Source organism: Pongo pygmaeus, chromosome 9 (assembly GCF_028885625.2).
Source record: "Pongo pygmaeus isolate AG05252 chromosome 9, NHGRI_mPonPyg2-v2.0_pri, whole genome shotgun sequence".
NCBI classification, from domain to species: Eukaryota; Metazoa; Chordata; class Mammalia; order Primates; family Hominidae; genus Pongo; species Pongo pygmaeus.
In genome coordinates this window covers 95,263,205-95,335,293 of record NC_072382.2, presented here as the reverse complement: position 1 = coordinate 95,335,293, position 72,089 = coordinate 95,263,205, and the positions used below count along the sequence as shown (strand labels likewise).

The window sequence follows — 72,089 nt, the reverse complement described above, 5'->3', positions numbered from 1 at the left end:
GCCAGACCCAAGAATGGGCTTGGGAGACCCTTTCTGGGACATGAGTATGAACAACTGTTCACAACCAATTTACTAAAAAAATATAAAGTCAAACTGATTTCTTTGACAAACATATCACACTTCCCCATACTTATAATCATGTCTCAAACCCAAGAAATTAAAATGTCAAGATGATGAAAATAATACCGTATAACACAATCTACAAAATTCTACTGAATTTTACTTGCTACAACCTTTCATATATGATCCCAAAAGTGTAGTAAATGGTGAGATGTTTGGCATCTCACTCTGTGACTTTGTACCTAAGAAAAAAAACAATATTTATTGTGAAGGTGGTGTGTGTTGGATACTGTGCTAGGCACTTCATATACTATCTCATTTAATAGCATAGAGAAGCAGAATAACAGAATGATGGGGAGAAGAGTTTTATAAGCTAAACAGCCTGGGCTCAAGTGAAGTTCTGCCACTTACTAACTCTGTGCCTCAGCTTTGCAATTTATAAAATAGATAGAATGAAAATAATAGTACTTTTTTGGTCAGGTGCAGTGGCTCATGCCTATAATCCCAGCACTTTGGGAGGCTGAGGTGGGCAGATCACTTAACACTAGGAGTTCGAGACCAGCCTGGCCAACATGGCAAAACCCTATCTCAACTGAAAATACAAAAATTAGCCAGGTGTGGTGGGATGTACCTGTAATCCCAGCTACCTGGGAGGCTGAGGCACAAGAATCTCCTGAGCCCAGGAGGCAGAGGTTGCAGCGGGCTGAGGTCATGCCACTGCACTCCAACTGGGGCAACACAGTGAAATCCTGTCTTAAAAAATGTAAAGGCCAGGTGTGGTGGCTTATGCCTGTAATCCAGAATTTTGGGAGGCAGAGGCAGGTGGATCACTTGTGGTCAGGAGTTCAAGACTAGCCTGGCAATATGGTGAAACCCCATTTCTACTAAAAATACAAAAATTAGTTGGGCATAGTGGCCCATGTCTGTAATCCCAACTACTCAAGAGGCTGAGGCAGGAGAATTTCATGGCCCAGGAGACAGAGGTTGCAGTGAGCCGAGATTATGCCACTGCACTCCAGCCTGGGCGACAGAGCGTGATTCAGTCTCAAAAAAAAAAAAAAAAAAAAGAAAGAAAAATAAATAATAGTACTTTATTCATGGGGTTGATTAACTGATTAAAGGACTAAATGAGTCATCACACGTAAGGCAGTTAGGACAGCACTGGCTTTCTAGTGTCAGAAATTCACCTTTATCATCACAACAACCTGGTGAGATAGTATGGTAATACTCAATTTAAAGATTAAGTAACCATAGTTCAGAGAGGTGAAGCAATTTGCTCAGGGTCACAAAGCCAATAATGCCATAGCTAGCATATGAATTCAGGAATGCTCCAAGTATAGCCCAGGAATGAAATTCCTGGAATTAGTTCACACATGAGCTCCTATCATGCACAGGCACTGCAGATAAAGTGAAGAACAAGAAAATAAGATCCTGTTGGCTTAGTTGGGGAGAAGAAGAAAGTCAAATATAAACAAATAGATGAATAAAGTAATTTCAGATAGTAATAATGCAGTGAAGATGATAAAGCAGACTGATGTCAATAAGCAAAAACTAAAATTAACACAAATGTTCATTAAAGATGAATGAATACACTGACTCTAATATATCCATAAAATGGAATAGCAAGGAATACAATATTGATACACACAACATAGTGGATGAATCTCAAAATCATGAAGGCAAGAGAAAACCAGACACAAAAACTAAATGTTGTATGATTCTATGTATATAACTGTCACATGCGTCCATGTGAAGAGACCACCAACAGGCTTTGTGTGAGCAACAAGGCTGTTTATTTCACCTGGGTGCAGGTGGGCTGAGTCCAAAAAAGGAGTCAGCAAAAGGTGGTGAGATTATCATTAGTTCTTATACGTTTAGGATAGGCATACAAAGTACATTCTCAAGCATGGGGAGAATATTACAAAGTACCTTCTTAAGTGTGGGGGGGAATATTACAAAGTACCTTCTTAAGGGCAATGGAGAATATTACAAAGTACCTTCTTAAGGGTGGGGGAGAATATATCGTATCAGTTAGGGTAGGGCAGGAACAAATCACAATCATGGAATGTCATCAGTTAAGGCTATTTTCACTTCTTTTGTGGATCTTCAGTTGCTTCAGAGCATCAGGATGTATATGTGCAGGTCACAGGGGATATGATGGCTTAGCTTGGGCTCAGAGGCCTGACAATAACATTCCAGAAAATGCAAATGAATCTATCTTAACATAAAACAATTCAGTCGTTGCCCAGGGCTGAGGGCAAAGGAAAGAACAGACTGCACAGAGTAAACTTTTGGGGGTGATGGAAATGTTCTATGAAAGAAAAATAAATCTTCAGGCCCCTAAATCACTAAGCTAAAGGGAAAAGTCAAGCTGGGAACTGCTTAGGGCAAACCTGCCTCCCATTCTATTCAAAGTCTCCCCTCTGCTCACTGAGATAAATGTGTATCTGATTGCCTCCTTTGGAGAGGCTAATCCGAAACTCAAAAGAATGTAGCCATTTGTGTCATTTGTATCACACCTGTAATACCTACGACCTGGAAGCCCCTCCCTCTTTGAGCTGTCCCGCTTTTGCTTCAAGCTGTTCCATCTTTTCTGGACTGAACCTACGTTCATTTCACATATGTTGATTGATGTCTCATGTCTCCCTAAAATGTATAAAACCAAGCTGTGCTCTGACCACCTTAGGCACATGTCATCAGGACCTCCTGAGGCTGTGTCACAGGTGTGCATCCTCAACCTTGGAAAAATAAACTGAGACCTGTCTCAGATTTTCAGGGCTCACATTCCAGTAACCACAGAGGGATTCTGAGTGGAGGTGCCCCTGACTTTTGACAAATCTCTTATCATTGCTTAGTACCAGCATGAGCTAACTTTATGGTCAAACCAATAGCACAATTTGCTGAGGTCTGGAAGCACCCCCTCCAGAAAGGACCTGATCTCCCAAAACTTGCTCAAGATCTAAAGTTTGATTTGCTATACAACTCCCTTTTTTGGGAGTTTTATTTGCTTCCAACAAGGAAGGCAAGTTTTCCTGCTTCGATGATGAGGGAAGGCAGGTAACTCGTTTATGCAGTTTGAGCTGGCTTCCAACAGGGAAGATGGGTTTTTTTCCTGCATCTAGGATGGTGGAGAGCAGTCTTCAGCCTGAGACCCATCCCTAAGTAAGTAGCTGAATTGGGGTTTTGTCTCAGCTAAAGTTAACAACCAGTTGGTTTTAATTTCTCCTTACCATAAGAGTGCTCAGTAATCATACAAGTTTTGTGATTGTTTGTTTTCCTTAACAGTTTTGTTGTTGTTGTACATTTCTGATTTTGTGGTTCTTTTAATCTTTTTCCCATTGGGATTTACCAACACTATCTGACTCACTCAAATCCAAAGGAAAGTTGTAAATTATGGAGAACAAGCCCTCTGAAATTGTTAAATTTCCCCCAACACATACCAAAAAAGGTGGTGTGGTGGGGAAGAAAAATGGCCAGAAAAAGAAAAAAGAAAAAAAAGAGGAAAGATTTATTATTTTGATTTTGACTACTAAAGGGATTTTATTTATATAACAAGGCCAACATTTTGTGAGCCAGGCTAAACTGAAAGCAATGGCTGTTGCCCCATACTGCAGGTCAGTTCAATAGCTAAGGTTCTGCATTATTTTTTCCACCATGACAGGTTGGGTTTGGTTCCTAAATCAAGACCTTTCTGGTTTGATACTTGGTACTTCTGAAATAGTGCCTATTTGTCCTAGCTGAAATAAGGTAATGAGATTTTAAAAGATTTTTTTAAGGAGCTCAGTGGTTAAAGTCAGCTTAACAAAAAGCTAACATCCAAAATGTGTGTGTGTGTGTGTGTGTTTGTATTTAAAAGATCATGTTTTTGTTTTTGTTTTCTCTCTCCTAGGACCTTGTCTGTTTTTTTAAAAGATCATGTTTTTGTTTTTGTTTTCTCTCTCCTAGGACCTTGTCTGTTTGTTTTTTTTTTTTTTGAGCAAAAGTTATTTTCTTCTCAGTTGACTGAATTCTATTTTCTTCACTTACTTCTGCTGTCTCTCCTTTCTCTTGTAACTTCTGCTGCATGAAGGACCTAAACTCATTTATAATAACCTGGGGTTTCTTAAAGAAAATGGAGAAGATGCCAGACTCCCTTTAGGGGAGAAACCTGTTTTTCTTTATGGAACCCCAAGAGTATAAACAGACAAGTTCATCTCAGCTTTTAAACTGCTTCCTTTTGGCCTGATTTGTTGACTAAAATCATTATTGCAACACAAGATATTCTTGTTTTTTGGTTTTTTGACAGAGTCTCAATCTGTCACCCAGGCTGGAGTGCAGTGACCTGATCTATTGACTAAAATCATTATTGCAACAGAGGTTATTCTTGAGTTGCTTGTTTTTGTTTGTTTGTTGTTTTTTGACAGAGTCTCAACCTGTCACCCAGGCTGGAGTGCAGTGGCATGATCTTGGCTTACTGCAACCTCTGTCTCCTTGGTTCAAGTGATTCTCCTGCCTCAGCCTCCTGAGTAGCTGTGATTACAGGCACCCACCACGATGCCTGGCTAATTTTTGTATTTTTAGTAGAGATGGGTTTCACCATGTTGTTCAGGGTAGCCTCGAACTCTTAACCTCAAATGATCTGCCTGCCTTGGCCTCCCAAAGTGCTGGGATTACAGGCATGAGCCACCATGCCTGGCCAATATTCTTGGGCTTTTAAAGAAGAGTATAGTTTAGACACTTAGAAATGTCTTTGTTTTTTTAAAAAAAAATTTAGGTGCACTATAAAAACATCATGTGGTCTGATCTCATAATAATTCTTCCTTTTTGGAAACCCAGGATTCAGTATGGGCTCTCCCCAGAGCTCAGAGATCCAGTTAAAAGATAAGAAGTCCCTATCTAAATAAAACTGGTCTCCTTATACAATCCTCTGACAGATTTTCATAATTTTATGTTTGATTTGGCATCCATCTTTAATCTCCCACTAGCATACCAGACTTTTCCTCTCCATACCTTATGATGTAAATTTTGCTACCTGATTTTCACCACAGTTGTTTCCTTTAATATGCAAATATAAGGCTATTTAGCTGACACCTGCCTAGGGTTATAAAATAGGTTATTAAGAATCTGAAAGTCTAAGATAGGGGAAAAAAGGGAGGGTTTTATGAATCTATAAGATGTACTTCTACCAGCATGCCTAATATGTGTATATATTTATGTGGTGCACACAATGTTCCACTACTGAAAATATATAAAAGAGCTCTAATTAGTTGGCTTAAAGAAAAATAAAAGTGCTTAAACCAAATACTTTATCAGAAAAAAAAGACTAGTCAAATGCTTTTTCAAGTTTACATGACTTAAGTAAAATCTTTAATAAATAAGCTAGCTTTAAAATTATTCTTGAAATAATAACAGAAACATCTTAAGAATTGCCGGCATACATTTTGGTTAGCATTTATTGATCAAGCAATTTTATATTTATCCTGGCCAAATAATACAAGATGTCAAAATTTGGCATAGGGGTTACAAAACTATAAACCCAGCCCAAAACACAATGTTCTTCACTTGTGTAATTTTTAATAAATAAGACATTGATATTAGTTTAATGAGAATAGCTACATCTAGAATTTAGAAACATTACCACAACTTCTAAGCCTGTTGTTTTAGGTGGTCTAGTCCACAGGCAGTAAGGAGGTTTGCTTTGGGAAAGGACAGTTACCATTTTTGTTTCAAAATTAAACTATAAGTTCCTTCCAAAGTTAGTTTGACCTGTGCCCAGGAATGAACAAGAACAGCTTGGAGGTTAGAAGCAAGACGGAGTCAGTTAGGGCCGATCTTCTTCACTGTCTCAGTTATAATTTTGCAATTAAAGTTTCATAAATTTAAATGATGACTATTGCAGTTTTCATTAATAATCCAGGTAAGTGATTAAAATAATTAGGTAAATGTTATGAGATAAATACTTGTAGACAAACTCATAATTTAGAAACTAACATTATATAAAATAGTAGAAATTTCATTATTTGAGTATTTACCAATAAAAATATATCTGTAGGAAAACATTCTTTCTTTAAAAAAAAGTGTGTCCTTTTAAAAAGATGAACAATTTTTGTCTAATTCAAAGCTTATTTAAAGGTCATGTATAAAACAAGGTAAAAGGAACCAGGAAATAAGAGAGATGTAAAGAAAGTTGTAGAAATAAAGAGGGTTTTTTTGATTTTTGTTTGTTTGTTTTTAGTAAGAAAGCTTAAAGGGAAGTAATTTCATATGAGAAAGAATCTTGTATGGTAAATTTAGTCCTAGAGTAGAATGACTGGTTGTTTAAGACAAAGGGATATTCAGGACAAACCAGAAAGTCCAAGCATTTCATGAATGGTCTCTGTAATTCACAATAAGAGAATTTAGATTTATTAAACAAATAAACAAATAAAAACTTTTAGATCAAGCTGTCTATAATTAAAGAAAAATTATAATGGTCTTTCTAGAGATTGATCTCTATGTAAAGAGAAAATATTTTTTTAATTAAGGTTACAACATCTCTGTATCTTTCTGTACATGCTTTTAAAGTCCTTGTGACATTGAGTTACAGGGCTTTGACTCCTGGGTCTTAAAAGAACACCAAATCTTAAACACAGACAGTAATTAAAGCCTCATCTTCAGTCCCAATAGAAGACACCAATAAAAATAAACTGCATTCCAGAGACACAGGGCCAGAAATTAAAGCTATTTGACTCAAGGCCTGGGGACTATCATGGAAAAGATGTACTCATGAGATTGTAAGGGCTGATTTTGAATGATAAAATAAGATACATTTCTCTATAAATTAATCATTAATGTCAAAGGCACACTGCTATTAAGACCAGCAGATGGGCCCCTAGGTCAGATTAACAAGGTTTTCTTGAAGCATTAACTGATTCCTTAATAAATGTTATAAAAGTCTTGCAAGTTGTATCTTACGGTCAAGATTAAACTTTTATAGATTTTATAAAATTTTGAAAAATTAATTGGCATCATGCTGTTTTTATTAGGGCTTATTATTTGGAAAATTAAGCCTTCTTTCTCAAAGAATGAAAGTTTTTTCCTATTTTTTGAAATCCTTGAGTTATCACTTTGGTTAAATGAATGATCCTATTTTGTGATATCAAGTGTTTTAAACCTTTGATATTTGACAAACTTTCCAAGATCAAATTATAAATGATGTCTTTTTCTGACCTAATTAATCTTTTAATATATTAGTCTCCCTAAAGTCCAAAAATGACAGAGTTTGGCTTATTTAGTATAAACATTTTACAGAAAACATGGTGAAATATGAAATGGTGTTTGGTTCTCTTTGGGCTGTATTTGTTTAAATACGTTATTGGTATGTGTTACAAGATTATGGGAAACTCCCATAATTCTGATATGACTTAGGGTATAATTGTTATGTTAAATTATTGTGTGCCACACAGGTAACAAATTTCCTTGTCAATTGTGTCTTTGACTATGGCTGCCCTAAAACTTTTTGTCATCCACAGACAATTGCTGTCTTGTTTTTGACCTCTTTAGAAGGTGGTTTTATAATCAGCTACAAGACTCTAACAGGTACTCTTAAATGCAAGTTTCTGATAATTTTGGAGATTGTGACATCAGAGTAGACGAAAACTTTCAGGATTCATGGAAACCTGAAATGTTCATGAATATCAAGCATAACAGGAATTAACTGCATGGACCAAACTAATAGAAGTCTGAAGTAATTTTTTAACTTTTTGCTTAAAACATTGCTGATCCTTTGTTTTGCTTTTCAGAATCAAGAAAACTTTTCTTTTAAGCTATTTACAGATTTTACCAATTGAGTAAAGTATATTCCTATGAACAAAATTTGGAGCATGTTTGCTTTCTCTCTACCTGATTTCTAGAGAATTTGGAAACTATTTGTGAGTATCTCAACTTATGACAATACAGTTATTTGCATAAGTGTAATAAGAATCTGTATTCATTTATAACAGTACACAATTGGAAAAACTGGTTATTTTACCAATACTTTGACTGGAATGGTGTGTTTTCCTCTAAGAAATTAAACCTGACTTGTGGAGCCAATAAAAACCCCTGGGAAAATTGGCCTCATACTGGTCTACACAGTCCCTGTACAGGGTTCTGACCTGTGGTAAGTAAGGAATGTCACTTTCTGACAGGCCTAGGAGACCCACATTTTATCTTGGAACTTCAAGAGGAGAGGCTCACCCAACTGATAGGTATTTGATGGTACAAATCCATGGCTGGGCTCAGCTTTAAAAAAGTCTTATCTGAGACTCCTTCTACAGAACAAAGTTCCATCGAAGCCAATTTAAAATCCTATGTAAAAAATAATTATCCTTGCTGTACTATATACAAATAATCAGGACAAGTATAATAAAGCAAACCAGTCCTAACATGATTTGCATTTAGTAAAAATGGGAAACTGGAGAGAGAAAAATTGTGTTTCAGAAACTATAGTATACCTGTTGTTAGATTCTATTCTTTCCTAATGTTTTTCTATTTTTATTATTTTCTACAATTTGGACTGAATTCTAATTTTTATTGGCTACAAGTCTTCAAAATAATGTTTTCAATTTTTTTCTTCTTTTTTTCCCCATACTTCCAAATTTGGAGTCACTGAAAACTAAGCTGTGCTTTCTTAAAGTCCTGAGAACTGAAGCTAGACAACTTAAATTTCAGAAGAAAATAATAACAACCTAAGCCACTTTCATACCTGCCTACTGATGTATGGACTTCAGAGTAATGTAGCCTATATGGTTTTTCCAGGATTTTTTTTGTTTTTGTTTGTTGTTATTTTTCTCCTCTCCTCCCCCTATTGTCTCTTCACAGGACATGAGACTTCACAACCTGCTAATGATGAACTTTCCTAATAATTCGGGACCCACACATCTAGGAATAAACCATCCTAGCTGTGAGAGATCAGATAAAACCTGAGACCAAAGACTCATTTTCTTCTAAAATCCTTTCTCCAAAATATTTTTTAAAAGAAAAGGGAGGAAATGTGAAAGGAAAATATCTTGGGGCCCCCAAATCACCAAGCTAAAGGGAAAAATCAAGCTGGGAAGGGCTTAGGGCAGACCTGCCTCTAATTTTATTCAAAGTCACCTCTCTGATCACGGAGATAAATGCATCTATGCCTCCTTTGGAGAAGCTAATCAGGAACCCAGAAGAATGCAACCATTTGTCTCTTATCTACCTATGACATGGAAGTGCCCTCCTCATTTTGAGTTGTCTTGCTTTCCAGACTGAACCAATGTTCATCTTACACATGCTGACTGATGTCTCATGTCTCCCTAAAATGTATAAAACTAAACTGTGCTCTTACCACTTTGGACAAGTTACCAGGACCTCCTGAGGCTGTGTCATGGGTGCACATTCTCAACCTTGGCAAAATAAACTGTCTAAATTAACTGAGACTTGTCTCAGATTTGGGGGATTCACAAGGTTTACTCTCTTTGTATCCTCTCTACTTGGTAATGAAGAGTCTGGGGAGAACATTCATTAAGACTCTGGGTCTGTCTTACTCGGCTTTGAAGTCAGACACACCCAGGAAAAACCTAGGTCTTCCACTTGCTAGTTTTGTGACCTTTGGCAAGCTATTAACATCTCTTTAGCAGCAGTTCCCTTATCTGCAAAATGGGATTCTAACATTACCAGCTAATAGCACTTTTGTAAGGGTTAGATAAGACACAGGTGTGAAGTGGGATGGGTGTATGGAAAACCCTCGATCCACCTCAGTTATTATCTCAGTGTCCAGCTCAGTGCCTGTCATAATAGGTGCTTAGTAACCATTGAATAAATTTCCCTAGTATTATTCATGCTTTTTAGTCTTAGCCTCTAAAACTGCATAATTCTCAAGAGCAGAAACCGTATCTTTTACATCTTTTATGGGCTGTCTCTTCTTGTGTTATATAGAAGGTTATATAGAAGGTGCTCAATAAATGCATAGTAGGTGCACTGTGGGCAAATCCAAAGTTCTAACCTAAATTTTGATCACAGTTTTTCCATTATGGACAGGTTTTCTGTCTCTAGGTCTGTTTCTTTATTGGCAAAAATTAGAGGTAGGTATTGGTTGTGGTCTGGGGCCAATGTCATGTGCTTACCTGAGAATATGGTCAGCAAGAGATTTCTCAGTCAAACATAAAAATGAGAAAGACAGTTTTCCCGATTTATCTGGCACTGTGAGCTAGTTGGGCATCAGGGTCTGGCATTACCATCAGGTCCCTGGATGAGCTGGGAATTTCATGCAGAAGATGGGAATTGAGCTGTTCAAGACTAATTTCAATAAAAGTTAACAAAAAAGTTATGAAGGAGTACTGGCCAAGAAAAGTGGGGGTGATAAAATCTTGTAAGTCACATTCAAAAACTGTAATTCACCACTGTACTCAAGAAAAATTAATATGGCCCATGTGCTGTGCAAAAATTTCTGATGCTGTGAACCATGACTGGAAACATTGGTATAAAAGCTGTCTGCTCCAACAGGGAAGAGTATCTTATCACTGACATTGTCTAGCACTGCCAGTGCACGGTGATGATAGTAGCTTTTAGGGGTGTCTATTCTTGATGTTAAGTCCTCCTTAGGCATTGCACCTCCTCATTGACTGTATCAGGGGCCAGATGCTTCCTGCCCATTGTTCTCCATGCATTGAAAATATTTGAGTGCTCTTGGGCTAGAACTGTTTTGTTTCTTAAAACTTGAACATTCTTTTCATCATTTAGTTCTCAGCACAAATTTCATCCTGTTTGAGAGGATTAAAGTAGCCCTGTCCCACTCACATTAACAGTTGTTATCCCAGGTTTTAAAATCAACTTTACTGAAGTTTCATTTATGTGAAGTGAGCTGCACCCATTTAGAGTGTACAATTTTATGAGTTTTGTTATATACATTGTCAACCTGGAATAATCAAAAGGGTCAGAATCCAGTTTTATTAAAGTGTTTATTCAAGCAAAAAGCTGGGAATAGCCATTCTGGGATGTAGAAATTCCAGAGAAATGGGTCAGTGCTCCAAAGCTAAAAGCCAAATTATTGCTTATATAGGCAGAAAGCAAATAAATTTAACAAGATTATAGCATTTTCTACACAAGGCTCATTTATGAGTTACAATCAATTGTTCTCTGTATAGCTGGTTTTCATTTCCTTTCTGAAAGATTCTCCCTGGGTCCTGAAAGTCTGGGGGATGAATAATTCCTCCCTCCTCAGGCCCAGTCCCAAGGCACAAGGCCACTTGCACCAGCAGCGTGCATCAGAAAGATAGCAGAAGCAGGAAGAGAGATGGCCAGAAGGCATGGATCCCCTGGAGATCAAGGGAGAGAGGCTGTCCAGGTACCACATAGCAGTTACATCAGACTAGGACACTTCCTGTTTACAGGAGACTATAAAATGCCTGCCCTATCCTCACTTGGGGCTGACACCATTTTAGGACTCAGCCCGTCTGCACCCAGGCGCTCATTAAAACAGCCTGTTGCTCCACAATACCTTGTGTTGTTTGTTGGTATGTTCTTGGGGTTTGAACCAATACAAGAGCTTTGAATCTGGTGCCAAAACCTGGGATGGGCTCCAGTCCACATCCCCTGTGGACCTACTCCTCCACCCTGGAGAGCAGGCCACAGCAGTTGGACAAAGGAAGGTCCTTAGCCTCCAGTCACCTCTCTGTGCATGCACATGGGTCACTGATATTGCCTACTGGTAAGTTTCCTGGGAGCCTGGTTAACAGAAATCTGCACAGCCTCTCTTGGTTTCTCCAGTACAAAAATCCAACATTGGTCCAAGAAGGCTCCAGCATGTGCCAGGCACTCACTGATAATCTGGTCTTAGGGGGACACCTCTAAGCCATTTGATCCCATTCTGGGAATGAAAAAGGCAGCTGTGATGATTGGTCCTTTTATCTTCTCCCTCTGGCCATCCAGGACGGTCTCCTTTTCCCTGTTCTCCCAAGCCTACCCTCCATTATGGGAAATTCCCTGTCTTCCATTCCAAAGGACAGCCTGCTAGGCTGCCTCATAAAAAAACCTGCAAACCTTAGGCCTCAGGCAAGACATCCACCATAAGCGCCTTGTCTTTTTTTTGCAATTCAGCCTGGCCACAGTATGAATTGGATAATGGGTCCAAATGGCCCGCAAATGGAACATTCGGCTTTACAGTTTTAACTGACTTAAGCAATTATTGCCAACGACTGGAAAAATGGGGAGAAATTCCTTATGTCCAGGTCTTTTTCACACTCAGATCACAACCCGACCTCTGCAATTCTTGCTCACCTGTTCAAATCCTCCTCCTCCATTCTCACCACCCTGATTGCCTTCTCCTCCTGACCCTACTACCCCTTTTTCCTTGTTCAATCCAGCAGACTGCTGTCCACCCCCTCCCAGCCCCTACCTCTCCCTCTCAACCATCTTCTTTAACCCCCCAAGCCTCTTCTTTGTCTTCCCAGCTGCCACCTTCCCAGCCACCATCTTATCAGCCACCACCTTCCCAGCTGCCATCTTCCCAGCCAGCAGCCCCTCCAGGAGTATCCACTTCTCTTCCTACACCATCCTCTCCTCAGGACAATTCTAGCACTGCCTGTACCCATTCTCTTCCCCCACCAACCTCTTCTGAGGCCTATAAATGCATCCCACCACCTTACACCCCTATCTATCCTCCACTGCCTATTAACTCAATCCCCCTTCCCCGTTCAAACCCTCAACAGGAACCATTTCCAGGTTCTTCTTTTTCTCCCACCCATACTCACTCAGGTGCCATCTTTGGCCCATGCCCCACCCTTACTTCAGCACCTGTGCTAGAGTGCTCCCTTCAGGAAGGAGCAGGAACTGAAGGTATAGTTAGAGTTCATGTTCCATTCTCCCTCACTGATCTCTCTCAAATTAACAAAAGACTCAGTTCATTTCCAGAAGACCCTACCTCTTATATTAGAGAGTTTCAGTACCTCACCCACTCTTATGAACTAATCTGGCATGACCTCTACATTATCCTCTTTTCCACCCTCACCCCAGAAGACCAGGACTGTATCTGGACCCTAGCTCAGGTGCATGCTGATAAAATTCATCACCAGGCTCCTACCCAGCCTACTGGCATAGAGGCAGTCCCCAACCAGGACCCCCATTGGGATTATCAAGATGGGGACCCTGGGCACCACCATCGAGACCACATGATTGTGTGTCTCCTTGCAGGACTCAAAAAGTGTGCCCATAAAGCAGTAAACTATGAAAAACTTTCAGAAATTGCCTAAGGTCCTGACAAAAGCCCAGCCCTTTTCCTCTCTCATTTAACTGAAGCCATGAGAAAACATACCAAACTATACCCAGCCAGCCCAGAAGGAACCACTATTTTAAACCTTCTATTCATCTCTCAATCCACCGCCGATATCCAGCACAAGCTTCGGAAGCTTGATGACGGCCCTCAAACCCCACAATAAGACCTTCTTAATTTAGCCTTCAAAGTCTTTAACAATCATCATGAGGAAGATAAAAGGCAAAAACAGGCAGAATTTCAAATGCTTGCCTCCGCAATCAGGGCCCTGCACACCCACAAGGCCACAGCTCCACACAGAAGCCTCCTAGTAATCCACCTTCACCTGGCACCCGTTTCAAGTGTGGCAATGAAGGCCACTGGTCCAGACAATGCCCAGGTGAGCACATCAGGTCATGCCTCTTCGGCAGAGGACCCCACTGGAAGTCAGACTGTGAGTGGCCTCTGGAAGGACTACCCCCATCCCTTCCTGAGCCAGCCAAAACCTCCTACTTGGATCTCCTTGGCGTTGCCGCTGTATACTGATGATGCCCTGCATTGGACACTCTGCCAACTACTATCTCTTTATCTGAGCCAAGGGTAACCCTGATGGTGGCAAGTAGGCCAGTATGTTTTTTTGGTTTCTGTTTTTTTTTTTATTATTATACTTTAAGTTTTAGGGTACATGTGCACAATGTGCAGGTTAGTTACATATGTATACATGTGCCATGCTGGTGTGCTACACCCATTAACTCATCATTTAGCATTAGGTATATCTCCTAATGCTATCCCTCCCCCCTACCCCCACCCCACAACAGTCCCCAGAGTGTGATGTTCCCCTTTCTGTGTCCATGTGTTCTCATTGTTCAATTCCCACCTATGAGTGAGAATATGTGGTGTTTGGTGTTTTGTTCTTGCGATAGTTTACTGAGAATGATGATTTCCAATTTCATCCATGTCCCTACAAAGGACATGAACTCTTCATTTTTTATGGCTGTATAGTATTCCATGGTGTATATGTGCCACATTTTCTTAACCTAGTCTATCATTGTTGGACATTTGTCTTGGTTCCGAGTCTTTGCTATTGTGAATAGAGCCACAATAAACATATGTGTGCATGTGTCTTTATAGCAGCATGACTTATAGTCCTTTGGGTATATACCCAGTAATGGGATGGCTGGGTCAAATGGTATTTCTAGTTCTAGATCCCTGAGGAATCGCCACACTGACTTCCACAATGGTTTGAACTAGTTTACAGTCCCAACAACAGTGTAAAATTGTTCCTATTTCTCCACATCCTCTCCAGCAACTGTTGTTTCCTGACTTTTTAATGATCGCCATTCTAACTGGTGTGAGATATTATCTCATTGTGGTTTTGATTTGCATTTCTCTGATGGCCAGTGATGGTGAGCATTTTTTCATGTGTTTTTTGGCTGCATAAATGTCTTCTTTTGAGAAGTGTCTGTTCATGTCCTTCACCCACTTTTTGATGGGGTCATTTGTCTTTTTCTTGTAAATTTGTTGGAGTTCATTGTAGATTCTGGATATTAGCCCTTTGTCAGATGAGTAGGTTGTGAAAATTTTCTCCCATTTTGTAGGTTGCCTGTTCACTCTGATGGTAGTTTCTTTTGCTGTGCAGAAGCTCTTTAGTTTAATTAGATCCCATTTGTCAATGTTGGCTTTTGTTGCCATTGCTTTTGGTGTTTTAGATATGAAGTCCTTGCCCATGCCTATGTCCTGAATGGTAATGCCTAGGTTTTCTTCTAGGGTTTTTATGGTTTTAGGTCTAACATTTAAGTCTTTAATCCATCTTGAATTAATTTTTGTATAAGGTGTAAGGAAGGGATCCAGTTTCAGCTTTCTACATATGTCTAGCCAGTTTTCCCAGCACCATTTATTAAATATGGAATCCTTTCCCAATTGCTTGTTTTTCTCACGTTTGTCAAAGATCAGATAGTTGTAGATATGTGGTGTTATTTCTGAGGGCTCTGTTCGGTTCCATTGATCTATATCTCTGTTTTGGTACCAGTACCATGCTGTTTTGGTTACTGTAGCCTTGTAGTATAGTTTGAAGTCAGGTAGCGTGATGCCTCCAGCTTTGTTCTTTTGGCTTAGGATTGACTTGGCGATGCGGGCTCTTTTTAAGTTCCATATGAACTTTAAAGTAGTTTTTTCCAGTTCTGTGAAGAAAGTCATTGGTAGCTTGATGGGGATGGCATGGAATCTATAAATTACCTTGGCAGTATGGCCATTTACATGATATTGATTCTTCCTAACCATGAGCGTGGAACGTTCTTCCATTTCTTTGTATCCTCTTTTATTTCATTGAACAGTGGTTTGTAGTCCTCCTTGAAGAGTTCCTTCACGTCCCTTGTAAGTTGGATTCCTAGGTATTTTATTCTCCTTGAAGCAATTGTGAATGGGAGTTCATTCATGATTTGGCTCTCTGTTTGTCTGTTATTGGTGTATAAGAATGCTTGTGATTTTTGTACACTGATTTTGTATCCTGAGACTTTGCTGAAGTTGCCTATCAGCTTAAGGAGATTTTGGGCTGAGACAATGGGTTTTTCTAGATATACAATCATGTCATCTGCAAACAGGGACAATTTGACTTCCTCTTTTCCTAACTGAACATCCTTTATTTCCTTCTCCTGCCTGATTGCCCTGGCCAGAACTTCCAACACTATGTTGAATAGGAGTGGTGAGAGGGGGCATCCCTGTCTTGTGCCGGTTTTCAAAGGGAGTGTTTCCAGTTTTTGTCCATTCAGTATGATATTGGCTGTGGGTTTGTCATAGATAGCTCTTATTATTTTGAGATATGTCCCATAAATTCCTAATGTATTGAGAGTTTTTAGCATGAAGCATTGTTGAATTTTGTCAAAGGCCTTTTCTACATCTATTGAGATAATCATGTGGTTTTTGTCTTTGGTTCTGTTTACATGCTGGATTACATTTATTGATTTGTGTATATTGAACCAGCCTTGCATCCCAGGGATGAAGCCCACTTGATCATGGTGGATAAGCTTTTTGATGTGCTGCTGGATTCAGTTTGCCAGTATTTTATTGAGGATTTTTGCATCAATGTTCATCAAGGATATTGGTCTAAAATTCTCTTTTTTGGTTGTGTCTCTGCCCGGCTTTGGTATCAGGATGATGCTGGCCTCATAAAATGAGTTAGGGAGGATTCCCTCTTTTTCTATTGATTGGAATAGTTTCAGAAGGAATGGTACCAGTTCCTCCTTGTACCTCTGGTAGAATTCAGCTGTGAATCCATCTGGTCCTGGACTCTTTTTGGTTGGTAAGCTATTGATTATTGCCACAATTTCAGAGCCTGTTATTGGTCTATTCAGAGATTCAACTTCTTCCTGGTTTAGTCTTGGGAGGATGTATGTGTCAAGGAATTTATCCATTTCTTCTAGATTTTCTAGTTTATTTGCATAGAGGTGTTTGTAGTATTCTCTGATGGTAGTTTGTATTTCTGTGGGATCGGTGGTGATATCCCCTTTATCATTTTTTATTGCATGTATTTGATTCTTCTCTCTTTTCTTCTTTATTAGTCTTGCTAGCAGTCTATTTTGTTGATCCTTTCAAAACACCAGCTCCTGGATTCATTAATTTTTTGAAGGGTTTTTTGTGTCTCTATTTCCTTCAGTTCTGCTCTGATTTTAGTTATTTCTTGCCTTCTGCTAGCTTTTGAATGTGTTTGCTCTTGCTTTTCTAGTTCTTTTAATTGTGATGTCAGGGTGTCAATTTTGGATCTTTCCTGCTTTCTCTTGTGGGCATTTAGTGCTATAAATTTCGCTCTACACACTGCTTTGAATGTGTCCCAGAGATTCTGGTATGTTGTATCTTTGTTCTCGTTGGTTTCAAAGAACATCTTTATTTCTGCCTTCATTTTGTTATGTACCCAGTAGTCATTCAGGAGCAGGTTGTTCAGTTTCCATGTAGTTGAGCAATTTTGAGTGAGTTTCTTAATCCTGAGTTCTAGTTTGATTGCACTGTGGTCTGAGAGACAGTTTGTTATAATTTCTGTTCTTTTACATTTGCTGAGGAGAGCTTTACTTCCAACTATGTGGTCAATTTTGGAATAGGTGTGGTGTGGTGCTGAAAAAAATGTTTACTCTATTGATTTTGGGTGGAGAGTTCTGTAGATGTCTATTAGGTCCACTTGCTGCAGAGCTGAGTTCAATTCCTGGGTATCCTTGTTAACTTTCTGTCTCATTGATCTGTCTAATGTTGACAGTGGGGTGTTAAAGTCACCCATTATTATTGTGTGGGAGTCTAAGTCTCTTTGTCGGTCTCTAAGGACTTGCTTTATGAATCTGGGTGCTCCTGTATTGGGTGCATATATATTTAGGTTAACTCTTCTTGTTGAATTGATCCCTTTACCATTATGTAATGGCCTTCTTTGTCTCTTTTGATCTTTGTTGGTTTAAAGTCTGTTTTATCAGAGACTACGATTGCAACCCCTGCCTTTTTTGGTTTTCCATTTGCTTGGTAGATCTTCCTCCATCCTTTTATTTTGAGCCTATGTGTGTCTCTGCACGTGAGATGGGTTTCCTGAATACAGCACACTGATGGGTCTTGACTCTTTATCCAATTTGCCAGTCTGTGTCTTTTAATTGGACCATTTAGCCCATTTACATTTAAAGTTACTATTGTTATGTGTGAATTTTATCCTGTCATTATGATGTTAGCTAGTTATTTTGCTCATTAGTTGATGCAGTTTCTTCCTAGCCTGGATGGTCTTTACAATTTGGCATGATTTTGCAGTGGCTGGTACTGGTTGTTCCTTTCCATGTTTAGTGCTTCCTTCAGGAGCTCTTGTAGGGCAGGCCTGGTGGTGACAAAATCTCTCTGCATTTGCTTGTCTGTAAAGTATTTTATTTCTCCTTCACTTATGAAGCTTAGTTTGGCTGGATATGAAATTCTGGGTTGAAAATTCTTTTCTTTAAGAGTGTTGAATATTGGCCCCCACTCTCTTCTGGCTTGTAGAGTTTCTGCTGAGAGATCAGCTGTTAGTCTGATGGGCTTCCCTTTGTGGGTAACCCAACATTTCTGTCTGGCTGCCCTTAACATTTTTTCCTTCATTTCAACTTTGGTAAATCTGACAATTATGTGTCTTGGAGTTGCTCTTCTCGAGGGGTATCTTTGTGGAGTTCTCTGTATTTCCTGAATCTGAATGTTGGCCTGCCTTGCTAGATTGGGGAAGTTCTCCTGGATAATATCCTGCAGAGTGTTTTCCAACGTGGTTCCACTCTCCCCATCACTTTCAGGTACACCAATCAGACGTAGATTTGGTCTTTTCACATAGTCCCATATTTCTTGGAGGCTTTGTTTGTTTCTTTTTATTCTTTTTTCTCTAAACTTCCCTTCTTGCTTCATTTCATTCATTTGATCTTCCATCACTGATACCCTTTCTTCCAGTTGGTCGCATCAGCTCCTGAGGCTTCTGCATTCTTCATGTAGTTCTGGAGGCTTGGCTTTCAGCTCCATCAGCTCCTTTAAGCACTTCTCTCTATTGGTTATTCTAGTTATATTCTTCTAAATTTTTTTCAAAGTTTTTAACTTCTTTGCCTTTGGTTTGAATTTCCTCCTGTAGCTCGGAGTAGTTTGATCATCTGAAGCCTTCTTCTCTCAACACGTCAAAGTCATTCTCCATCCAGCTTTGTTCCGTTGCTGGTGAGGAACTGCATTCCTTTGGAGGAGGAGAGGCGCTCTGCTTTTTAGAGTTTCCAGCTTTTCTGCTCTGCTTTTTCCCCCATCTTTGTGGTTTTCTCTACTTTTGGTCTTTGATGATGGTGATGTACAGATGGGTTTTTGGTGTGGATGTCCAAACAGGACCCTCAGCTGCAGGTCGGTTGGAGTTTGCTAGAGGTCCACTCCAGACCCTGTTTGCCTGGGTATCAGCAGCGGTGGCTGCAGAACAGTGGATTTTCGTGAACTGCGAATGCTGCTGTCTGATCATTCCTCTGGAAGTTTTGTCTCAGAGCAGTACCCGGCCATGTGAGGTGTCAGTCTGCCCCTGCTGGGGGGTGCCTCCCAGTTAGGCTGCTTGGGGGTCAGGGGTCAGGGACCCACTTGAGGAGGCAGTCTGCCCATTCTCAGATCTCCAGCTGCATGCTGGGAGAACCACTGCTCTCTTCAAATCTGTCAGACAGGGACATTTAAGTCTTCAGAAGTTACTGCTGTCTTTTTGTTTGTCTGTGCCCTGTCCCCAGAGATGGAGCTACAGAGGCAGGCAGGCCTCCTTGAGCTGTGGTGGGCTCCACCCAGTTCGAGCTTTCCACCTGCTTTGTTTACCTAAGCAAGCCTGGGCAATGGTGGGCGCCCCTCCCCCAGCCTCGCTGCCACCTTGCAGTTTGATCTCAGACTGCTGTTCTAGCAATCAGCCAGACTCTGTGGGCATAGGATCCTCTGAGCCAGGTGCGGGATATAATCTCCTGGTGCGCCGTTTTTTAAGCCCATCGGAAAAGCACAGTATTAGGGTGGGAGTGACCCAATTTTCCAGGTGCTGTCTGTCTCCCCTTTCTTTGACTAAGAAAGGGAACTCCCTGATCCCTTGTACTTCCTGAGTGAGGCAATGCCTCGCCCTGCTTTGTTTCACGCACAGTGCTATGCACCCACTGTCCTGCGCCCACTCTCTGGCACTCCCTAGTGAGATGAACCCGGTACCTCAGATGGAAATGCAGAAATCACCCGTCTTCTGCGTCACTCACGCTGGGAGCTGTAGACCAGAGCTGTTCCTATTTGGCCATCTTGGCTGCCCTCAGGAGTGTTCTTTAATCCTATGTCACCAGTATGTTTTTTAATTGATACCGAGGCAACCTACTGTGCTTTACCTAATTTTCAGGACCCACCTAGTCTTCCCAAGTCTCTGTTGTGGGAATTGATGGACAAGTCTCCAAGCCCTGAGCCACCCCTCCACTCTTCTGCTCCCTTCACACCTTTTCCTTCACTCATTCTTTCTTAGTCCTGCTCTCATGCCCAACTCTGATCCTAGGCAGAGACATCCTTTCAAAACTCCACACTACTCTCCATGTCCATGTTCCCCATGGTACCCGACACCTCCACCCAGACCCCTACAGTGCTTCTAGCTTTCTTCTACTCCTCCAACCTCCCACCCTAGAACATGCAGCCTTTCCTAATCCCCCATCCATAGTTAACCCTGCTGTTTGGGATACTTCCACATCCTCAGTCATGAAACACCACACTCCTGTCCACATTACCCTTAAAAACCCCACCCAGTTCCTATCACAGAAGCAGTATCCAATCCCCCAAGCACCTCTTGTAGGCCTAAAGCCTATCATTTCTTGCCTCCTTGCCAGTCACCTACTCTGTCCAACAAACTCCTCTTTTAACACACCAATTCTACCTGTTAAGCCAGATGGAACTTGTCACTTAGTCTAGGACCTCAGGCTCATTAACCAAGCTGTACTCCCAATATGTCCAGTAGTTCCTAACCCATACACTTTACTTTCTGCAATTCCCTCCAATACCACCCATTTTTCTGTCCTAGACCTAAAGCATGCTTTTTTCACTATTCCTTTGAACCCTGATTCTCAAGACCTCTTTGCCTTTACATGGGAAGACCCCAACACTTACCTTTCACATCAGCTCACCTAGTGTGTACTACCTCAAGGTTTTAGAGACAACCCCACCTTTTTGGACAGGCCCTTGCTTGCGACCTCTGTACCTTATCCCTAAAACCGTCCATTCTCCTTCACTATGTTGATGATCTGTTCCTGTGTAGCCCCTCTCAAAAAGACTGCAATGCCTATACTATCTCTCTTTTAAACTTCCTGACAGAGCGGGGGCATCAGATCTCCCTTAAAAAGCACAAATATGCACCCCCTCAGTCACCTACCTAGGCCTAGACCTTACCCTGCAAACCCGAGGGCTCACAACTGACCACATATCCCTCCTTCAGTCCCTCCCACCTCCACAAACTAAGCAAGAAATTCTCTCTTTTCTAGGACTAGTGGGATATTTTAGGCTCTGGGTTCCCTCCTTCGCTCTACTTGCCAAACCATTTTACCAAGCTGCTAAAGGCCCTCTCCATGAGCCTTTAACCCAACCTTTCTGTCTACTCCAAAAGGCTCTCATCTCAGCCCCCATCCTCACCCTCTGAGACCTCATCAAAACTTTCTCCTTCTATACTGACAAATGGCATGGAGCTGCACTAGGTGTTCTAACCCGGTCTAAGGGACCCACCCTCCAGGTTATTGCCTACCTCTCCAAACAGCTTGAAACCACAGTTCTCAAATGGCCTGCCTGCCTCCAAGCACTGGTGGCAGCTGCTGTCTTCACCCTTGAAAGCCTAAAACTATCTCTTCCTGCCAACCTAACAGTTTATTCAACCCATAACATCAAAGACATGCTAGCTCACTGCAGTGTACTAAGTCTCATCTCTGCCTCACAGCTCCTCCAACTGTGTGCTTTATTCATAGAAACTCCCCAAATCACCGTGCTAACCAGCTCCTGTTTAAACCCAGCCATGCTCCTACTTGAAGCTACTACCTCCCAAGACCCTGCACACATCTATGTAGACACTGTTCAAACCTTTCTTATACCTTTTCCAAACCTAACAGACCAACCCCTTCCAAATGCCTCCTTTACTTGGTTTGTAGATGGCAGCTCCTTCCTACATCAAGGACGCTGACATGCTGGCTATGCTATAGTGTCACCCCACGCACACACTATTGAAGCCAATCCGCTCCCCCTAGGAACCACCTCCCAAAAAGCTGAACCCATCACCCTCACTTGAGCACTCATTATAGCAACCAGACAACAAATTAACATATATTCAGATTCTCATTATGCATTCCACATAGTGCACTCACACTCATCCATCTGGAAAGAACAGGGTTCCATAACTGCAAAAAAATCCCTGTCATAAATGGCTGTCTCATCAGCAAGCTCCTTCAAGCTGCCAGACTCCTACAGAAAGTTGCCATCATTCATTGCAGGGGCCACCAAGCCCCAGACAATCCTACATCGGCTGGAAATGCTCTAGCAGATCAGGTAGCCAAACAAGTAGCCCTGTAACCTGTGCAATGCCAGTTTCCATCCCTGTCCTTGTTCTCTCCTCTTTACTCCTCAGAAGAAAAGGAGGACTTCAAGCCCAAAACCTTCAACAGCAAGGACTATGGTATGTCAAGGAAGGGTGCTTCATTCTTCCTCATTCTCAAACAATTCCTATCCTCCAAAGCCTCCACAACTCTTTCCATGTTGATTACAAACCTCTCTTGCAACTTCTCCACCCTATTTTCACTTGTCCTCACCTTTCCAGCCATGTTCGAGAAATTACCCAGTCATGCTCTATCTGCCACTCAATGTCACCCCAGGTTTCCCTCCAGCTACCGCCTTTTCCTACCCACCAAGCCCAAGGCCAGGTACCTGGGCAAGACTGACAAGGAGACTTCACTCACATGCCGCCCAATAAATGGCTCCCCTATCTTCTAGTTTTTGTCTGAATGGGTAGTCTCCAGGTGGGTAGAAGTGTTCCCAACAACTTCAGAAGCTGCAAATGTCATCACACAAACTCTCATCATGTATATAATTCCCCATTTTGGACTCCCAACATCCATCCAGTCTGATAACAGGCCTGCATTTAACAGCCAAATTACCCAAGGCATCTCTATATCCTTGGGAATAAAATGGGTTCTCCACATACCCTACAAGTGTCAATCTCCAGGCAAAGTTGAAAAAGTCAGCTCTGTCCTTAAAGCCCAACTCACCAATCTAGCTCTAGAAACCCACCAGTCATGGACAAAAAATCTCCCTTTTGCCCTCATGAGACTCTGCGCAACAACAAAGGCACCCTCCTTTTATAGTCACTTTGAAATGATGTATGGCCGAACTTTTGTCTTAGGGCCTCTACCCTTACCAGATTCTGAGCCACTCAGGAATTACCTCCCATCCTTAATCCAGACACGGTCTTTCATTCGTGAAGCAGCAAATGAGGCCATGCTTCTCCCTGTTGACACCTCGTTGTCCTCTCAACTGTCTTGCAGGCACAGACGTGTTTATCTGCCAACCCGACCCTCACAAAAAACTACAACTGAAGTGGACAGGCCCCTACGCTGTGACACTCAGCATGCCAACTGCAGTGAGAGTCCAAGGACTCCCCCATCGGATCCATCGCACCAGGGTCAAACTCACCCGCAAGGCTACTTCTTCCTCCAAAACATTAACAACTAAGTGTTTGTCTAGGCCAATTTCTTCTACCAAGCTTAAATTAACCAAAAAATTTTTTTCTTAGAACCAAAACACAAGGAAGACTAATCACCTGCTTTTAGAAATGGCCTGTATCTACCCAACTGCCTGCTGTACCTCACTTACAACCAAAAGTCTTAATACAGGAATATCCCTCACCACAATGCTAATATTGTCAGTAGCTGCCCTGCTGTCCACAGCAGCCCCTGTGAGCTGCCATGAGTGTTATCAGTCTTTCCACTACAGAGGAAAAATGCAACAGTCCTTTATTTACCATACTCATATAGAAAAATCCTGTTATGGAACCTTAATCGAGGAATGTGTTGAATCAGGGAAAGGTTATTATAAAGTAAAAAATCTAGGAGTATCTGGCAGTTGTGATGGGGCTATATATCTAAAAGGTAAGCAGTGGCTTTGCTTCACCAAAATTGGACAATGGGGAGTAAACAATCAAGTGCTAGAGGACATAAAGAGAACAGATCACAGCCAAAGCAAAAGCCAAAACCAACAACTCCTTCCCCCAAAATCACCCATGGTATTTCCCTTCCCAAGCCAGGAAAAAACCTGTTTGTAGATCTAGGAGAATGCATCGTGCTTACCATGAATGTGTTCAATTGCTGGGTATGCGGGGGAGCTCATATGAGTTAACAGTGGCCGTGGTATGGGATAGACATTCCCCCTTACTTACTAACATCCCAAAACCCCAGCCTCACTTTCACTCCTCAGGAATGCCTGCAGTCCTGGACATTTACCAACCCAGTAAGAGGGACAGTGTGCATATCCCACAAGTGGACTGATGAAACCCATCGCACCATAGGTGAAAGTCCCTGTCACCAAACCCTAACAGTCAATGCCTCCGCAGCAGAGTGGTGGCCAAGGTTACCCCATGGAGCCTGGTCTCCTTCTAACTTAAGCTACCTCAATTGTGTCTTGTCCAAAAAGGCCTGGTACTGTACAAACACCACTAACCCTTATGCCACATACCCCCACCTAAGTGCACTATGGGACAATCCTATGAACACCAGCCTACAATGGATTGCCCCTGATGGATTCTTTTGGATGTGTAGAACCCAGGCTTACTCATGACTACCTTATCACTGGAAAAGTATTTGTTTGCTAGGCACAATTAAACCTGGATTCTTTTTACTTCCAAAGCAGGTGGGCAACACCCTTGGAGTCCATGTATATGATAACCTAAACAGAGAAAAACGATCCTTAAAGGTAGGAGGAAGCCAAAGATGGCAAGAGGACAAATGGCTTCCACAATGGATCATCGAATACTACAGCCCTGCCACTTGGGCTGAGGATGGTTCATGGGGTTATTGCACTCCTATATATAAGCTAAATAGAATAATTAGACTATAGGCTGTTCTAGAGATAGTCACTAACCAAACCACCTCAGCTCTGGAAATGCTCGCACAACAACAAAACCAAATGTTTGCAGCAATTTATCAAAACAGGCTAGCACTAGACTACTTACTAGCAGAAGAGGGTGGGGTCTGTGGTAAGTTTAATATCTCTAATTGTTATCTTCACATGGACAATAACAGAAAAGCAGTTCTAGAGATCACTTCAAACATCAGAAAAGTAACCCATATACCAGTCCAAATCTGGAAGGGATGAGACCTGATGAACCTTCTAGGGAGTGGCTGTCTAATTGAGGAGGATTTAAAACTCTGGTAGGGACAGGAATCTTCATCATTGGGTTTCTCCTGTTTCTCCCCTGTATTATCCCACTGATAATAAAAGCCATTAAAACTCTTGTTGAAACTACAGTTAATTGCCAGACAATACAGACGATGCTTCTGCTACAACGACATGATGGATACCAACCCGTCTCTCAAGAATACCCCAAAAATTAAGTTTTTCTTTTTTCCAAGGTGCCGTTGAGAAAGTCATCCCTTTTCCCTTTTCTATAACCAAACAGACAGGAATGAAAGATTCTCCCAGGGGCCTGAAAGCTTGGGAGGCTGAATAACTCCTCCCTCCTCAGGCCTAGTCCCAAGTGGCCTTGTACCAGCAGTGTGCATCAGCAAGACAGCAGAAGCAGGAAGAGAGCTGGCTGGAAGACATGTACCCTCTGGAGATCAAGAGAGAGAGGCTATCTGGGTACCACATAGCAGTTACATGAGATGGGACATTTCCTGTTTACAGGAGACTATAAAACCCCTGCCCCATCCTCACTTTTGGGGCTGATGCCATTTTAGGCCTCAGCCTGTCTGCACCCAGGTGCTCATTAAAACAGCATTTTGCTCCATACCTCCTTGTGTTGTTTGTTGGTGCTTTCTCAGGGTTTGAACCAATACAAGAGCCTTGCACTTTCCAATGAAAAAAAGCACATTTCACATTCCATCTTTTCCCCCAAGTTTTAACGAATAATGTTGCAGATATGCCTCTTTTTTTAACTTTTATTTTAGATTAAGGAGTTACATGTGCAGGTTTGTTACAAAAGTATATTGCATGATGCCTACCATGATTGGTATAATTGATTGAACCCATCACCCAGGAGTTGAATAACATTCCATTTTAAGGCAATGTGACAATCATGAAATCTTTGTGTGAAAGGTAAGAGAGAGGTCAATCTATAATAAAAGTCAACAGTGGAGAGGGAAGGGGTCTTCCCTGGTGCCCTTTAGCCATTTGCAGCATTTTACAAAACAATACAGGTAAGGAAAAAGATTCTGTATAGTCAGAGATACTAAGGTTTACAACTTTCTAGGTTATAGCTGCCTGTCATGCAACTCAGGCCCTGAAATTCACATTCCTTTAAGGCTCAAAATAGTTTAGAATTCCAACAGCTTAGATTTTGAATTACTTATTTTCATAATGTATACCCATGAAACTACCCCAATATCAAAATACAGAAATGTGACAGATCTCAGTTAATTTAGAAAGTTTATTTTGCCAAGGCTGAGGACGCGCACCTGTGACACAGCCTCAGGAGGTCCTGATGACATGTGCCTAAGGTAGTCAGAGCACAGCTTGCTTTCATACATTTTAGAAAGACAAAACATCAATCAACATATGTAAAATTAATATTGGTTCGGTCTGGAAAAGGCAGGATAATTTGAAGTGGGGAGGGGACTTCCAGGTCATAGGTAGTTAAGAGTCAAATGGTTGCATTATTTTGAGTTTCATATTAGCCTCTCCAAAGGAGGCAATCAGATATGTATTTATCTCAGTGAGCAGTAGGGTGACTTTGAATAGAACGGGAGGCCGGTATGCCCTAAGAAGTTCCCGGCTTGATTTTTCCCTTTAGCTTAGTGATTTGGGGACCCCAAGATATTTTCATTTCACATTTCCTCCCTTTTCTGTTTAAAGTCTTTTGGATTTTGTAACCTCTATGCCGAATCTTGACACCTTATAGTATTTGGCAGGGATAAGTATGAAATTGCTTGATCAATAAATGCAAACAGAAATGTATGCTGGTAATTCTTAAGGCATTTCTAATATTACTTTACCAATAATTTTAAAGCTAGCTTACTTATTAAAGATTTTACTTAAGTCATGTAAACTTGACAAAGCATTTGGCTAGTCTTTCATTTTTCTGACAAAGTATTTGAATTAAGTGCTTTTATTTTTCTTTAAGCCAATTAATTAGAGCTCTTTTATACATTTTCAGTAGTGAGACATTGTGTGCACCACACATAAATACATAGACATAATAGATATGCTGATTGAAGTACATCTTAAAGATGTATAAAAACCTTTTTTTGTCCTATCTTAGACTTTCAGATTCTTGATAACCTATTTCATAACCCTAGGCAAATGTCAGCTAAATAGCTTTAAATTTGCTTATTAAAGAAAACAACTCTGGTGAAAATCAAATAGCAAAATTTACATCATAAGGTATGGAGAGAAAAATTCTGGTATGCTAGAGGGAGATTAAAGATGGATGCCAAATCAAACATAAAATTATAAATACCTATCAGGACTGTATAAGGAGACCAATTTTATTTAGATAGGGACTACCTGTCTTTTAACTGGATCTCTGAGGTCTGAGGAGAGCCCACACTGAATCCTGGGTTTCCAAAAGGAAGAATTATTTTGAAGCTAGACCATGTGATGTTTTTATAGTGGACTTAGAAAAAAATCTTTCTTAAAACAAAGACATTTCTAAGTGTCTAAACTGCACTCTTCTTTAAGAACCCAAGAGTAGCCTCTGTTGCAATAACTATTTTAGTCAGTAGATCAGGTAACACAATACAAAAGGAAACAGTTTAAAAGCTGAGACACACTTGTCTGTTTACAGTCTTTGGGTTCCATAAGGAAAAACACGTTTCTTTCCCAAAGGGAGTTTGGCACCTTCTCCATTTTCTTTAAGAAACCCCAGTCTTTTATAAACTAGTTTAGGTCCATCATGCAGCAGAGAGTGCAAGAGAAAGGAAGTAAATCTTCAGTAAATGAAGAAAACAGAATGCAGCCAACTGAGAAAAAACAAACTTTTGCTTAAAAAAAAAAAAAAAGATTGAGGTCCTAGGAGAGGAAAAAAAATAAAAACACAAAGGCCTTTTAAATACAAACACACACGCATCCTGGATGTTAGCTTTTAGCACATGTCATCAGGACCCCCTGAGGCTGTGTCATGGGCACACATCCTTAACCTTGGCAAAACAAACTTTCCAAATTTACCAAAACCTGTCTCAGATTTGGGGGGTTCACATTTTGGTAACCACAAAGGAATTCTGAGTGGAGGTGCCCCTGACCTTTGACAAATATATTGGTGCTTGGTACTAGTTTGAGCTATCTTTATGGCTCAAACCAATAGGACAATTTGCTGGGGCCTGGAAGCACCCCCTCCAGAGAGTCCCTGATTTCCCAAAATTTGGTCAAGATCTAAAGTTAACTTTGTGGTACAATTCCCTTTTTTGGGGGAGTTTTACTTGCTTCCAGCACAAGGAAGACAAGTTTTTCCTACTTCCGTGATGATGAAAGGTAGGTAAACTTCCATCTTTATGGAGTTTGAGCTAATTTTCAACAGAGAAGATGAATTTTTTTTTCCTGTTCCTAGGATGGTAGAGAGCAGTCTTCAGCCTGAGACCCATCCCTAAGTAAGTAGCTGAATTGGGGTTTGTCTTGGCTAAAGTTAAAATTAACAACCAGCTGGTCTTAATTTCTTCTTACCATTCGAGTGCTCAGTAATCATGTAAGTTATGTGTTTGCTTGTTTTGCCTCTCCAAAGGAAGCAATAAGATATGCATTTATCTCAGTGAGCCGAGGGGTGGCTTTGAATAGAATGGGAGGCAGGTTTGCCCTAAACAGTTCCCAGCTTGACTTTTCTCTTTAGCTTAGTGATTTGGGGGCACCAAGATATTTTGCTTTCACAGCCTTATAGGGGAACTAAGGTTTGCATGCATCAATCACCATGAGTTCTGGTTATAGACACTAAACATGGGCTGCTGCATGGTTCAGGCAGTTTGTACCATCAGAGTTCAAAGAAGGAACTAGTGACCACCTAGTATACATTTTCCTTTTACTAGGCTTGGCCTCCACGTGGTTCCAGGGTGATGTCAGGAATAAAAATCAGCTCAGTTTGGAGACTTAGCATGCTAAATGGCACCATAAAAGCCCAAAGGAACAACTTTAACAAAGGTTTGTATAAACTTCCTTACTGCATGTATGTCTTCTATACAGTAGCATTCAACACAAGTTCCCCTTGAAGTTCAGCCACCTGCTTGGCACCATAACACACATCCCATAATAAACAACAAACATATTTTCAAGAAAGATGAAAGCACTAAGAACTTACGAGCCATCTGAATATGGTGATCTATTTTGCATATTTTCACAAATTCAAATGTACTTACAGGAACAGCAGAATAGTATATTTTAATTAGGACTGTTCTCAAAAAGGAGAAATGCATGAGGATGTACAGCTGTCATAAAGCTAGGTCACTATAAACAGACACCATTTACTTCTCTTAGAAGTGAGAAATATATCCTAGGATTTTGAGAAAACAAACACTGGTGGGTGTTGTTTTTTTCCAGAGTGGCTGACTATTGAGAAGAGTTAAAAATACCTGAGGGCTACAGTGTGTGCCAAAGATTGCAAAGGAAGAGCCAACATTTCCTACTAATTGTGAATCTTGAGTTACATCCTTTCAGCAAAAAACAAGCATTGTGAGGAGTCAGCATACAGACCCAATCTGCTTTTCACACCTCTCTTCCCTGCCTTCACCCCCGCTGACTCCACCAGCTAATGCTGTGCCTGAGATCTTGTATGCACTTGATTAATATTTGTTGAATGAATAAAATGGTAAATACAATCATGTCTTAAATGGACCCATGTGATCTCCTTCCTCCCCTCTATGAAATCCTATACTACAGAAAAGATATAATAAACTTGGACCTAAAAAGGCATATACATGACTGTGAGAAGCCTCCAATCTAGAGCAGTGGTTTTCTACCCTGGCTGCACATCAAAATCATTCAGGGAGCTTTCCAAAAACACTCATGCCCCAGCCCCACCCTCAGAAAATCTGATTCAATTGAACTGGAGCAAGGCCCAAGCCATGGTGTGTTTGTCTTTTTTTTTCTAACGTGCAGCCAGGACAGACAATTTCTGGTACAGTCCAACCACTTGAAAGGTGCAGAGGCTTGATGTCACTTCTCTATAGCCAGAGAGCTTGGAGAAGGCAGAGGCAGGACACAAAATCACAGCATCACTGAGTCACTCCAACATTTCTCAGATCTTTATCTCACGAGCTTCTTCCTTCCCACTTACTTACATTTCTGACTTCCATTTAGTCAGAAACTTAAAAGAATGCAACTATTTGTCTCTTATCTACCTATGACCAGGAAGCCCCCTCCCCACTTTGAGTCTTCCTGCCTTTGCTTCAAGTTGTTCCACCTTTCCAGGCCAAATCAATGTATATCTTGCATATATTGATTGATGTCTCATGTCTCCCTAGAATGTGTAAAACCAAACTGTGCTCTGACCACCTTGGGCACATGTCATCAGGACCTCCTGAGGCTATGTCATAGGCATTCATCCTCAACCTTGGCAAAATAAACTTTCTAAATTAACTGAAACCTGTCTCAGATTTCCAGGATTCATGTTTTGGTAACCATGAAGGGATTCTGCGTGAAGATGCCCCAACCTTTGACAAATCTCCTATCGGTGCTTGGTACCAGCACAAGCTAACTTTATGGCTCAAACCAAGAGGACAATTTCCTGAGGTCTCAGAGCACATCCAGAGAATCCCTGATCTGCCAAAATTTGATAGAGATCTAAAGTTTATTTTGCTGTACAACTCCTCTTTCTTGGAGTTTTATTTGCTTCCAATAAGGAAGGCAAGATTTCCTGTTTCCATGATTATGGAAGGCAGGTTACTCCTTTATGGAGTTTGAGCTTTCTTCTAACATGAAAGATTAGTAATTTTTCCTGCTCCTAGAGTGGTAGAGAGTGGTCTTCAGTCTGAGACCAATCCCTAGGTAAGTAATTGAATTAGGGTTTGTCTTGGCTAAAGTTAAGATTAACAACAAGTTTCTCATAATTTCTCTTTACCGTAAAAGTGCTCAGTTATCATATATGTTGTGCCATCATTTGTTTTGCTTAACTGTTTTGTTGTTGTTGTTTGTTTCTGTTTTTCTTGTTGTTTTGGTCTTTTTCCCACTGGTTTTGATTAACTCTGACTTGATCAAATCTGAAGGAAAATTTCAAATTATGGGGAACAAGGCCTCTAAAGTGGCTAAATTCACCCCCCCCCCACTCCCCCCACACACACAAAGTTGGTGTGGTGGTGGCCGTATTTGGCCAGCAAAAAGGAAAAAAAAAAAGCAAAGATTCTTGACTACTACAGGGACTTTATTTACATAACAAGGCCACCTTTTTCTTTCTTTTAAAAGGCTCAAAATAATAATGCTCTCCTTCAACTCATTTTCAACTCATGTAAGTTTTTTTCCTCAAGTTCTGTTTGTTGTGTGTTGATGCTAACAATATTTTCTTAAGCATCTAAAGGAAATGTTTCCTTCTAACATAATATTCTGTACACTATAGAAGGTCTTTTCTTTTGCCTTTTGGTAACTGGCCTAACAGATTTTACGTTTTTTTATCAAAATAAGTCCTATGCCATTATTATTGAGTTTTGGTTTACTTAGGGAAAAACTGAGATTAAAAAAATTTTAATTAAGGTTATTACATCTGTGTACTTTTCTGTATGTGCTTTTAAGGTACTTGTGACATTAAGTTACAGGACTTTGACTCCTGGGTCTAAAAAGGACACAAAGTCCTTCTAAATCTTAAACACTGACTGCAATTAAAGCCTCATTTTCAGGCCCCATAGAAGATGTCAGTCAAGGCTGGAGTGGTGGTTCATGCCTGTAATCCCAGCACTTTGGGAGGCTGAGGAAGGTGGATCAGGAGTTCCAGACTAGCCTGGCCAACATGGCGAAACCTGGTCTTTACTACAAATACAAAAATTAGCTGGGCATGGTGGCAGGCACCTGTAATCTCAGCTACTCAGGAGGCTGAGGCAGGAGAATTACTTGAACCTGGGAGGCGGAGGTTACAGTGAGCCAAGATTGCACCACTGCACTCCAGCCTGGGCAAAAGAGGGGGATGCCATCTTAAAAAACAACAAAAGATCCCAATCAAAATAAACTGCATTCCTGAGACACACAGGACCAGAAATTAAAGCCATTCAACTCCTCAAGTCCCTGAGTCTATTGCAGAAGAGGTGAGAGTGTGAAATTATAAGGACCGATTTTTAAGAGAAAAAATAAATTCAGTTTCTCTATAAATTAACCATTAATGTCAAAGACACACTGATGCAAGACTAGCATATGGGCCCCTGTGTCAGATTAACAAGGTTTTCTTGAAGCATTAACCAACTCCTTAATAAAGGTTATAAAAGGCTTATGGAAGCTACATCTTATAATCAAGGCTAACATTTTATAATTGTTTATAAAATTTTGAAAAAATTAATTGGCCTCATGCTGTTTTCATTGGGGTTTATCATTTGGAAAATTAAGTCTTATCTCTCAAAGAAGGAAGGTTTTTGCCTTTTTAAAAAAATCCTTGAGTTATCACTTTGGTTAAATGAATGACTTATTTTACAAGACCTGTAAGCCTATTTTGTGCTGTCAAGTGTTTTAAACCTTTGATATTTGACAAACTTTCCAAAATCAAATTATAAACTGTCTTTTTCTGACCTAATTAATCCTGTAAGATATTATTAATAGGTACCCTAAAGTCCAAAAAATGACATATTTGGCTTATTTGGCATATAAATGCTACAGGAAGCATTGTCAAATATGAAATGGTGTTTGGTTTTCTTTGGGCTGTATTTGTTTAAATATATTATTGGTATGTGTTAAAAAATTATGGAAAACTCCTATAATTCTGATATGACTTAGTGTACATTATCAGTAATAATTCTAACTGTTATGTTAAATTATTGTGTGCCACAGAGGTAACAAATTTACTTCTCAATTGTGTCTCTGACTATGGCTGCCCTAAAACATTTTGTCATCCACAGACAATTGTTGTCTTGTGTTGGTCCTCTTAGAAGGTGGTTTTATTATCAGCTATACGACTCTAACAGGTGCTCTTGAATACAGGTTTCTGATAACTTTGAAGATTGTGACATCAGAATAGAGGAAAACTTTCAGGACTCGTAGAGAGCTGAAATGTTCATGAATACCAAACATAACAAAAATTATCTACATGGACTAGGCTAATAGAAGTCTAAAGTAATCTTTTTAACTAAAACATTGCTGATCCTTTCTTTTGTTTTTCAGAGTCAAGAAAACTTTTAAGCTATTTACAACTTTTAACAATTGAGTAAAATATACTCTTATGAACAAAATGTGGAGTATATTTGTTTTCTACTTGATTTCTACAGAATTTGGAAACTATTTGTGAGCATTATTAACTCATGACAATACATTTATTTGCGTAAGTGCAGTAAGAATCTGTTTTCATTTGTAACACGACAAAATTGGAGAAACTGGTTATTTTGCCAAGGCTTTGACTGGAATGGTGTGCTTTCCTTTAAGGAATCAAACTTGACTGATGGAGCCAATGAAAGCCCTTGGGAAAACTAGCCTCATCCTTGTCTACACAGTATAATGTGGCCTATATCAATTTTTCAGAATTATTCTTTAGTTTGCTGTTTTTCTCCCTTCCTCCCCCTATTTTCTCTTCATAGGACATGAGACTTTACAGCCTGCTAATAATGAGCTTTCCTAATAACTCAGCATCTACCTGTCTAGGAATAAACCATTCTAAGCCATGAGAGATCCGATGAAACCTGAGCCCAGAGACTCAGTTTCTTCTAAAGTGCTTTCTCAAAAAAATTTTTAAAAAGGGAGGAAATGTGAAAGGAAAAAAATTCTTGGGGCCCCCAAATCACTAAATTAAAGGAAAAAGTCAAACTGGGAACTGCTTAGGGCAAACCTGCCTCCCATTCTATTCAAATTCATCTCTCTGCTCACTGAGATAAATGCATATCTGATTACCTCCTTTGGAGAGGCTAATCAGAAACTCAAGAGAAGGCAACCATTTGTCTCTTAGCCATCTATGACCTGGAACACCCCTTCCTGCATCAAGTCTTCCCACATTTGCTTCAAGTTGACCTGCCTCTCCACACAGAACCAATGTTCACCTTGCATATGTTGATTGATGACTCATGTCTCCCTAAAATGTTTAAAACCAAGCTATGCTCTGACTACCTTGGGCACATGTGTTCAGGACCTCCTGAGGCTGTGTCACAGACACACATCCTCAATCTTGGCAAAATAAACTTTCTAAATTGAGACCTGTCTCAGATTTCCAGGGTTCACAGCAGTAAGCAGAACAGCCAGTTTCCTCTCAACTTAGCCTTAGCAGGAGAAACCTCTGTGTCTGGAAGCCTTTCTCAACTTGAATCATTTTGTCTCCACTAGTTTGTGAGTATTTTGAGACTAGGAGTCATGAGTTATTATTCATCTTTGGAGCTGCAGTGCCTAGCACATTGCCTGATATGGGGACAGATTTGATAAATGTTTGATGGATAAACAAATGAATGCAAGTAATTCCTGAAGCCCTTTACATCTAATAAAGAAAACAGAAAAATGTCAAGAAGACCACTTGCTTTAGCAGGGCATTCTCAATTTTATATCATAAAAATCCAACTTAAATTTGCTGAGGCAAAAGAGGGCATTTATTTGCTGATAAATGGCAAACCCAACTGTGCAGAATCCCAGAGCTCAACCCATGTAGTTAGGCCTTTATCCCTTTCCTCAGTTCCCTGCTCAGTTTGTCTCATCTTGGTTTCATTCTTAATCCAGGGCCTCTCCACATGACAGATAAGATGGTCCACCAGTACCCCTAGGTTCATATACCATTTTTAGCATGCCAGCAGTGGCCATACATTTCCAGGGAAGACTCTGATGGCCCTGTCTGCCCATCCTTGAACCAAATACTTTGGTTGGCAGAGAGTGTACTTCAAATGGACAGCATGGTTGACAAGCCCACTCCAAGCCAGTCAGCAGGGTACCACTATTATAGGCCTCACCAGGAACACGTCGGAATTGGCAAGAAATCTCCTTTAGAAACCAGAAGGAGATGAGAAAGTACAGTGGATTACGACAGTCTTCTATGTCTTCCTTCCTTTTTTTTTAAACAGGGTCTCATTCTGTCACCCAGGCTGGAGTGCAGTGGTACATTCATGGCTCACTACAACCTCTGCCTCCTGGGCTCAAGTGATCTTCCTGCCTCAGCCTCCCAAGTAGCTAGTACTACAGACGTGGGCCACCATACCCAGGCTAATTTTTGTATTTTTTTGTAGAAATAGGGTCTCAGTATGTTGTCCAGACTGGCCTCAAACTCCTGGGCTCATGCAATCCACCTGCCTCGGCCTCCCAAAGTGCTGGGATCACAGGTGTGAGCCATCACGCCCGGCCCTTCAAGGTCTTTCTATCTTCCTGCTCCACCATCCTTACTTAGCATGATGGTTTTTGCATTCATTTATGTAACTTAATGGATGCAAGACACATGCCACAGATCTGAACAGAATAAATGTTTTCAAAGCAGAAAGAAAGAGGGAGGGGAAGTCCCAGCCTTAGCTGTCCTTTTTATGAGAAAAGCAAAAACTTTTCCAGAAACACCTCAAAAAGACTTCCCCTTAAATATCACTGGTCAGCACTGGGTCACACTGCTACCCCTTATGGCAAGTGAGGCTAGAAATTCTAGTTTTGACAAAGTGAAATATAATTTCATGACTAGTTTGGACCAAAACTGATTGCCCCACCCCTCCATCGACCTCTCCTGGAGACTAATTACACTTGCTCTGAGCCCCCAGAGCATGCTGGGTCTCTCTGATCCTAGCGACATCTGCACTGTACAGCGGTTGCTCTTTTTTTTTTTTTTTTTGAGACGGAGTCTCCCTCTGTCACCCAGGCTGCAGTGCAGTGGCGCAATCTCGGCTCACTGCAAGCTCTGCCTCCCGGGTTCACGCCATTCTCCTGCCTCAGCCTCCCGAGTAGCTAGGACTACACGTACCCGCCACAACGCCCGGCTAATTTTTTTTTGTATATTTAGTAGAGACGGGGTTTCACTGTATTAGCCAGGATGGTCTCAATCGCCTGATCTTGTAATCCGCCCGCCTGGGCCTAGCGGTTGCTCATTTTTTGCAGCCCCCACCCCTTGCTAGGATTTCTAAACAGGTGCCCACATCCTTGTATCTCCAGCACTTAGCACAGTGCCTAGCTTCATTCCACCAGTTTATCTGAGTGACTGCCATTTGCGAGCCTCCGTGCAAATAAAGCAGGCGATTGGTGAACATTTCCTGGATGGATGGAGGGATGGATGGATGGACAGATGGGTAGATAGATGGATGGATATCATCACTGTGCAGTGGTTCCCATCGGGGCAGCCTGAGTCTCCCCAACCCCTCCCCTCATCTCTCTCACTCCAGGCTGTCATTTCACTTTCCTAAAAGCCTTCCCTTTGCCCATGATGCCAATGACTAGCTCTGTCCTGAAGCAATAGCTAGTACTTTCCCTCCTTCCTTCCATCTAGCATCCAGCCGAACCTTGAATCAATACCAGTAAAATGGGTGTGAACGGAAGGAGGCTGCTCATTATTTGCCATTATTTACCTCTGAGTCTGTGCATTCCCATTCCTTCCCATATTAATTCTCTCCCCCGCAACCCCCCCTTCTCTATCCTTGGGAACTGGTTCAACCGGAGTACAACCAGCTCATCTGCATCTGGCCCTAAGGAACCTGCAGAAGCCAGAGGCGGAGGAAGAGAGAAGACTGCATAGGAGCTGCAGCGCGGTGCGGCGAGCACACACCCCGGCCCGCGAGGCCCCGGGCTCGCCCATGAGGCCTCTGCCCAGCGGAAGGAGGAAGACCCGAGGCATCTCCCTAGGACTCTTCGCCCTCTGCCTGGCCGCAGCCCGCTGTCTGCAGAGTAAGCTCTGGGGGACGCCCCGGGTGCTGGGGGAGCGGGAATGGGTATGGGGGGCGCTGGCGGGTCCCGGGGTCTAGCAGCGGCCCCCCTGGCCCTCGCCCACCTTGTCCGGCTGAGGGCGCGCGGTGAGCTCGGGCTGGCAGGCACCGCGCCGCTTCTTAGAGGGGCTGGGCGCGGCCTGGAGACCGGGCGCCGACCGTGGCGGGAGGGGCTGGGCAAAGCAGAGGCTACCAGCCGCCGCGCCCCGGCCCACTTCGGGGCACCCGCCCCACCCGGCGAACCCGGCCTGCAGTTATCAGAGCTGGAAGGTGGCCCAGAGATAACCGGCTCCCAGCCCTGTGGCCGCTGCCTCTGCAACATTTTTTATTTCTTTTTCCTGGAATAACCAGATTGCAGTCTGTGCGCCGCCCCCTACTGTGGGGACCCCTCCATGGCTTTCCCAGTCATCTCCCAGGAGAATAAGCAGGCCTCCTTGATCAGTCAGAGGAACCCACAGCAGCCTGCTGCCATGAGAAAAACGGTTCTGGGGTTTGGGTTGGGCGTTGTGGCCTGAAGTCCCCAGGCTGGAGGTGGTCCTCGCAACCAGCGCACTGAGCAGATTCGCTTTGGATGGCCGGATCCGGAATCCCCAGCCTGGTGAGCCTGGATGTGAAGCGTAGTCCCACTGGCTCTCTTGGACACAAACAACAGATCCTAGCACGGTTTTACTTTCTCATTTAATCATTACCATTCGCACTCCCATCTTACACACGGGACAACTGAGGTTTAGAGAATGACAGAGCAGGGCCGCTGGAAGTGAGAGGCATTGTAGTAAGAGCCAGCACTTATCAAGCATTTATGCATTCACCATCCCTCAGACTTTACAAGACCCCTCTCATTTAGTCCTTAGGGCAACCCTAATAAACTACTCTTATTCCTGTTTCACAAGTGAGGAAACTGAGGCACAGAAATGTTATGAGCCGATCGCAGTGGCTCACGCCTGTATTCCCAGCATTTTGGGAGGCCAAGGCCAGCGGATCCCTTGAGTCCAGGAGTTCAAGACCAGCCTGGGCAAAATGGCAAAACTGTCTGTAGTAAAAATATGAAAAAATTAGCTGGGTGTGGTGGCCTGTGCCTGTAGGCCCAGCTACTGGCATGGGCGGCGGGGAAGCTGAGGTGAGAGGATCACTTGAGCCCAGGAGATTGAGGCTTCAGTGAGCCCTGATTGTGCCACTGCACTCTAGCCTGGGCAACAGAATGAGACCTTCTCCAAAGCGAAAGAAAAAGAAAAGAAGAGAGAGAGAAAAAAAAATATTATGTTACTTATACAAGGTGACTGAACGATCTAACACTTTTGACCTTTACACCTCTCTGGCTAGAACCCAGCTTCAGAGGTTGCAAATCTCAGAAACCCAGTAAGACAGAGGCATGTTCCTCTGGCAGTTGTTAGTCTCGAGCAGGTGGATGGGTGTGTTTGTCATTGCAGTGGCTTTTTCTATTATTTCTCAAACCTTTATCACTTGTTTCTAATCACCATACTTACACATCTGTTCAGATACCCCTCGTGCTCAGGGACCAGCCATTCGCCATAGTGTATAATTCATTCATTCACTCACTGACTGTACCCTCTCCCTGCAGGAAGCAGGCCACAGTGGGTACCTAGGATATGGTGATTCACAGTTTTGTTCTCAGGAAGCTCAGGTGTCATGGGGAAGACAGACAAGCAAACAAGAGGGGCAGCCTTGCAATGGTAAGCATTGAGAGGCAAGAGGTGCCATGTTCTGGGAGCCCTAGTGTCTCAGAATCCAGATTTGAACAAACTTCCCCAAAACAGCCCCACCCGCCCATACCTGCCAGATGGGTAGGAGCAGCTGGGGGGAGAGGATGAAGGGAATGCAGGGTGTACCAGACAAAACAGCACATGCAAAACCTGGAGGCCGGGTGAAAGTTTGCAGTTTTCCATTGAGACCTGTCTCATGCACAGCAGTAAGCTCCAGGAGGGCAAGCACTCTGTTTCAACTCTGGGTCCCTAGCACTTGCCCAGTGCTAGCCAGGGCCTGTGCCCTTAAAAGACGTTAAATGGATGTGTGCCTGCCTGAATGAAGCCTGTGCTTTGGAGCCAGCCATAATGATGAAGAGTAGGCCTCCTCCCTCCTACCAGTTCCCTGCATGGTCTACCTCTTCTGCCTGTGTCAAAAGCTTCATCCAGAACCTCTGATACTCACTATTTACCCTGAAGTCTGAGTTAAAGCATGCCAAACACCCTGCTTTTCACACTTTTCCCCTACAAATGTATGGGTCCTCCCAAGATTCATATATTCAAGCCCTAACCTCCCATGTGATGGTATTTGGAGGAGGGGATTTAGGGAGGTGATTTGGTTTGGATGAGGTCATGAGATGGGATCCTATAATGGGATTAGTGTCCTTATAGGAAGAGGAAGAGAGACCAGAGTTCTCCCTCCCAGCTGTGTGAGGACACAGCAAGAAAATGGATATTAGCAAGCCAGGAAGAAGGCCCTCAACAAAAACTGGCACCTTGATCTTGAGCTTCCCAGCCTCTCCAGAACCATGAGAAATAACTGTGGTTTAAGCCACATCAGTCTATGGTCATCTGTTACGGCAGCCCAAGCTGACTAGGACAAGGACTTATGGGCTCGGAAAGCTGGCAGGTCTCCCCACCAGGCCAGGCACCTTTCTAGAACATTTATTCGTGTCCTTTCCCAGTACATTAGCCATCAGGCTCACGAGTACCCACCCAGTGCTCCCTCTCATTTGGAAGTACTTGATCCAAGACTATAGTAGGATAGTTTAGTTAATGGCCTGGGCCAGAATCAACTTGCTTTGTTCCAATCCCAGTTTCTAAGTAACAGTCAGCTCCCCCAACACACACACATATACACAGTGGGGCCAGTCCTCAGGAAAACAGAGGAAAAGGGCTAGGGCTGAATCCGAAGCTGAGGGAGTGGACAGACCCAGGGATGCCACAGCCAGAATGGGGCTGTGGGTTCTGGGCTTAGTGGAAGGTGGGGGTGGATGGGATGAGGAGGGAGCCAGTATAGGAGGAATCCTCTCGAGGCCCTTCATGAGACTCTGGGTCCATCACTCCATAAGTCCTCAGCAGCTGCCCAACGCTGCCATCCATGTGGCAAACATCTTAGAAGCACCTACTATGTTGCCGTGGGCCGTGCGCTGATCCCTGATCAAACAGAGACAAATGAGGTGTGGTCTCACTCTGCACTGTCCTTTCAGATTTATAAAAAATATTTTTGCATACATACAAATGTACCCACTGGAAAAAAAGTGAGTTTCCAATATACTTTTAAAAAATGTAATCATGGGGCCAGGTATGGTGGCTCATGCCTGTAACCCCAGCACTTTGGGAGGCCGAGCCGGGCGGATCACAAGGTCAAGAGATCAAGACCATCCTGGCCAACACGGTGAAACCCCGTCTCTACTAAAAATACAAAAATTAGCTGGGCGTGGTGGCAGGCACCTGTAGTCTCAGCTACTTGGGAGGCTGAGGCAGGAGAATCGCTTTAACCCGGGAGGCAGAGTTTGCAGTGAGCCAAGATCACGCCATTGCACTCCAGCCTGGCGACAGAGTGAGACTCCATCTCAAAAAAAAAAAAAAAATTAAAAAATTTTTTAAAAAAATGCAACCATTCTGTACTGTTTATTCAGCAACTTAGTTTTACACCAATTTTTTTTTTAGCTCTATCCATGTTGATAAAGGAAGTGCATTCCTTTCAACTTCTCTACATGTGTCATCATATAAATATGCTGCTTTTTACTTAGCCAGGCCCTACTGATGGACAATTAAGCTTTCAGCTTTTAGTCCTCACTCAGGGGAGAGAAACTCCTCATACAGGGTGATGTGTGCAGTGCTAGTGACGCACACATCGTATGGAAGAGGTACCAGCTCCCTGACTGATGGGCACCCCTGCACACACACCTCCTCCCCATCTCAGAAAATGCCTGAAAGACAAAATTGAAGCTGTTGGTGGGGGGCGGGGTGGAGTCAACCGGAAAGTCACACAAATGTCTTACTTCCTGATCTCCAAGAGCCTTCCTGAGTATGTTCCCTACTGATCTGGGAGTGGGGCAAGGGCCAGGAGACTCTCCTCTCCATTATCCCCAGGACCTAAGGACATCTATATCCCTTATCTGATGTAAGACTCTTTGGGGAAGGAAAAAAAAAACAAAAAACTTTTACTATATCTAAAGTCAGAATTCACGTTATAAATCAATAGCTTTCGAGCTGGGCACAGTGGCACACACCTGCAGTCCCAGCTACACGGGAGGCCGAGGTGGGAGGATCACTTGATCACTTGAGCTCAGGAGTTTGAGACCAGCCTGGGCAACATAGTGAGACCCTGTCTCTAAAACAAGCTCACAAAAAGGCTTTACTACAATTTTTGTCAGCCTGGATTGAAGTTGAGTTCTTCCAAAGAGAATGTGTGTTGCTTCTGCCAGTCATGGGAGGCATCCTGCCTGGCGAGTCAGAAAACACTTCATGGAGCAGGTGAGGTTGACTCTTGAAAGATGAGTAAGTGTGTACAGCAGGACAGGGTGGAGAAGAGAATTGGAGGCATACAGCAGGTACTCGAAAAATAGGTACACAATACCTCTGGGGATCTGGCAAGGGAAGAGGGAGTAGAAGTTGCCCTAGCATGCACCCATGGGAACTTAGCCACTGCCCTACTCAGAGACCCCACTGATGCTGGAACTCCATTGTGCACTCAAGATGCTGCCTTCTCTGCACCTGGATTTTCCCTGGAAAATGGGCTTGGGGTTGGAAAGTAATTACTTATCCAGCAGGAATGAGAGTGGGAGGGATGGGGATTGACGAGTTTCAAGTTGGAAATGACTCGCCCCTCCTATAACTGGTTTGCTGGGCTGGGAAGGCACCTGTCATCCCTTTAGGAAAAGGAAAAATGACACACTGGACAGTAAAAGGAGCACAGGACATTTTTTGTGCATGTGTCCAGCTGGTCAAGGGAGCATACTAGCCTTTCTCTCTGCTGAGGCACACCCTGGGGCAGCTCAGGTCCATGCCATGCTGACCCCAGAGGAGCCCTGCTGCAGAGAATTCTCAGCTGACAGTGCCCATGCCAATCCCAGTGGTGTGTGTAAGCCCCATATGTGGGGTCGTCTTTCTCTGAGTGTACACGGACCTTGTAAGATGCCCACATCCTGCTGTAGACCAATTAGATCACTATCTCTGAGGGCAGGACCCAAACACTGTTTTGCTTTGCTTTTAAGTTCCTCAGTGGTTCCAATGTGTGGCCAGAGAACTACTGCACTAGACTAGACCATTCCCCTCCATTAGTCTGATCCTATGGAAACAGCTGGTTCAGCACATCTCCCTCCTGCTGTTCTCAGAACACCCAACGTTGTGTCTTAGAGTCTCACCTGTGTCTTTGTGGTTTTATCCTGACAAGCCTGAAAATACTTTCCCACCAGGCTGAGGGCAGAAGACAAGGCTGCTTTGCTGGGAACTTTGGTTCGGCTCAATAAATGGTTCCTGAGCACGCACTGTGCCTGGAACAGCTTGCCAAGGGCAGGGGTAGCAGCGGGGCCCTGCACTGAGGGATTTTAAGTCAAAACCTAAGCAGCTGATTCGCTGTCAGATGCCCTGGGGGCACTGAGAAAGGCAGTTAGCTCTGTTTGGAATGGGAGGAGCTTCCTGAAGAGGAAGCCTTGATGGCAAGGTAGGAGGTAGTCAGGTAAGGAGAGAGAGAGAGAAAGTTCTTAGCACTGGTGGATTGTGAGGACAACCACCTTCTCTTTGTGGGCCAGTAGAAGGGGTGATCATTCTTTAATCAGGCTTTTCGACTCGTGTTAATTTCCTTGTATTCAGTCTAACTAGTTGTCTGATGGTTAAGGGAATGGAGCTTGGGAAGGTCTTGGAGCTTAGGAAGGCTTTGCATCTTGGGTGGAAGGTGCTGGAATAATTCTTCCAGTAGACCCTTACACTAGTGCCAGAGGAGAAAGGAGATGTGGGTCCTTCGGCACTAGGCATGGGTAAGGGACCTAATGTCAAGCTCCTCTGACAGTTTGCCCTTCTGTACTCATACAAGATTCCTGCCCCAGACTCACTCTGGGACTGGATCACATTCTTTTTGAAAGCCAATGCCTCAAAGCAGAACACTAGAGTTCCTCTCTCCTATCCCCATCCACCAAGCCTTCCACGCACTTAGGGATGGGATTTCAGAGGTTCTTAAACCAGAACTTGCTCCTTTATGTCAGGTCAATTCAATTCGACAGCCCATGCTTGTATGAGTCACATCACATACTGCTGTCTGCTGGTGATTCAGACATAAGCACAATGTGATACCTGCCACACTTTCTACCAGGGGAGACGGGCAGTCAGTCATCTAACGTGAGTGGAAGGCTGGTGTGAGCTGTGCTGTGGGAGCCTAGTGAGGCCTGGCAGAGGAGATGACATAAAAGATGGGCCTTGAAGAGTGAGCAGGAACCTGAGAATGGGAAAGCGGTGAGCTGAGCTGAGGTTGAGTGAATAAAGGCCCAGTGGGGGATGGTCCGTAGTTTGGTACAACTGGAATTGGGGGTGAGAAGTCATGGGAGATGTAGATGGAAAAGAAAGTTGGGACCAGATTATTGAGGTCTGTCAGAGCCAGGGAAGACAGCTAGATGCATGGTTTAGAAAGATCACTGATAATAGCCTCCAGCCAACTGAAGAGATGAAAAGCCAGTATCTCCTCAGTTTTTTATAACTTAATAAATAACAATTACAAGACAATAATAACTGTGACTGCTTACCGAGTACTTCATGACAGGCACTGTAACAGCTGCCTTTGATTCATCTTCAGAGTTAGCCTGCAACGAGATGCCATTAGTCCTTATTTTATAGGTGCAGAAACTGAGGCTCAGAGAAGTTGAGGGACTTGCCTAAAGACATTCATTCATTCATTCATTCATTCATTCATTCAGGTACATATGAGAACTCCACAGTGCCAGGCACTGTGCTAGGCCCTGGGGATTCAATGGTCACCAAGACGGACCAACCCCTGTGTTCACATAGCTGATGGCAGATGGAGGAGGATGAACCATTCATCAAGAGGAATTACAACAGAGGGGGATAAGTGTGTTGCTGGAGAGAAACAGGGAACAATGGGAACACAGAAATGGGACCGTTAACCTGGTGCTAAGGATTGGGGAAGGCTTCCTGGAGGAAATGATGTTTAAACAGCAACCTTAAAGGATAAAGAGGAATTGGCCTAATAGTTTTTCTGGAGGAGAATTTGGATACCACTCTAACCTGTGGTATCCAGTTATGCATGTGCCTGAATTCTTTTTTTTTTTTTTTTTTTTGAGACAGAGTGTCACTCTGTCGCCCAGGCTGGAGTGCAGTGGCGTGATCTCAGCTCACTGCAACCTCTGCCTCCCGGGATCAAGTGATTCTCCTGCCTCTGCCTCCTGAGTAGCTGAGATTACAGGTGTGCACCACCACACCCAGCTAATTTTTGTATTTTTGGTTTCGCCATGTTGGCCAGGCTGGTCTCGAACTCCTGACCTCAAGTGATCCACCTGCCTCGGCCTCCCAAAGTGCTGGGATTACAGGCGTGAGCCACTGTCCCCAGCCCCGAATGATCTTTTGATCACTCTATACCCCTCTTCCAAGTGCCTTCAGGCATCCTATAAAGTTCCCCCAAAAGAATTGTTGGGAGATAACAACACCTCATTTTCTCCCTTATCTTCCTGTTCAACACACATTTACTGACCGCACCTTCTAGTTCCCCAGGCTGGCCACTGGCCCAGGCCTGACTCAGTCTTGCCACCCAGCTTTGCAAAGGGCAAACCCAGCCAGCTCCCCAACCCCTCGCACACTGGTGCAGGGTGAGGCAGTGGCTGCTGTCATGCCTTGCTTCCTTGGCATCTGATTAGAATCACGGCAGTGGCTTTTACATACCCTGTGGTCTTTCAGAAGAGTCCAGCTTTCCAGCAAGGTGGCTCTTGTTGGTGCCTGGAAAAGATGTGGTAGGAAGATTCTAGAAGGAATTCCACAGGGAAGAATTTCAGGTCGCCCGGTTTTGCCACACTTCTGAAGTGAATCGTAGGTTTACAAATGCTTATTCCAGTTCTATTATGTGATCTGGAGCAGAAGAACCAGCTTCCTCCTCCAACACTCCCGGTCTCAGATCTTCTGCTTTAATCCCTGGTACAACTCCAGCTTCTGCTTACATACCCCCAAGGATGGGGAGATCATTACCTCAACAAAAAAGCCTGTGCATCTTCAAAGAATTCTCATTAATAATAGCTACTATTTATTGAGCTATCACCAAGTGTTAGAGACTGATAAGCTCTTTACGTATATTGTCTCATTTAAACTTTATTCTGCTGCAGGAGGCGGGCACAGCACTATTATATTATCCTTATTTCCTAGGTACCATAACAGAAGCTGAAAGAAGGTAATTCATTTACCCCAGTGCACACAGTTGTTACTGGCACAGCTAAATTTTGAACACCAGTTAGTCTGACTCTAGAATCCATGAATGCATCTGTTCTACACACACTGCCTCAATTCTGTTCACCAGAACCTGTGTCCTTTCACTCTTGATCCATTGACCCTGGTTCTGTTAATGACTGCGTGTCCCAACACTTCCCTTCCCCAAGATAAGACGTGCTGCATCACAGACTAGCCCCTGCCTGGCAGGTACGGTGTTAGCAGAGCGGTGTCAGAGGAGAGGAGGGCCTGGCCTCCTGGGACCCTGAGGGCATCCTTGGTGTCCTCTTCGCCCTGAGGTCTTACAGAATCCTTTCAGCCAAAGTTCTAAAAGTACAGTTCCAGGACCACCAGCAGTGTCACCCTACTAAATGAGAAACTGGGGAGCGGGCCCTGCAATCTGAGTCAGTGATCACCTCCAGGTGGTTCTAATGGAGCCGAATGCTGAGAACCACTGTATTAGAGTTTTGAAGAGGGTGGAGGAAGCATCACCTAGGTGTTACCAGAAGGAAAGCCTTGAGTGAGTTGTCCAGGTCCTTGGTGTTTTGAACAAAGAATTCAACAAAACACATGAAGTAACAAAGGAATGAAACACAGGAATGAAGCAGCAAAAGCAGGGATTTGTTACAGGAAGAAAGCACTCTGCAGGGTGGGGGCAGCCTGAGCCAGAGTTTACAACGTTTTCTGGGTTAAAAGTACTCCTTTTGAAGTGCCTGTTGGTTACCCCTTACCTGGATGAAGGATTAGGTCCGTGGCTAATTAAAGGCTGAAGTGAATTGGTTGCCTATGCAGATAAAGAGATGGCCCATGCTTGGCCAGAGGCCAATCCAAGGCACTATCCCTTTCCCTCTGAGACCTGGAGGAGGGGGAGAGATGTAGAGAGTAGCCTTTGGGCCTGCGAAGGTGGGGTTTTTCCTTTTGGTTTAGCTTTAGTACGTTTTTGTTAATTGGCTTTAGGTGCCTTGCCCCCAGACCCAGGTGTTTTCCCTTTTATTTAACTTTAGGAAATTATCATGAATTGGCCCCAGATTCCCTGCACCAGACCTTGGTGTTTTCTCTTGATTCAGCTTTAGGAAGTCAGCACGAATGGGCCCTAAGTTCCCTGCCTGCAGACCCTATTCTCCTGCCTCAGAAGTGCTTGTTAGAAATGCACTTTTAGGACTCACCTCACCCTACTGAATGAGAAACTATGGGGACCGGGCCCTGCAATCTGGTTCAGTGATCACCTCCAGGTGATTCTAATGGAGCCCAATGCTGAGAACCACTGTGTTAGAGTTTTGAAGGGGGTGGAGGGAGCAAATGGAATGACTTTGCCTGCCTGTTCTTCCTCCTAAGCCCCCAGAGCATCCCTAGAAATAGGACTAGCCAGATACAGTAAAATTTGAGTGATGCCAGAAATAGTCCACTTCCCCCAACTATCTTCCTGAAAGAGCCATCCCTAGTGTCTCCAACATTGCTCTTTCACATAGTTCTTTGGCTTCAGGCTTTGTGCCTGCTGTAAAGGAATTCTACTAAATGGTCTTCAGCTGCTAACACCTCAGTGTGGATTAGCTCAGTGGTTATCAATCTTGATGAACGCTGGAAACACATGGGAAGTTTTAAAAACTCACAGAGGCCTTGGTCACACCCTCAGATGCTGAGTTCATTGATCCAGGAGAGTGTTGTAAAACCTTCCCCAGATGATCTAATGCACAATCAAGTTTTGAAATCAACAGATTAGCTGATTCAGTCCTTTCCAATCAGAAAACTGGGGACAATTATTTCTGGAAATAAAAGCCACAGAAGGGCATTTGCTAGGGTGGCTTAAACAACAGAAATTCATTGTCTCCAAGTTCTAAAGGCTAGAAGTCTGGGATTAAGGTGTCTGCAGGGCTGATTAGTTCTGAGGCCTGTAAGAGGGACTGTTCCATGTTGCTCCCCGGCTTCAGGTGGTTTGCTGGCAATCTGGCATTCCCTGGCTTGCAGATGCATCCTCTGATCTCTGCCTTCATCTTCACACGGCATTCCCTCCATGTGCATGTATGTCTCTATATCCAAATGTCCCTTTTTAGAAGGGTCATATTAGATTAGCGCTCACCATAATGACCTCATTTTAACCTGATTACCTCTGTAACAACCCTATCTCCAAATAAGGTCACATTCTGAGTTCTGGTTAGGACGCCAACATATCTTTTTGGGGACACACAATTCAAACCATAACAGGCAAAAAGGGTGGGAGCTTTGGGTAGAGCGCAGGTCTGAATGGAACCAACCACTACCTAGATTCCATCCTTACCTGTAGCCTGCAGTTCCCACCCATGCCCTACCAGGCCTGATCATGCCGCTGCCCCACTTCCTCAAGCTAGCACTGGTGGACTATGATAATATTTCTTTTTGATGCACCTCATAGAGAGTGCTTACTGCGTGTCATACTCTGAGTTTTCAGAACCATGCAAAGCAGGCGTTGCTATTCCCACTTTACGCCTGAAGAAACAGATTCAGGGAGGCCAAATAACTTGTAAGGAGCAGGAAACCCCCAAGGGAAAGTGTATTCGGAGGGAAGTAGAGGTACCTGCCAGGGGCAGAGGTGCCAGGCCTCTCCCTACACCTGGAACCAGGACCCCAGAAGCCATATATATCCACGGCAGCAGCTCCTTTCCCCAGCAGTCCCCGGGCCACGGGAGCCAAGTCTCTCCTGCTGCCCGGCAGTCTCTTGCCAGGACCAGCTTTCTCTGTTCCACTTACTGTGGCCTCCAGGAAGCAGCCTGTCTCTTGGAGCCACCATAGGGCCTAAGAGGCCGGGCATCCTAAGTTCACGCTCTCAGGACAGAGAATCTGATTGGCCCAGTTCAGATCAGGTATCAGCCTTGGGCCAATCACTGCAAGTGGGTTCTCAAGGCCCTTTCTGCAGGGGCCGGGCTGTAAGAAGAGCCTGGCGCGGCTGGCTGAGCAGCTGAATTCACTCATTAGGGACTCCGGCAGTGGAGCTGGAGCGTGGGCCCAAGAGCAGGAGCCCCTTAAATGTTGGTCCCCGACCCTGTCCTTCCCCAAATACTCCTTGAGTGGAAGGAGACTGAATTCTCTTGGTCTGGAATCAGGCCTTGTGCCCCTGGAATTGTTCCTGGCTGTCAAGCTTTCTTACCTGTATGGTTTTGTTTGTTTATTCATTTTATTTTTTTGAGACAGGGTCTCGCTCTGTCACCCAGGCTGGAGAGCAGTGGTGCCATCTCAGCTCACTGTAGCCTTGACCTCCCAGGCTCAAGTTATCCTCCCCACCTAAGCCTCCCCAGTAGCTGGGAACACAGGCGCCAGCGCCACCACACCCGGCTTTTTTTTTAGAGACGGGATTTCACCATGTTGGCAAGACTGGTCTTGAACTCCTGGGTTCAAGTGATCTGCCCACCTCGGCCTCCCAAAGTGCTGGGATTACAGGTGTGAGCCACTGTGCTCGGCCTGGTTGCTTTTTTGTTTTTGTTTTTTGTGGGTTTTTTTTACGATGGAGTCTGGCTTTGTCGCCCAGGCTGGAGTGCAGTGGCCTGATCTTGGCTCACTGCAACCTCCGCCTTCCAGGTTCAAGCGATTCTCCTGCCTCAGCCTCCCGAGTAGCTATGTCTACAGTTGCCCCCACCACGTCTGGCTGATTTTTGTATTTTTAGTAGAGACGGGGTTTCACCACATTGGCCAGGCTGATCTCGAACTTCTGGACTCAAGTGATCCACCCGCCTTGGCCTCCCAAAGTGCTGGGTTTACAGGCGTGAGCCACCATGCCTGACTTTGTTTTTTAGATTGAATCATTGACAGAAAAGCCACGAAGTGGCTCGGAAAGGGGAAGGGGTTTGTGCAGAGTTGCCCAGCTATAGCGTGTGCAGCCCAGATAGAACCTGGGTCTTTCGGCTCCACTGTATGTGCTCTCCCCAGCAGGGATTGGGAGGGGCCTTTTCTGGCTTTCCCTGCACACTCCCACCCCCACCCCCCTGCATCTTGCCCTCCTCTGCCACCCGCTGCACCCGCCGGCAGATCTCTTGGCCCCCATTGCTCTGAATCAGTTGTGCCACGCAGTTGGCTGAGTTTCCTCTTAAGAGTCAGAGAAGCAGTTTGCCTGTTTTATTTTAAAAATTCCTTTTTTTATGGGTGTGTTTGCAACAGCCTGAGACACACCATGAATTATCTTCTGATTAGTCCTAAGATTCTTCTGGGTGTGGCTGGCATACAGCCCTGGTATATCCGTGCCTACCATTTATTGTTCATTTGTGGGGTGAGGGCACTGTGCTTGGCATTCGGCATCTGCATTCACTTTCATTCTTTCTAATGTATCCGATCTGTGAGATACCTATGGACATCCTTGTTTTACACATGAGGAACGGACAGTCAGTGACTTTGAGCTAATTTGGCCAAAGTCATGATATTAACAAAGGGCAGATCGATATTGGAACCCACTTCTGCTTGACTGATTTCCTCTGAAGCCCTTGCTTCCCTGGTACATTTCCTGGGATTCCTTCCCTATGTGGTCCCATTTGCCAGGAACTCAGAAACTAGGCTGTGTGTGCAAGAGGGCATATGTAGAAGCATGGGTGTGTGCACATGCATGTGTGTGATACAGGGACGTTTAGACAGAAGGATCAAAAATATATTTCAGGCTGGGCAAGGTGGCTCACACCTATAATCCCAGCACTTTGGGAGGCCAAGGTGGGCAGATCACCCGAGGTCAGGAGTTCGAGACCAGCCTGGCCAACATGGTGAAACCCTAGTTCCACTAAAAATACAAAAATTAGCCAGGCGTGGTGGCACACATCTGTAATCCCAGGTACTCAGGAGGCTGAGGCAGGAGAATCGCTTGAACCCGGGAGGTGGAGGTTGCAGTGACCCAAGATCATGACACTACACTCCAGCCTGGGCAACAGAGCAAGACTCCATCTCAAAGTATGTATATGTGTGTGTGTGTGTGTATGTGTGTGTGTATTTTTTTTTTTTCAGACAAAAAGAAGGAGGCAAATTGGGTCCCAAGGGTCACACAAGAACTGGCTGTGGAGTCCAAAGTTCTGATCCTGTGCTCAGCTTGGCATAGTCCTGGGTTCTGTACCCTACACCCCCAGATCAGATGTACAACCCTATAAGGGGAGTCACTGAGCAGAAATTCTCATCCATGTTTCAGGCACTCTGCAGAGTTCTGGGGCTGCAACAGGGAACCAAATAGGCAACTCCTGCCCTAATGGAACTTACAGTCTAAAGGGTGAACAGATGTCAAATACCCACTCAAGTGTATACTTACAAGCTGTGATAGTTACTATGACGGAAAAGTGCTATGAAAACATACAAGAAGAGACCTGACCTAGCCTGGAGTTGGGGTAGACTTCCCAGAAGAGGCGATGATTGAGATCTGAAGGATGAATAAAGGTTAACAGGCAAACAAGGGAGGGAGCAGGCAAGGGGAGTAGCCTATGCTAAGTCCCTGCGGTGTGAGAGAATGAGATGAATCCAAGGGGCTGAAGAAAGGGCAGTGTGCCTGGAGCTCAGGGTATGAGGGTGTGCTGAGGATGCTGAGGCCTAAGTGATGGGCAGGAGCCAAATGACACCTGGCCAGTCAAGCCTTTGAAGGGGTTTGACTTCATTCCTAGAGCAATGGAGAGCCAGACAAGGGTTTTAAACAGGAGGGTGACAAAATACAATGAAGTTTTGAAAATATCACTCAGGATGCTGTGTAGACAGTAAGTTAGCAGGGATTAAGCAGGCATAGTGAGGCACATTGAGAGATCATTGTCACCATTCATGAATTGGTGGCTTGGACTACGGTGACGGTAGAAGAAAGAGCACACAAATCAGATTCAAGTTACATGTTGGAGGTAAAATTGACAAGACCCTGTGACAGATGGGATGTAGTGGACGAGGAAGGAGAAGGTGTCAGGATGGTGTCCTGTGGAGCTGACTGGCTGGGAGAGACTTTCACTGAGGTTGGGGACACCAGACAACCAAATTTGGGAGACGGGATTATACATTTATTGTTTTATTTTAAAATTAATTTGCTTCTTTAGTTTTTGCTTATGTTTGAATAGGTAGTATTTGTACACAGTCCAAAATTCAAAATATGTATCTATAAAAGCCTCCCTGTCTTGTCCTCCAGCCACCGAGTTCCTCTTCCTTACCCCCTGGAGCCAATAGGTGTTACCAATTTCTTCCGTATCTTTCCAGATAGTCATGGCTGTAGACTCAATTCTGTGTGCACTTAATTTATCTTTGAAGATGTAGATTTTGAAGTGCCTGTCAACTGTCAGGTGCAGAGGTAAAGCAGACAGTTGGATTAATGAGTCTGATACTCAAAGGTACAGTTGTGTTGGTGATGTGAATTTGGAAGTAACTGGACTCAGAGCTGCATGCATAGATGGGATTACCCAGGGAGAGAATAAAGAATAAAGGACAGGGCCTAGGATCAAGCTCAAGGAATTCTGTGATTTAATGGCAGATCAGAGTATCTTAGCCTATTTTTGGTTGCTATAACTAAATACCAAAGACTGCACAGTTTATAAAGAAAGTTCTTTTTAATTTTTTTTAAATTTTTTTAGAGACAGGGTTTTGTTCTGTTGCCCAGACTTCAGAGCAGTGATGCAATCATAGCTCACTGAAGCCTGAAACTCTTGGACTCAAGTGATCTTCCCCCCTCAGTCTCCTGAGTAGCTGTGACTACAGGTGTACACCACCACACCTGGCTAATTTTTTTTTTTTTAAGAGATGTGTTCTTGTTTTTCTGCCCAGGCTGCTCTCGAACTCCTGGCCTCAAGCATTCCTCCTGCCTTAGCCTTCAAAAGTGCTGGGATTACAAGCATGAGCCCCCGCACCTGGCCATAAGAATTTATTTCTTACAGTTCTAGAGGATGGGAAGTCCAAGATTGAGGGCCACATCTGGTGAGGACGTTTTTGCTGGTGAGACCTCTCTATAGAGTCCTGAGTCAGCAGAGGGCATCATGTGGTGACAAGGCTCACTGAGAGCAAAACTGGCTTTTATAACAGATCCACTCTCATGATAACCCACTAATCTATTAACTCGCTAATCTATTAATCCATGAATGGGTTCATTCATTCATGAAGGCAAAGCCTTCATGACCCAATCACCTCTTAAAAGCCCCACCTCTTTAGGCTATTACACTAGGATTAAATTTCTTATTTTATTTTTATTTTTACATTTATATTTCAGACAGAGTCTTGCTCTGTCACCCAGTGGCGCAATCTCAGCTCACTGCAACCTCTACCTCCTGGCTTCAAGCAATTCTCCTGCCTCAGCCTCCCAAGTAGCTGGGACTACAGGTACACATCATCACATCTGACTAATTTTTGTATTTTTCTGTAGACCCGGAGTTTTGCCATGTTGGCCAAGTTAGTCTCGAATTCCTGGCCTCAAACAATCCATCTGCCCCAGCCTCCCAAAGTACTGGGATTACAGGCATGAGCCACCACACATGGCCAGGGGCTTACATTTCAACATGAGTTCTGCAGGGACAGACATTTAAACCATAGCAAAGAGGATGAGCCCTCAAAAGATACTGAGAAGCAGCAACCAGAGAGATGGGAAAAACAGCTGGTGAGTGTGGTGGGCCAGAGCTACTGCCAAATCAGAAGGAAGTGTCAGCAGCATCCCAGGAAGACGAGGGAGCCTGTATAGTAACTGTGGGAAAAGGAAGTGTCAATTTATGTAGTAAGCTTGTCTGGCAGGGTGGGGCTCTGTTGAGTTTGGTGATCTTGAGTCTATCCTAGAAACAGTGTGCTTTGTTGTGCTGAAGAGTGTCTGCCAGGTGACATTCTCCTGCAGGGTTGGCTACTCATGTTCAGGCAGAGAAAGAGTAGAACATTGTTAGTCCCAGGACGAGGGCCTTACCAGGTAGATATGATGAAAAGGCAGAAAGTACTGGTGTTGAAAAGATTGACAGGAGTGCTTGGATCCTGATGGGCAATGGAACTGAGGCTGGGTAGGGAGGGAAGTGAGGAGGATGGATTGGGAAAAGTAGAGGGAGTCAGAGTGGAAGGACTGATGAGGCCAAGGGGAGGAATTGAACAGTAAACAAGGAGAGAAGGTGTGGAGGCTGAGGTTGACTAGAGGGAGGATGTTCCTGTAGATGAGATCACTGGATGGGCTGTCCACGGGTATGCTGGAGGGACACAGGATGATGCTATAACTTGCAGTAAAAGGCGCCAACATGTTTAAAGAATGAAGAGAAAGGACTGGGGACAGAGAGCTCACATTGTTGAGAGGGGAGAGTGTGGAACAATCTCAAGGGAACAAGTTTTGTTTTCTTGGCAAGAGGTTGCAGAAGTGATAGTTTATACCAACATTTTCCGATAGAAATATAATGCAAGGCTCACATGCAAGCCACATATGTAATACTATTTTATTTTTGAGACAGGGTCTCACTGTGTCACCCAGACTGAAATGCAGCTCATTGCAACCTCTGCCTCCTGAGCTGAAGCTATCCTCCCATCCTCAGCCACCCAAGTAGCTGGGACCACAGGTGCATGCCACCATGCCCAGCTAATTTTTGTATTTTTTGCAGAGATGGGGTTTTGCCATGTTGTCTAGGCTGGTCTTGAACTCCTAGGCTCAGGCGATCCACCTGCCTTGGCCTCCCAAAGTGCTGGGATTACAGGCATGAGCCACCATGCCCAGCCGTGTATGTAATTTTAAATGTTCTAGTGGCCATATTAAAAATATAAAAAGAAACAGGTAAAATTGACTTTGAATATATATTTGGTTTAACCTGATACATCCAGAAACATTATCATCTCAACATGTAATCAATGGAAAACAAGTTATTAATTAGATGTTTTATATTCTGTATAACATACTAAGTACTAAGTCTTCAAATTGTGGTGTGCATTTTATACTTAGAGTACATCTCAGTGTGGACTAGTCAGTTTCAGGTGCTCAACAGCTACATGTGGCTAGCAGCTACCATATTGGACAGCTCAGGTCTAGACTTTTGCTTTTTGTCATATCTGTCTCCCAAGTCTTTGCCAGCACTGAGCCATGTGCTATTTTGGGAAACATTAAAGAAATGTAAAACTCCACTTCTATACTCAAGTGCCTTACCTTATTAGGGGCAGCTGTGGGACCATGAAAAAAGACTTGGATTCTAGTCTCAGCTATGAATTTTTACTTAGCAAAGACTTGGACACTTATGTCTCTGAGCCTCAGTTTTCTCATCTGTAAAGTAGTGATCAAATAAGCAAGTGCCCGGGAAGGGAAAAGCATAGTGCCTTAGTCCAAGTCTCCTGCCTGCCTTCATAGACTGAGGTAATGCTCATGGGGTTGTCCATTGTGTATATGTGAAAAACATTTTCAAATGTGAAGAATCTAAGGCTCAGACTCAATCTTGGCATGCAGTATTTGTATTTTTACGGTCACAGTTTATTTATTTTTTAAGTAATTCACAAACTTGCTAAAATATTACTATTGTTCAAAAGAGTATAGAGTGAAATGTAAAGTCTTCTCCCATTCCAGACACCCATTCTCCTCCCTAAAGACAACCACAGCTCCTGGTTTTTAGAATAACTTAGAGATGTTCTATGCGTTTATATGGATAACTGTATGTTTATCTGTGTATGTGTGTGTGTATACACATATTATTACTTTATTCAAGTGGAATCATTCTCTATACACTGCTCTGCCCTCTACTTTTTTCATTATTTTTGAGATCATCTAACATCAACACATATAGATTTGCCTCATTCTTTTGAACATTTTTGTAATATCCCAAAACATGAATATTGATATTTTATTTAACTGGTTCCTTACCAGTGAACACACAGGTGCATCTCCAGTCTTTTGCTGCTACAGTTGACTGTACTGTGCCTCATGACGACACTTAACACACATATCTCTGCATCTATGTGCCCATCTTATCTGTAGGATAAATTATTAGAAGTGGAATTTCTGGGTCAAAAGGTATGTGCTATTTAAATATTTTTACAGATTGCATCATATGCCCTCCAAGCAGGTTCCACCCATTTACAATCACCACAGTAATGTTTGAGAGTAACGTCCATGAACTCCTGACAACATAGTGTTATCAAACTTCTTCATCTTTGCCAGTCTGATAATGGCCAGGTCAGTCAACTTTCCCAGCATTGGTTTCACTGGGCTGTGATAATGGTGTATAACATCTGATATCTAACAGGTGTTAACTGACAGAAATGGTGACTGTTGCCATTTTTGAGTGATTTTCCTGGTTTGGGTACAAATTCTGAAACCTGATGAAGGGGAACAGCCTGGTAGCCTCCACCTAAACCTGCATCTGTTTATGTTGTTTGGGTTTGGCTGACATCTGGGTGACTTCCCAAGGCCATTAAACAGAAAGATCATGGGGAGCCCCCTCCAAGATGAGCTGAGCTTTGGTTTCTGAGCAATCAGGCACTGAGAGGGGGAATTACCACCTGAGCTCACAGGAGGTATGGGTACCTGTGAACTGTGTGCCCAGGGCAGCCATCAGCACTGTTCTTCACCACTAAACAGGAAAGCTATTACTTGGGGGTGCTGTATTGACCTCATACACAAAGCTGTGTTTCCCAAATTACTGGCAGGCAGGTGTTTCAAGAATGGCATGAGTTGGGCAGCAACATGGATATTTTAGTTGTGGCTTAAAACTGTGCCGCCTGTAATCCCAGCACTTGGGGAGGTTGAGGTGGGAGGTTCACTTGAGCCCAGGAGTTCGAGACCAGCTTGAACACCATGGTGAAACCCTGTCTCTAGTGCACACCTTTTGTCCCAGCTACTAGGGAGGCTGAGGTGGGAGGATTACTTGAGCCTGGGAGGTGGAGTTTGCTGTGAGCCATGATTGCGCCACTGTACTCTAGCCTGGGCAACAGAGCAAGACTGTGTCTCAAAACAAAAAACAAAAAACTACCAAGCGTGATGGCACACACCTGTAATCTCAGCACTTTGGGAGGCCGGGGTGGGCGGATTGCTTTGAGCTCAGGAGTTCAAGACCAGCTTGGGCAACATGGCGAAACACCATCTCTACAAAAAAAATAAAAATAAAAAAATAGCCGGGCCTGGCCAATATGCTTGTGGTCCTAGCTACTAGGCTAGAGGATAGCTTAAGCCCAGGAAGCAGAGGTTGCAGTGAGCCAAGATCCCACCCACTGCACTCCAGCCTCAGCGGTGAGACCTTATCTCAAAAAAAAAAGAACCAACCAAACAACAAACCTGTGCTGTTTCTCCTGCTAGCTGTTTGACTCTCAGCAGACTTGGGGCTGGGAAAGGGGTCCCTCCAGCACCTTCCCCAGCTAGATCCAGTAACCCTCAGCTCAGCGGAGATACTCCCTTCTTGCTCTCTCCCTGTTGGCAACAGTTTGACAGGCAGGGCACACATGTCACCATTTGTTCATTCATGCAAGTATATTTTGAGCATCTACAAAGTGTCAGGCCCTGTCCTGGGCACTGGGGGTTCTGAGATGAACAGGACAACGATTCTCTCTACAAAGATCTTGCGGTCTTGGGCAGACCTGCCCTACGCATGCCCACTTCTTACTACCCCTTCTCTCAGAGGCTGGCACAGGGTGGCCAGAGGATGCAGGGCACCACTAGCTGCTCCCGGCTGTTTAGGCTCCAGCCTTAGGTTCTCCCAAAGAACAAGCACCTGTTGGGGGCCCAGGGCAGTACATGTGATGTATGTAAATGGTAAGATTATTAATTCTGCCAGACTGTACTTTCAGAAGCCCAGTTCAGATCATGTCATGGCCCTATTTGAACACCCTCCTGGGTTCTGTTCTGCCTCTGCCCTGCCCCCACCGTGCTCCACACTCTGTCAGCTACCTTATCCCATGGCCACCCTGCACTTCTTAATCACCAAGTCCGAAATCTGAGGAGTCTTGGATCCCTCCTGCCTTCCTGGGTCGTCCTACTTTTCTCTCAGCTGAGACTGGGCTTCCTCCCTTTCCCACACTTTTAAAATCTTGTTATTTATGCTCCACCTTAAATGAATGTCTTTTCCCTTTCCCACCTCCTGCAAACTTTCCTGGCTCATTACGAGGACAGTGAAAAGTACACAGGTTTTGAATCTCTGCTCAGCCACTTATTGTGACATTGGGCAAATTACCTAACCTCAGGGAACTGCAGGCCAGCACCCGATGAGCCTGTCCCCAGCTGTTGAGGAAGCTGTGGCAAGTGCAGTGCTGACCTCAGGGACAAGAGTGAGGTCCCAACTGAAATGGGGGTGCATGGGATGCTGACCCCTGGAGATGCATTAGGGAACCAGAGCATTAGGGAAGACTGGCTTTCCTTCTCCCTCAGCCTGTCAGGGCTGGCTGCCTCCACAACTCCCCTATTGAGCCCCTTTGAACACCTCAGAAATACACAGTGGTGTATCTTGGAGTTTTCTCTCTGCTCTTCAATATTTCTTTCTTTCTTTTTTATTGAGACTGAGTCTCACTCTGTTGCCCAGGCTGGAATGCAGTGGTGCTATCTCAGCTCACTGCCAACCTGTGCCTCCCAGGTTCAAGCAATTCTCGTGCCTCAGCCTCCCAAGTAGCTGGGATTACAGGCGCCAGCCACCATGCCTGGCTAATTTTTTGTATTTACGGTAGAGACAGGGTTTCACCATGTTGGCCAGGCTGTTCTCAAACTCCTGACCTCAGGTGATCTGCCCGCCTCGGCCTCCCAAAGTGCCAGGATTACAGGCATGAGCCACCGCGAGTGATCAACTCTGTTGGTTTGCCCATGACAGTCCTGATTTTAGCCCTGAAACTGCCACATCCTGGGAAATCTCTCAGTCCTGGACAAACTGGGGCAATTGGTCAGTCATCCTGAGACAGGTGACAGAGACCTGATCAGAAAAGGGTAAGTGGTGGGGACTGCAGCTCCTGGATGAACACAAAGTTCTGTGTCGTTGCCCAGCCTCTTGCTGGACCTTACATGTGTCATCAACCCTCATCTTCGCAGGAGAGCTGAGGCTCTCATAATTAAGGACTTTCTCCAGATCTCCCAGCGAGGAGGAGGTCTCAGGGTAGAGCCTGGGTGTGTCCTGCCCACATCAGGTGTCTCCACTACACCTCCCTGCCACTTGAAATGATCCTTTTGTAATATCACTCGTCACTCACCCACCCCACTGTAACAGTTTTCTGAATTAGGACTCCTGAACCTTAGGCTCTGAGACCTATATGCTAGCTGCTTAACTAAAGGCTTGATAAGGATGACAATGATGCTTAGTTTCTAGTTCTCAGCTGCATCTGACAATCACATTTGCTGAATAAGTTGTTTTCCAGACAAATGAGGTGAAAATGAGTTAACCTAATTAAGATGTATCTCTATAATTCCTTAAATGCAGAGACTATGTTGGCAAGATACCTGTCCTATCATTAGTTGATATTCTTGTCATCTCAACAGATGTAATTGTCATCTCAACAGTATTGACCTTTGCTGTGATTTCAAGAAATATATCCCCCTTCTGAATAATCAATTTTTTAAAAACCGAAAAGTACAACCTTTATAATTTATTTGTAAGAAAAGGAGTAAGTAACCCTTCTCAGTGTTATATTCCAGCCCATTGCTCGGTAGGTGGTTTCAGCTTCCTAGTACTTTCACTATTTCCTCTTGACAGCTTTCTGATTAGTTACCAGAGGGTCTCATCATCTCCAGGAAATCGGGAAGCCCTTTGGTTCAGGTTCCAGTGACTTCTGTCCTGCTAAAATCTTCTACTCTGTGACTTGTTCTTTAAGAGAGGCATCCCCATCTATCTTGGAAATGCCTAGAAATTTAGTTCCTCTCTGCTTTTCACAAATAACTCAAGTGAAGATGCAAAGGTAAACTTTTAAACTTTAAATTTTGCTGGCCAAGATTGCATAGTCTAATCAGGAGAACTTAAAAAGACTTTTTAAACTACATTTTTAAAAATTATTAACTCAATAAATAACTGAAAAATTCAAAATTATATAAATGGCTTACATGGAAAATAAAATTCTCCTGCCATTTGATCTCTGAGGGGAAATTCCTGTTAACAGTTTAGCATATATTACTCCAACACTTTTCCATTTCTCCATATATAATATGTATATACTAGCACATATTTGCACAAATATAAATGAGATCACATTAGGTATGCTGTTTTATATGTTTATTTTTTTAACTTAGTAACATCACAGACGTCTTTCCTTGCCCATACAAAGCTCATTCTTATTAATGGCTGCCTGCCGTCCTTTTTTTTTTTTTTTTTAAGACTACTCAAGAGCAGTAGTGAGAAGGGGAGAAAGAGCAGAATAAGGGGTTTCATCTGTAACTGACTGTGAACAATCAGTTGAGATAACTCACTACCTTCAGACCAGCCCATCCATTTTATAAGTGAAAGCTGATGTACTGACCCAACCTCCTTGAATAGAGCACTTGAGCCAGGCCTGAATATTGGCCCAGCCACTAAGTTTCTCTGGACTCACTCTAGATTAATTTTAGCATGAGATGCAAAGGTGGTTACTCATTAATTCAACTTTTTAAATAATTGACAAGCAGTTTGCTTTAAAACCATGAAACTTAATTTTTCATCTTTGTTATAGATTATTATTATATTATTATTATTATTATTATTATGAGATGGAGTTTTGCTCTTGTTGCCAGGCTGGAGTGCAGTGGCACGATCTCGGCTCACCGCAACGTCCGCCTCCTGGGTTCAAGCGATTCTCCTGCCTCAGCCTCCCGAGTAGCTGGGATTACAGGCATGTGCCACCACGCCTGGCTAATTTTATATTTGTAGTAGAGATGGGGTTTCTCCATGTTGGTCAGGCTGGTCTCGAACTCCCGAACTCAGGTGATCCGCCCGCTTCAGCCTCCCAAAGTGCTGGGATTACAGGCATGAGCCACCACGCCCGGCCTGTTATAGATTATTTATTCCTAATTATATGTGATAGATTGATGGAAGGAGAAACCTCTTTGTTCCTAACACCTAGTTAAATGCCCGGTTAGTCTGTCTAATTAAGAGGAGGTTTTCCTTGAGTCTTAACAAATTCAAGAAGATTTAAATTATATCAAATGTCTTTCCTGACCACAGTAATATGAAACTAGAAATCAACAGTAGGAGTAAAGTTGGAAAATTCTCACATACATAGAAATTAAACAGACTCCTAAAGAAGCAGTGTGTCAAAGAAAAGAAAAAAATCTTGAAACAAATAAAAATGGAACTATAGCATACCATAATTTATAGGGTGCAGCAAAAGTAGTTTTAAGGGGAAAGTTTATAACTATAAATGCTTACATTAAGAAAAAAAATGTCGGGCCGGGCGCGCTGGCTCATGCCTGTAATCCCAGCACTTTGAGAGGCTGAGGCGGACGGATCACGAGGTCAGGAGATTGAGACTATCCTGGCTAACACAGTGAAATGCCATCTCTACTAAAAATACAAAAAAATTAGCCGGGCGTTGTGGCGGGCGCCTGTAGTCCCAGCTACTCGGGTGGCTGAGGCAGGAGAATGGCATGAACCCGGGAGGCGGAGCTTGCAGTGAGCTGAGATCGCGCCACTGCACTCCAGCCTGGGCAACAGAGCGAGACTCCATCTCAAAAAAAAAAGAAAAAAGAAAAAAGATGTCGAATAATCAACCCAACTTTACACTTCAAGGAAGTATTAGAAAACTAATAGAAAAAGAAGAGCAGAAGAAAATAAATAATAAAGATCAGGTCAGAAAACTAAAGGTTTGTCAATTTTATTTATTTTTGAATTTTTATTTATTTTTAATTTTTTTAGAGACAGGATCTGCCTCTGTTGCCCAGGCTGGAGTGCAATGGCATGATCATAGCTCACTGCAGCCTGGAACTCCTGGGCTCAGGTGATCCGCCTGCTTCAGCCTTCCAAGTAGCTAGAACTACAGGTGTGCACCACCACACCTGGCTAATTTTTTGCTTTCTGTAGAGATAGGGTTTCACTAAATTATACCCAGGCTGGTCTTGAACTCCTGGCCTCAAATGATCCTCTCCCACACTGGCCTCTTGAAGTGCTGGGATTACAGACGTGAGCCACTGAGCCTGGCCCTTATTTCTTTTTTTTTTTTTAAAATCAACTCTTAGTTTTGTACATCTTTTCTATTATTTTTCTAGTCTCTATTTCATTTATTTCTGACCTTGACCAGGTGGTCAAGGCTGCAGTGAGCCAAGATTGCACCACTGCACTCCAGCCTGGGTGGCAAAGTGAGACCGTATCTCAACAACAACAACAACAAAAAAAAAAAAAAAAAAGGAAAAGAAAAGAAAAAGAAAGAAAAGGAAGAAAAGGAAGAAAAAAAACTGTTCCATTTACAATAAAATCAAAAATAATAAAATATTGAGCAATAAATTTACAAAGAAGGCAAGAAGTCTATACGCTGAAAACTATAAGACAGTGACAAAGGAAACTGAAGACACAAATAAATGGAAAGATACCCTATGTTCATGGATGGGAAGAATTAATATCGTTAAAACGTCCATATTACCCAAAGCGATCTGCAGAGTCAATGCAATCCGTATCACAATTTCAATAGCATTCTTCACAGAAATCAAAAAAGCAGGCCAGATGCAGTGGCTCACGCCTGTAATCCTAGCACTTTCGGAGGCTGAGGCAGGTGGATCGCTTGAGCCCAGGAGTTTGAGACCAGCTTGCACAACATGGTGAAAACCTGTGTCTACAAAAAATACAAAAGTTACCTGGATGTGGTGGCACACACCTATAGTCCCAGCTACTTGGGAGGCTGAGGTGGGAGGATCACCTTAACCCCAGGGAGGTCAAGGATACAGGGAGCCATGACTGCACCACTGCACTCCAGCCTAGGTGGCAGAGGGAGACCCTGTCTCAAAAAAAAAAAACATCAAATTCATATAGAAGCACAAAAGATCCTGAATAGCCAAAGCAATCTTGAGAAAGAAGAACAAAGCTGAAGGCATCATGCCTCCTGATTTCAAAGTAAATTACAAAGCTATAGTAAGTTGAAATGGTATGGCACTGGCATAAAAACAGGCACATAGATCAGTGAAACAAAGTAGCCCAGAAACAAAGGCACTTATATATGGTCAACTAATATAAAGTGCCAAGAATACACAATGAAGAAAGGAGTCTCTTCATAAAGGGTGTTGGCAAAACTGAAAATTCACATGTAAAAGAGTGAAATTGAACCCTTATCTTACATCATTCACAAAAATTAACTTGAAATGGATTAAACACTTAAGTGTAAGACCTGAAACCATAAAACTCCTAGAAGGAAAAATAGGGGAAAAACTTCTTGACATTGGTCTTGGCAGTAACTTTTTGGATGACACCCAAAACACAAGCAACAAAACCAAAAATGAGTAAGTGGGACAACACCAAACTAAAAACCTTCTGTACAGCAAAGGAAACAATCAACAAAATGGAAAGGCAATCTATAGAATTCAGGAAAATAATTGCAAACCTGGAAAGGGGTTAATATCCAAAATATACATGGAACACATACAACTCAATAGCAAAAAACAAACAACAACAAAAAAGAAACAAATGATTTAAAGATGGGCACAAGGACCTGAATAGTCATTTCTCCAAAGAAAACAATACAAATGGCCAACAAGTACATAAATAGGTGCTGAACTAATCGGGGAAGTGCAAATCAAAATCACAATGGGATATCACCTAACTCCTGTTAGGCTGGCTATTATCAAAAAGACAAGATGACAAATGCTGGTCAAGATATGGAGAAAGGGAACCCTTGCACAATGTCGGTGGGAATGTAAATTGATAAAGCTATTATGAAAAAAAGTATGGAGATTCCTCAAAAAAATTAAAAATTGAAGTACCAGCCGGGCATGGTGGCTCATGTCTGTAATCCCAGAACTTTGGGAGACCAAGGCGGGTGGATCACTTGATGTTGGGAGTTCGAGGCCAGCCTGACCAACATGGTGAAACCCCATCTCTACTAAAAACACAAAAATTAGCCAGGCATGGTGGCGGGCACCTGTAATCCCAGCTACTCGGGAGGCTGAGACAGGAGAATTGCTTGAACCTGGGAGGCAGAGGTTGCAGTGAGCCGAGATTGCACCACTGCACTCCAGCCTGGGTGACAGAGTGAGACTCTGTCTCAAAAAAAAAAACAAAGGAAAAAGAAAAAAGAAAAGTGCCATACAATCCACCAATCCTACTGGGTATATATCAAAAACAATTGAAATCAGTGTATCAAAGAGATATCTGCATGCTACTGTTCGCTGCACCATATTCACAATAGCCAAGACATGGAAACTACCTAAGTGTCCATCGACAGATGAATACATAAATAAATATATATATGAATATTATTCAGCCATATGAGGAAGAAAATCCTGCCATTTGTGATAACACGGACGAACCTGAAAGACATTATGCTAAGCTGCTAAATGAAATAAGCCAGACATAGGAAGACAAATACTGTATGATCTCACTTATATGTGGAATCTAAAAAAATTGAATTCATAGAAATAGAGTAGAACTGTTGTTGCCAGAGGCTGGGGCCGGTGGGGAAGAGGGAGATGTAGATCAAAAGGTCCAAACTTTGAGTTATAAAATGAACAAATTCTGGGGACTGAATGCTCAGAGTGAGTTGTGACGGATATATTAATTAATTTAATTGTGATCATCATTACACAACATAGAGATATATCATCAGGCTGTATACCTTGAATGTATACAATCTTTATTTGTCAATTAAATTAAAAAAAAAAATTTTAAAGAAGCTTTTCTAGGCCGGACACAGTGGCTCACACTTGTAATCCCAACACTATGGGAGGTTGAGGCCAGGAGTCCAAGACCAGTCCTAGCAACACAGAAAGACCTCATCTCTACCAAAACCAAAAACAGGAAAAAGAGGTTTCTCTGGTCCAGAGAAAATACAAAAACCAGCAAGAACCAGTCAGCCAGTTTCCAGTTGTATCAGCATCTGAGAAACTTGGAGTTGTTATTTTTATTTATTTTTTAGTTTTGCAGTTTCTTGGGCCAAAGTAACCAAAATGCTCAAAGCGAAGTTCCATGAGGGTGTGAAAAGGGCTGGTAGTCTCCCAGGATATTAACCTGTTAGTAATCTTGACCAACATGGTTAACAGAATGTACATGAAACGCACAGAAGTTATAATACAGATTTGTCACTAGTTCTAAATATAGTTCTCTAAATCTTACAGCAGTAATCACTAGTGCAACTGCTCATATTTGAGGTCAGAGAAATCAGGAAACATAGATACATGATTGACAGATAGCCACAAAGCAGAGATACGGGCTGGGCATGGTGGCTCATGCCTGTAATCTCAACATTTTGGGAGGCTGAGAAGGCAGATCACTTGAGGCCAGGAGTTCAAGACCAGCTTGGCCAACATGACAAAACCCCATTTCTACTAAAACTATTAATGGAAAAAAAAATTTAGCCTGGCAAGGTGGCAACATGCCTTCATCCCAGCTCAGGTAGCTGAGACACAAGAATCACTGGAACCCAGGAGGCGGAGGTTGAGTGAGCCGAGATCATGACTCAGCACTCCAGCCTGGGCGGCAGAGCAAGACTGTCTCAAAAACAAAACAAAACAGAAAACAAAGTAGAGATCCAGAATTGGAATCAGAGCTGTGCTGAAATCCCTCTTCTTCCATTACGTGGGCATGTTGGTGTGCCTATGTAAAAAATAAAGGAGATGGCTGGGTGCAGTGGCTCATGCCTGTAATCCCAGCACTTTGGGGAGGCCAAGGCAGGCAGATGATGAGGTTGGGAGTTTGAGACCAGCCTGGCCAACATAGTGAAACCCTGTCTCCATTAAAAATACAAAAAATTATCCAGGTGTGGTGGTGGGTGCCTGTAATCCCAGCTACTTGGGAGGCTGTGGCAGGAGAATCGCTTCAACCCAGGAGGTGGAGGTTGCAGTGAGCTGAGATCGAGCCATTGTACTCCAGCCTGGGCGACAGAGCAAGGCCCCATCTCAAAAAATAAATAAAATAAAATAAAAGGTAATAATTATAAAGTAGATAACATAGTAACTGGCACAGAAAGTCTTAAATATAGTTCTCTTCCCTATATGTATGTTAGCTTTTAGATGCATCTAATTTTTTAAACCACCCAAGCATCAACATTCCTATTAGGAAAAGGCTCATGTTCTTGTTGCTGTAAATACTTGGTCATTCACTTATTCATTTACTCAGCAAACATTTATTGACCAACCACTATGTGCCAGGTATTGTACTGGGTTCAGGGACCATAGGGATAAAGAAAACACGATTCCCGCCCTCCAAGGTCTGGCCTGGAATTTGACCTGTTTTCTTCTTTATTCCAGTCGTCTTAAACTCTGCAGTTTGTTCTGTGTTAAAGAATAACTATGTCACACACTGAGGGCTTGAGTGAGAAGGAGTGATCCAGAGAGTCATGAGAACAGTCCTTGGGCATCAGAAGGGCTCCCACATACTGGGAGAGAACCTCTGTAGTCCACCTTGCTACAAAGGTGTTAGATTTCAGGTTGAAATAAAAGGGAGCATTCTAAATAGAGTCTTCAAAATGGAAAAAGGTTGCTCTGTGTGTAGAGAGCTCTCTATTTCTTGTTCAGCATTATCGCTTAAGCACCAGAACCTAGAACAGTTCCTGGCATATAATAGGCACATAATAAATATTTGTGAAATAGATTAACAAATTATATAAGTTCACTTCAGTATAAAGCCATATATATGTGCCCAACATCCAGCATATCATCCTGCAGGTCAGGGTGTGTCCCTGTACATTCCTCAGGCCACCATCAATGCCACCGTCAAAGAAGACATCCTGCTGTCAGTTAAGTACTCCTGTCACGGAGTGCCCACCATCGAATGGACATATTCGTCCAACTGGGGAACGCAGAAGATCGTGAAGTGGAAACCAGGGACTCAGGCCAACATCTCCCAAAGCCACAAGGACAGAGTCTGCACCTTTGACAATGGCTCCATCCAGCTCTTCAGTGTGGGAGTGAGGGATTCCGGCTACTATGTCATCACCGTGACGGAGCGCCTGGGGAGCAGCCAGTTTGGCACCATCGTGCTGCACGTCTCTGGTAAGACATCCCCAGGCCCCGGGCACCCCTCTGAACTGTGAGTGTGTGGGAGGCCGATTTCACGATATTAAAAGAAATGTTGTCTTCCCCCTCCCCTCACCCTCACTCCATAGAGATCCTCTATGAAGACCTGCACTTTGTCGCTGTCATCCTTGCTTTTCTCGCTGCTGTGGCCGCAGTATTAATCAGCCTCATGTGGGTTTGTAATAAGTGTGCATATAAATTTCAGAGGAAGAGAAGACACAAACTCAAAGGTAACCCCCTGGGCCTTGTGATAATCCATGAGTGGTTTTGAGGCCAGAGGTGGCATGTGTTATCTTGTTCTCACCAAGAAAGCACTATGTGGCTTGATTTCCAACTCATTGACTTGTCTTTGCTTTACAGAAAGCACAACTGAGGAGATTGAGCTGGAAGATGTTGAATGTTAGCCAAGGCTGGGCCTGACTGCATTCCTACCTCAAGAGGAAACCATTCTCCAACAAAAAGAGCAAGCACAGCTATTATACCCATTGTGTGTGGTCCTGTTGCAGCCCGCTCCTAACAGGACAGTGGGAGATTAACATTGACTGCATGGAGTTGAGGACTGTGGATGGGACAAAGCTAGTTTTAGGACTCACGCTAAGTTCAAGAAGAGTGATTGAGGCTTTGAACCAGGAGTTTTGCTTGGCTGCAGCATCAGGGCCGTGCTGACCCATAACCAAATGGTGAGTGCAGGCATTGGCTGCTTGCTCACGACACTCGCTCTGGCGTGCAGGATGGCCTGTTGTCAGAGTCCCTGTATCAGAGGCCAGAGGATTTCCAGATGGATGTGCAGCCAGCATTAGAACATGCTTTCTGTGCTCCTGTCTGCTCTGCAACTGCTGTGCCTACCAGCCCCCCATCTGGTATCCCACAAGCAAGCACTGCTGTGGGAGCTATTCTGAGAAAACCTGAGGCTTTTAGACAATCTGCTGCCTCAGAGCAGAGGTGGAAAGAGACTGGGGGTGGGGGTTGGTGCTGTTGTGCTGCAGTGAGTTGCTCATTGGTGAGGCCCGGTGGCTGGGAGTTTTATGGGAGAGAAGCTCAATGGACTCCTGAGAGGCCAGCTTTGGATACAAGGAATAGAGAGAAAATTATCTTTCTCTTCCTCCCTCATTCCAACGTTAATTGGATTTTCCCTCCCATGGCTCAAACTTAGGCCATTGTAAGTAAAACAACAGCTCATCTCCACTATGGGCAGCACCTGGCCTCCTGACGAGCTGGATGCCACCTGTGTGAAAGCTGAGCTTGCATGGTGGGTGATGCAGCTGGAAAATCAGTCATCTCGGGCTTTGCATCTGTCCCCCTCAGTCACTAACACTTCACGTCTCAAGTCAGGCCCTTGCCCTCTCCTACCTGGGCTGAGGAACGCTTGGCCCTTGCCTACCTCACAGTCAGGGTATCAAGAGAAGCCCACAGTATGCACAGAGTTCTCTGAGCAACTTATGAAATGCATGAGGCTTCTTCAAGGATCTGGAAAGCTATACTGGAAAATGCTATTCTATCTGAGTATTAGAAATTGATAAAATCCTCTGAGGTCTTGGGGCTCCAGGTGAGATTGGGGACTGGACCACAGCTGGCCTTGGCCATTATTCCCTCAGGTTGTTGGTCACCATGTTCACCTGTAAGTTTCTCCATCCCAAGTTCCATTTGACAAGCTCTAAAAGCAGGCATGGATTTATTTTCCACTCTTATCTCTCCAATATTCATAGCTACAGACCAAAGGTACCATCCGATGATGATGTGTTCCTAGTCCTCAGATGCAAATTTACCCATGCAAAGATTAAGAAGTCTTAGAACATTCCTTTCTCTTCTCCCTCCTTTCAGGCCTCCAATGTCCATATCTTCTCTATTTCCTATGTGGCAGAGGAGTTGCTTGGATAAGTTACAGCCCTTTCCCTCAATATTGAATCCAGAGTTTTGGGAAGGGATCTCTCAGAATATTCAGAGAGGAACTCTCAGTATCCAGAGCAGGGCTCCCAAGGCACTGCTTGATTCAAAAGGCGACAGCAGTTGGTCTACACAACGGATGTGTAGCTCTAGCACCTGACAGGTAGAAGATACCCTCAAGGCGCCTCCTGTGTAGACACACGCATAAACTCACACACTGTGCCCTTTACCCATGCAGCAGTTGGAGGAACCAGGCCCTGGGCCAGGACAGTTTCCAGTGCTGTGAAGAAACAAGGTGAGGAGTATCCAGGGGGCTCAAGGATAATCTGCTAATTTCTTTCTCGTCTTTCACACAGAGAGGCCACCAGCAGGAAAGCAGTAGGAGTTGGGTAGCGCAGCATGTCCTCTTCCACACTACCTGCCTTTCAGAACTCTGCTCTTCCGCTTGTCCCGAAGTCAGGGCTGGCAATCTTCATAATCAAAGGGGAGTTGGAAAAGAACACCCACTAAGAGGCCTCCATGGCAGATGTCAATTAAATTGCCCCCCCCAAAATCTCATGCCAGTTTATTCACATCGGTAGTGTGGGAAGTTACAATGTTTTTTTTAAAAAAAGCTTCTTTCCTTGGCTTTCCATTTCTTTGAAAAAAGGGTTTCTTTTGAATTTTTAAAGCTCTGCCATCCTGAACATTCCTGTGGAAAGGTTTAAAATGCAGAGCCTGAGGTTTTTGTTTTTCAGAAAAATAAAAATCATAGAGATTAGCTAGTGTAAATGTTAAGCTATAAATTATGTTTCAAACTGTGAAAAAAAAAGTTTTAAAGAATGAATGAAATAAAACCTGAAAATAAAGCCCTGGTCCTTTGTGTGTGTGCCTGCTCCTACCAAGAAATCAGAGGCTCTGGGTGCTGTGTCCTGTCAGGCTGAGCATAAACAAAACCCTTAATCGCAGTCAGGTCTGGCACATATTTTAAGTGACAATGCAACTAATTACACTGGTTCTAACAGTAAACATTATTTAGCAATTCAGAAAAACTACACCTTATCAGCACCACCATTCTCCCCCAATTGTAGCCAGAAGACCAATTTGAAATTTATGCTTTCAGAATATTAACTGTAATTCAATAGCGTTCTTCCTGCTTCTGGAATGGGCCAAAAGTAGGATGTGACAATTGTACCACTTGTTCAGCAGTGGATAAGATGCCCTACAGAACACACATGCTTTGTCAACAGAATGTCCTTTCAGAGGTTATGATCTTAGAACCCCAAAAGGTATATATTGTATTTTCTCATTTCATGGTGTTCTGGGTATGCAAGGAGAGCTCATGTCCTCTGAAGGCCACGTAAGATGGTAAATACCTGGGAGCACTTCGTGCTTACTCTGATTTGAAGCAATACCTCACAAAGGCGAGAAGCTAAGGCGGTGAGAGAGGTTATCAGGGTATCTTGCCCCAGGGAAGAATGCAGAGACAAACCCTACAATTCCGAAGAGCTGGGTAAGTGTAACAAGGGATTGAGAAGAGATGGCAGAATAGAATGCTGGAGATGTAACCAGGACCAAGGAGCCAAATATGATAGGGTGAATCCCCAGGGACGTGATTCACGTGCTGCCTCCTTGACAACACTGGGGAGGATACTGGGGGAAGTGGAAACCATCTCACCGGCATCAGCTTTTACATACCCAGCATAGGTTTCTTCTGCCCAGTTTCCAGGGAAGCCTCAGACGCATCCATAGTTTACTAAAAGCAGAGCAAATCCTTGTGATCACTGTTAGCACATCTATCCTCAACTCAATTCCCACTAATGGTGTGAGTTGCCAGAGCTTGCATCTCTCTGCACCCCTGAATCCACCCAACCTGGCTGTCAGCTTTTCCAATTCTTGAGGAGAACATTTCCACTGCCCTTTAAAAATTAAGTGGGTATTTTTGGTTTGGCTTAATTACAGAGGTGATAAATCCTTCTTTAAAATTCAAATAGCACTAAAGTCTATATATATTAAAGTAAAAGTATCTTTGGCTAGAGTTAATTAACAAAAACTAAATAAAGTAAAAGATCTCTCTCCTTCCCTCAATCCAGAGGAAACAATAGTTGAATTTGGTGTGTATCCTTCTAGACTTGCTTATGCATATATGAACATATCTGTGTATATATATGCCAAACATACATATTTATCCTATTTTCCTTCTAGTCAAATGGGATTCTATCATATATATTACCCTACAACTCACCAGTCTTTCCTTAATGTGTCGGGAATTATTTCATGTCTACCTATTCCAAAACTTCATTCTTCTTGCCTGCACAATGCAGTCTATAGTATGAATACACTATTAATTGTTTTTTTTGTTTGTTTTGTTTTTGTTTTTTTACAGAGTTTTGCTCTTGTCACTCAGGCTGGAGTGCAGTGGTGCCATCTCAGCTCACTGCAACCTCCGCCTCCCAGGTTCAAGCGATTCTCCTGCCTCAGCCTCCCAAGTAGCTGTGATTACAGGTGTGCACCACCATGCCCGGCTAATTTTTGTATTTTAGTAAAGACAGAGTTTCACCATGTTGGTCAGGCCAGTCTCAAACTCCTGACCTCAGGTAATCGGCCTGCCTCAGCCTCCCAAAGTGCTGGGATTACAGGCATGAGCCACCAAGCCAGACGGGTTTTTTTGAATACACTGAAATTGTTTGTTCACTGAAAAATTACTTTTTATTTCAAATGATATATACAAAAATCATCTTAGGCAAACTTTCTATGTATCAGGCTAGTTCCTTCAACCAAGATGGTTTCCTCCTGTTAAGTAATGCATTCAACTCTACCTCCTGTGAATCTCTTAGTCTTTTAAGGGAATTCCATGTTCCACGATTTCGGTGGGTTTTACATAAAATTTATTGGAGATTGAGTATTGGTGGAAGAAAGGGTATTGATAATGTAAAATAAATCTAAAGTTTTAGTGTTACATTTGGTTTTGTAAAGTACACATTATCAAACCAAACTGGGGTCTGCTCATCTGGCACAGCAAAGCCAAGCACTGACGTTGGGACTGTAGCAAGAGGAAGTGAGGCATTTATTGTAGGGCACCAAGCAAGAACTCCAACTCCTCAATGGCTTACAGGTAAGGGTTTTAAAGGTGGGGAGGCAAGGCTGGGTACAATGGTTCACACCTGTAATCCTAGCACTTTGGGAGGCCAAGGTGAGAGTATCCCTTGAGCTGGTTTGAGACCAGCCTGGCCAACATAGTGAGACCCTGACTCTATAAAACATTTTTAAAAATTAGACAGATGTGTTGGTGTATACCTGTAGTCCCAGCTACTCAAGAGGCTGAGGCAGGAGGATTACTTGAACCCAGGAGGTTGAGGATGCAATGAGCAGCTGATTGCACTACTGCACTCTAGCTTGGGTAACAGAGCAAGACTCTGTCTCAAAAAACAAAAACAAGAAAACCTCAAAAAACCCACAAAGGTGGAGAGGCAGAGGTTACAGGCAAAGTCATAAATCAATACATGGAGGCTATATATTGGTTTGATGTAAAAGGTGGGACATCTTGAAGCAGGGGCCAACAGGTCATGGGTGGATTCCAAGATTTTCTGATTTGCAATTGGCTAAGGAAAAGCTTTGTCTAAAATTTGGGTCAACAGAAAAGAATGTTAGCTCCAGCTCACAGGCATGACCTCCTCCAGGCCCCTCGGGAAGAAATTCAGAACAAAGAACGGTGGTCCACGTTATCCTTGTTTATCTGAGGTCTACATGCCAGCAAATCCACTTGGTGGGGATCTGAGATTCTGAAAACAACTCAGGGACATATTTTAAGATGTTATCTTTAGTTTCTATAGGGAACCAAGCATCTGGACTCTTAACTTCCTTGGCAATTGTTTTAAACTACAATTACCTTCTTGCTTATC

General features: G+C 43.3%; 1 protein-coding gene across 1 annotated transcript; it reads left to right on the top strand.

Annotated features, from left to right (window-relative positions):
- Positions 1-36,685: 36,685 nt before the first annotated feature.
- On the top strand, positions 36,686-70,595 carry VSTM5 (V-set and transmembrane domain containing 5). Its single transcript, XM_054439346.2, has 4 exons — positions 36,686-36,892; positions 65,974-66,300; positions 66,414-66,554; positions 66,685-70,595. The coding sequence occupies exons 1-4, from the start codon at positions 36,802-36,804 to the stop codon at positions 66,726-66,728; spliced, it is 603 nt and encodes a 200-aa protein (XP_054295321.2). The 5' UTR covers positions 36,686-36,801; the 3' UTR covers positions 66,729-70,595.
- Positions 70,596-72,089: the final 1,494 nt, after the last annotated feature.

Bases quoted from the DNA above. Each gene is read 5' to 3' on its own strand.
- VSTM5 (XM_054439346.2), top strand. From the start codon at position 36,802: ATGAGGCCTCTGCCCAGCGGAAGGAGGAAGACCCGAGGCATCTCCCTA. The intron at 66,301-66,413 runs GTAAGACATCCC...CTCACTCCATAG, and splicing joins CATCGTGCTGCACGTCTCTG to AGATCCTCTATGAAGACCTG. The intron at 66,555-66,684 runs GTAACCCCCTGG...TTTGCTTTACAG, and splicing joins GAGAAGACACAAACTCAAAG to AAAGCACAACTGAGGAGATT.